This window comes from Meles meles, chromosome 3 (assembly GCF_922984935.1).
Source record: "Meles meles chromosome 3, mMelMel3.1 paternal haplotype, whole genome shotgun sequence".
NCBI classification, from domain to species: Eukaryota; Metazoa; Chordata; class Mammalia; order Carnivora; family Mustelidae; genus Meles; species Meles meles.
The window spans coordinates 32494866-32566954 of NC_060068.1; the positions used below are offsets into that span (position 1 = coordinate 32494866).

General features: G+C 39.6%; 1 protein-coding gene and 2 pseudogenes across 1 annotated transcript; 2 read left to right on the forward strand and 1 right to left on the reverse strand.

The window, feature by feature from the left end:
• Positions 1–23746: 23746 nt before the first annotated feature.
• Positions 23747–34071, reverse strand: LOC123939206 (anillin-like). Its single transcript, XM_046001136.1, is given in 4 exon segments — positions 23747–26193; positions 26195–26491; positions 26493–27416; positions 33895–34071. Coding segments are annotated over 4 exon segments (3585 nt in total). The 3' UTR covers positions 23747–24006.
• Positions 34072–37871: 3800 nt separating this feature from the next.
• On the forward strand, positions 37872–61403 carry LOC123939207 (annotated as a pseudogene).
• Positions 61404–65496: 4093 nt separating this feature from the next.
• On the forward strand, positions 65497–66477 carry LOC123939208 (annotated as a pseudogene).
• Positions 66478–72089: the final 5612 nt, after the last annotated feature.

Here is a 72089-nt window from a genome sequence, read left to right on the forward strand (position 1 = left end):
TATCGAAGAGGTTACTGCCTATGTTCTCCTCTAGGATTCTGGTAGATTCCTGTCTCACGTTGAGGTCTTTTTTTTTTTTTTTAATTTTTATTTGTTTATTTACAGCATAACAGTGTTCATTGTTTTGGCATCACACCCAGTGCTCCATGCAGTACGTGCCCTCCCTATTACCCACCACCTGGTTCCTCAACCTCCCACCCCCCCCCACCCCCCTGCCGCCCCTTCATAACCCTCTGGTTGTTTTTCAGAGTCCATAGTCTCTCATGGTTCATCTCCCCTTCCAGTTTCCCTCAACTCCCTCTCCTCTCCATCTCCCCATGTCCTCCATGTTATTTGTTATGCTCCACAAATAAGTGAGACCATATGATACTTGACTCTCTCTGCTTGACTTATTTCACTCAGCATAATTTCTTCCAGACCCGTCCATGTTGCTACAAAAGTTGGGTATTCATCCTTTCTGATGGAGGCATAATACTCCATTGTGTATATGGACCACATCTTCCTTATCCATTCATCCGTTGAAGGGCATCTTGGTTTTTTCCACAGTTTGGCGACCGTAGCCATTGCTGCAATAAACATTGGGGTACAAATGGCCCTTCTTTTCACTACATCTGTATCTTTGGGGTAAATACCCAGCAGTGCAATTGCAGGGTCATAGGGAAGCTCTATTTTTAATTTCTTCAGGAATCTCCACACTGTTCTAAAAAGTGGCTGCACTAACTTGCATTCCCACCAACCGTGTCAGAGGGTTCCCCTTTCTCCACATCCTCTCCAACACACGTTGTTTCCTGTCTTGCTAATTTTGGCCATTCTAACTGGTGTTAGGTGGTATCTCAATGTTGTTTTAATTTGAATCTCCCTGATGGCTAGTGATGATGAACATTTTTTCATGTGTCTGATAGCCATTTGTATGTCTTCATTGGAGAAGTGTCTGTTCATATCTTCTGCCCATTTTTTGATATGATTATCTGTTTTGTGTGTGTTGAGTTTGAGAAGTTCTTTATAGATCCTGGATATCAACCTTTTGTCTGTACTGTCATTTGCAAATATCTTCTCCCATTCCGTGGGTTGCCTCTTTGTTTTGTTGACTGTTTCCTTTGCTGTGCAGAAGCTTTTGATCTTGATGAAGTCCCAGAAGTTCATTTTTGCTTTTGTTTCCTTGGCCTTTGGAGACATATCTTGAAAGAAGTTGCTGTGGCTGATATCGAAGAGGTTACTGCCTATGTTCTCCTCTAGGATTCTGGTAGATTCCTGTCTCACGTTGAGGTCTTTTTTTTTTTTTTTAATTTTTATTTGTTTATTTACAGCATAACAGTGTTCATTGTTTTGGCATCACACCCAGTGCTCCATGCAGTACGTGCCCTCCCTATTACCCACCACCTGGTTCCTCAACCTCCCACCCCCCCCCCACCCCCCTGCCGCCCCTTCATAACCCTCTGGTTGTTTTTCAGAGTCCATAGTCTCTCATGGTTCATCTCCCCTTCCAGTTTCCCTCAACTCCCTCTCCTCTCCATCTCCCCATGTCCTCCATGTTATTTGTTATGCTCCACAAATAAGTGAGACCATATGATACTTGACTCTCTCTGCTTGACTTATTTCACTCAGCATAATTTCTTCCAGACCCGTCCATGTTGCTACAAAAGTTGGGTATTCATCCTTTCTGATGGAGGCATAATACTCCATTGTGTATATGGACCACATCTTCCTTATCCATTCATCCGTTGAAGGGCATCTTGGTTTTTTCCACAGTTTGGCGACCGTAGCCATTGCTGCAATAAACATTGGGGTACAAATGGCCCTTCTTTTCACTACATCTGTATCTTTGGGGTAAATACCCAGCAGTGCAATTGCAGGGTCATAGGGAAGCTCTATTCTTAATTTCTTCAGGAATCTCCACACTGTTCTAAAAAGTGGCTGCACTAACTTGCATTCCCACCAACCGTGTCAGAGGGTTCCCCTTTCTCCACATCCTCTCCAACACACGTTGTTTCCTGTCTTGCTAATTTTGGCCATTCTAACTGGTGTTAGGTGGTATCTCAATGTTGTTTTAATTTGAATCTCCCTGATGGCTAGTGATGATGAACATTTTTTCATGTGTCTGATAGCCATTTGTATGTCTTCATTGGAGAAGTGTCTGTTCATATCTTCTGCCCATTTTTTGATATGATTATCTGTTTTGTGTGTGTTGAGTTTGAGAAGTTCTTTATAGATCCTGGATATCAACCTTTTGTCTGTACTGTCATTTGCAAATATCTTCTCCCATTCCGTGGGTTGCCTCTTTGTTTTGTTGACTGTTTCCTTTGCTGTGCAGAAGCTTTTGATCTTGATGAAGTCCCAGAAGTTCATTTTTGCTTTTGTTTCCTTGGCCTTTGGAGACATATCTTGAAAGAAGTTGCTGTGGCTGATATCGAAGAGGTTACTGCCTATGTTCTCCTCTAGGATTCTGGTAGATTCCTGTCTCACGTTGAGGTCTTTTTTTTTTTTAATTTTTATTTGTTTATTTACAGCATAACAGTGTTCATTGTTTTGGCATCACACCCAGTGCTCCATGCAGTACGTGCCCTCCCTATTACCCACCACCTGGTTCCTCAACCTCCCACCCCCCCCCACCCCCCTGCCGCCCCTTCATAACCCTCTGGTTGTTTTTCAGAGTCCATAGTCTCTCATGGTTCATCTCCCCTTCCAGTTTCCCTCAACTCCCTCTCCTCTCCATCTCCCCATGTCCTCCATGTTATTTGTTATGCTCCACAAATAAGTGAGACCATATGATACTTGACTCTCTCTGCTTGACTTATTTCACTCAGCATAATTTCTTCCAGACCCGTCCATGTTGCTACAAAAGTTGGGTATTCATCCTTTCTGATGGAGGCATAATACTCCATTGTGTATATGGACCACATCTTCCTTATCCATTCATCCGTTGAAGGGCATCTTGGTTTTTTCCACAGTTTGGCGACCGTAGCCATTGCTGCAATAAACATTGGGGTACAAATGGCCCTTCTTTTCACTACATCTGTATCTTTGGGGTAAATACCCAGCAGTGCAATTGCAGGGTCATAGGGAAGCTCTATTCTTAATTTCTTCAGGAATCTCCACACTGTTCTAAAAAGTGGCTGCACTAACTTGCATTCCCACCAACCGTGTCAGAGGGTTCCCCTTTCTCCACATCCTCTCCAACACACGTTGTTTCCTGTCTTGCTAATTTTGGCCATTCTAACTGGTGTTAGGTGGTATCTCAATGTTGTTTTAATTTGAATCTCCCTGATGGCTAGTGATGATGAACATTTTTTCATGTGTCTGATAGCCATTTGTATGTCTTCATTGGAGAAGTGTCTGTTCATATCTTCTGCCCATTTTTTGATATGATTATCTGTTTTGTGTGTGTTGAGTTTGAGAAGTTCTTTATAGATCCTGGATATCAACCTTTTGTCTGTACTGTCATTTGCAAATATCTTCTCCCATTCCGTGGGTTGCCTCTTTGTTTTGTTGACTGTTTCCTTTGCTGTGCAGAAGCTTTTGATCTTGATGAAGTCCCAGAAGTTCATTTTTGCTTTTGTTTCCTTGGCCTTTGGAGACATATCTTGAAAGAAGTTGCTGTGGCTGATATCGAAGAGGTTACTGCCTATGTTCTCCTCTAGGATTCTGGTAGATTCCTGTCTCACGTTGAGGTCTTTTTTTTTTTTTAATTTTTATTTGTTTATTTACAGCATAACAGTGTTCATTGTTTTGGCATCACACCCAGTGCTCCATGCAGTACGTGCCCTCCCTATTACCCACCACCTGGTTCCTCAACCTCCCACCCCCCCCCCACCCCCCTGCCGCCCCTTCATAACCCTCTGGTTGTTTTTCAGAGTCCATAGTCTCTCATGGTTCATCTCCCCTTCCAGTTTCCCTCAACTCCCTCTCCTCTCCATCTCCCCATGTCCTCCATGTTATTTGTTATGCTCCACAAATAAGTGAGACCATATGATACTTGACTCTCTCTGCTTGACTTATTTCACTCAGCATAATTTCTTCCAGACCCGTCCATGTTGCTACAAAAGTTGGGTATTCATCCTTTCTGATGGAGGCATAATACTCCATTGTGTATATGGACCACATCTTCCTTATCCATTCATCCGTTGAAGGGCATCTTGGTTTTTTCCACAGTTTGGCGACCGTAGCCATTGCTGCAATAAACATTGGGGTACAAATGGCCCTTCTTTTCACTACATCTGTATCTTTGGGGTAAATACCCAGCAGTGCAATTGCAGGGTCATAGGGAAGCTCTATTCTTAATTTCTTCAGGAATCTCCACACTGTTCTAAAAAGTGGCTGCACTAACTTGCATTCCCACCAACCGTGTCAGAGGGTTCCCCTTTCTCCACATCCTCTCCAACACACGTTGTTTCCTGTCTTGCTAATTTTGGCCATTCTAACTGGTGTTAGGTGGTATCTCAATGTTGTTTTAATTTGAATCTCCCTGATGGCTAGTGATGATGAACATTTTTTCATGTGTCTGATAGCCATTTGTATGTCTTCATTGGAGAAGTGTCTGTTCATATCTTCTGCCCATTTTTTGATATGATTATCTGTTTTGTGTGTGTTGAGTTTGAGAAGTTCTTTATAGATCCTGGATATCAACCTTTTGTCTGTACTGTCATTTGCAAATATCTTCTCCCATTCCGTGGGTTGCCTCTTTGTTTTGTTGACTGTTTCCTTTGCTGTGCAGAAGCTTTTGATCTTGATGAAGTCCCAGAAGTTCATTTTTGCTTTTGTTTCCTTGGCCTTTGGAGACATATCTTGAAAGAAGTTGCTGTGGCTGATATCGAAGAGGTTACTGCCTATGTTCTCCTCTAGGATTCTGATAGATTCCTGTCTCACGTTGAGGTCTTTTATCCATTTCGAGTTTATCTTTGTGTACGGTGTAAGAGAATGGTCAAGTTTCATTCTTCTACATATCGCTGTCCAGTTTTCCCAGCACCATTTATTGAAGAGACTGTCTTTTTTCCATTGTATATTTTCTCCTGCTTGGTCGAAGATTATTTGACCATAGAGTTGAGGGTCCATATCTGGGCTCTCCACTCTGTTCCACTGGTCTATGTGTCTGTTTTTATGCCAGTACCACGCTGTCTTGGTGATCACAGCTTTGTAGTAAAGCTTGAAATCGGGTAACATGATGCCGCCAGTTTTGTTTTTGTTTTTCAACATTTCCTTAGCAATTCAGGGTCTCTTCTGATTCTATACAAATTTTAGGATTATTTGCTCCAGCTCTTTGAAAAATATCGGTGGAATTTTGATCGGAATGGCATTAAAAGTATAGATTGCTCTAGGCAGTATAGACATTTTAACAATGTTTATTGTTCCAATCCAAGAGCATGGAACAGTCTTCCATCTTTTTGTGTCTTCTTCAATTTCTTTCATGAGTGTTCTGTAGTTCCTCGAGTACAGGTCCTTTACTTCTTTGGTTAGGTTTATGCCCAGGTATCTTATGGTTCTTGGTGCTATAGTAAATGGAATCGATTCTCTAATTTCCCTTTCTGTATTTTCATTGTTGGTGTATAAGAAAGCCACTGATTTCTGTACATTGACTTTGTATCCTGCCACGTTACTGAATTGCTGTATGAGTTCTAGTAGTTTGGGGGTGGAGTCTTTGGTGTTTTCCATATAAAGAATCATGTCATCTGCGAAGAGAGAGAGTTTGACTTCTTCCTTGACAATTTGGATACCTTTTATTTCTCTTTGTTGTCTGATTGCCGTTGCTAGAACTTCTAATACTGTGTTGAACAAGAGTGGTGAGAGTGGGCATCCTTGTCGTGTTCCTGATCTCAACGGGAAGGCTGCAAGCTTTTTCCCATTGAAGATGATATTTGCTGTGGGTCTTTCATAGATCGATTTTATGAAGTTCAGGAATGTTCCCTCTATCCCTATACTTTGAAGCGTTTTCATCAGGAACGGATGCTGGATTTTGTCAAATGCTTTTTCTGCATCAATTGAGAGGACCATGTGGTTCTTCTCTCTTCTCTTATTGATGTGTTCTATCACACTGATTGATTTGCGAATGTTGAACCAACCTTGCAACCCAGGGATGAATCCCACCTGGTCATGGTGGATAATCTTTTGAATATGCTGCTGGATCCTGTTTGCTAGGATCTTGTTGAGAATCTTTGCATCCATATTCATCTGTGATATTGGTCTGAAATTCTCCTTTTTGGTAGGGTCTTTGCCTGGTTTGGGGATCAGGGTAATGCTGGCTTCATAAAAAGAGTCTGGAAGTTTTCCTTCTGCTTCAATTTTTTGGAACAGCTTCAGGAGAATTGGTGTTATTTCTTCTTTGAAAGTTTGGTAGAATTCCCCAGGGAATCCGTCAGGTCCTGGGCTCTTGTTTTTTGGGAGGTTTTTGATCACTGCTTCAATCTCATTACTGGATATCGGTCTATTCAGGTTGTCAATTTCTTCCTGGTTCAATTTTGGGAGTTTGTAGCTTTCCAGGAATGCATCCATTTCATCTAGGTTGCTTAGCTTATTGGCATATAACTGTTGGTAATAATTTCTGATGATTGTTTCTATTTCCTTGGTGTTAGTTGTGATCTCTCCCTTTTCATTCATCATTTTATTAATTTGGGCTTTCTCTCTTTTCTTTTGGATTAGTGTGGCCAATGGTTTATCGATCTTATTGATTCTTTCAAAAAACCAGCTTCTAGTTTCATTGATACGTTCTACTGTATCTCTCATTTCTACCTCATTGATCTCTGCTCTAATCTTGATTATTTCCCTTCTTGCGTGTGGAGTTGGTTTGATGTGTTGTTGATTCTCCAGTTCTTTAAGGTGTAGAGACAGCTGGTGTATTCTGGATTTTTCAATGTTTTTGAGGGAGGCTTGGATGGCTATGTATTTCCCCCTTAGAACCGCCTTTGCTGTATCCCATAGGTTTTGGACCGAGGTGTCTTCATTCTCATTGGTTTCCATGAATTGTTTAAGTTCATCTTTGATCTCCTGGTTGATCCAAGCATTCTTAAGCAAGGTGGTCTTTAGCTTCCAGGTGTTTGAGTTCCTTCTGAACTTTTCCTTGTGATGGAGCTCCAGTTTCAAAGCATTGTGATCAGAGAATATGCAGGGAATAATGTGAGTCTTTTGGTATCGGTTGAGTCCTGCTTTGTGACCCAGTATGTGGTCTATTCTGGAGAAGGTTCCATGTGCACTTGAGAAGAATGAGTATTCTGTTGTTTTAGGGTGGAATGTTCTGTATATGTCGATGAGGCCCATCTGGTCCAATGTTTCATTCAATGCTCTTATTTCTTTATTAATTTTCTGCTTCGATGATCTGTCTATTTCTGAGAGAGGCGTATTAAGATCTCCTACTATTATTGTATTCATATCAATATGACTCTTTATCTTGATTAATAGCTTTCTTATGTAATTGGGTGCCATATTGGGGGCATAGATATTCACAATTGTTAGATCATCTTGGCAGATAGTCCCTTTAAGAATTATGTAGTGCCCTTCTGTATCTCTGACTACAGTCTTTAGTTTAAAATCTAATTTATCTGATATGAGAATCGCTACCCCCGGCCTTCTTTTGAGGCCCATTGGCATGAAAGATGCTTCTCCATCCCTTCACTTTCAGTCTGGGTGTATCCTTAGGTTCAAAATGGGTCTCTTGTAGACAACATATGGATGGGTCCTGTCGTTTTATCCAATCTGCAACCCTGTGTCGTTTTATGGGTGCATTTAGGCCATTCACATTGAGAGTGATTATTGAGAGATAGGTTTTTATTTGTCATCGTGTTGCCTTTGAAGTCTTTCTGTCTATAAATTGTTTCTGTATTTCTGTTCAATGATATTCTTAGGATTTTTCCTCTCTTATAGGACCCCCCTTAATATTTCCTGCAGTGTCGGCTTGGTGGTTGCATAGTCTTTTAAGCCTTGCTGGTCTTGGAAACTCTTTCTCTCCATCCATTTTAAATGTCAGTCTTGCTGGATAGAGTATTCTTGGCTGCATGTTCTTCTCATTTAGTACTCTGAATATGTTTTGCCAGCCCTTCCTGGCTTTCCAGGTCTCTGTGGAAAGGTCTGACGTTATTCTAATGGGCTTTCCTCTGTATGTAAGAAGCTTCTTTGTCCTAGCTGCTTTTAAGAGGGTCTCTCTTGAAACAAAATTCCCCATTCTAACAATAAGGTGCCGTGAGGACTTTCGAGAATCTAAAATCTTGGGAGGAAATCTTTCTGCCTCTAGTACATGAACGTTGTTTCCATTCGTGAGATTGGGAAAATTTTCATAGACAACTTCTTCCACTATATCTTCTAGACTTCTTTCTTTTTCTTCCCCTTCAGGGATTCCAATAATTCTGACGTTGGAACGTTTCATGGCATCTTTTATTTCCCTGATTCTGTTTTCGTGGCTTCTGAGCTGTTTGTTCCAGGCTTCCTCCTGATCCTTTCTCTATCTCTTTGTCCTCCAGATCACTAATTCTATCTTCTGTCTCAGTTACCCTAGCTTTTAGAGAAATTAGATTGGATTGGAACTCATTGAGAGTATTTTGAACATCATCCCTGGTGGCTTTCAGTTCTGCCTTAACATTGTGAACATCATCCCTGGTGGCTTTCAGTTCTGCCCTAATCAATTCTGTTTGGTCATCCATGGCTTTCTCCAACCTAGCTATTGCCTGGATAATTGTTGGTCTGAATTCCTTTTCTGACATATTGTCTATGTCGATAGCCATTAGCTCTGTTGCAGAAGGCCCATCCTCTGTATTTTTCTTCTGTTGGGTATTCCTCCTCCTAGTCATTTTGGTAAGAGATGACTAAACAGATGCAGCTGGACTTATAGATTGTGGTGCAGTCAATGTGCACCCTGGAACGCTTCTGTGCAATCAGGATTCCCCACCCAAATGAGAGAAAAACGAGAAGAAAAAGAAATAGAGAAGAAGAAAGAAAAAAAAAATGGGGAAAGAAAAAAGGAAAAAAAAAAAGAGAGAGAGAGATAGGAAAAAAAGGGAAGGTAAAAGAGAAGGCTCAGCCCAAATGGGCCACAAGGTAAGATTTGTGGAGTATATAAACAAAAACAGACAGACAAAAAGAGTGATAAAAGTATATAACAAGAGAAAAAAATATGTATATATAAGCAAAAAAAAAAAAAAAAAAAAGGGAAGAACCTCATCAGAAAGAACCCCAAGTATAAGGTTTATATATTATCAGGAGAAACACAAATTCACAGAAACACTGACAGAAGGAAAAATTGGGAGAATGGTTATAGATTTTCAGTGTGGGTGAGGAAGGTTATTTTGATTCTTCCTGAAGGTATCTTGATGTTTTTGTTAAGGGACTCAACTTTCCTAAGTTACAGGGGGATTAGAAACTGGTTTGCCTATAGCGGTAGCATTGATTGGGGAAAGGGGATTACCTTGGAGTTTAACTCTATATGTATAGTAGAAAATAAAAATTAAAAAAGAATAATCTAGACTAAACTAAGTTAAAATTAAAAAAGAATTAAAAAAAATAGAAAAACAAAAGAAAAACACGGGTGTATGTATCAAAAAGTTCAGGTTAGAAGGTTATTAAAGAATTTGATGTACTGGACATCTCGGTGTGATGGTAAATAGGTTAAAAAATTATCTGTATGTATAAAAAAAAAAGAACCAGAATATTGGTAAAGAGTTAAAAATAAAAGTTGTATTTATGAAGTAGTAGTGATTGTTCTCTTGTAGTCTTTTTTTTTTTTTTTTCTTCCTTCCTGGTTGGTTTTCTGGGGGAGGGGCCTGCCACGTGGGTTTTCAGACAATGATGTTCCCTGAGTTAGGTCCTCCTGCTCCCCTCAAGGGGGTGAGCTCTTTTTTTTTTTTTCAGGAAACTGTTTTTTTCAGCCTTTTGTTCTCTGGGGGTTTTTATGTTCTTTCATCTGCTTTCTCTTGCCTTGACAGCTTTTGATGGTTTTTGGAAGTTTAGAGGAGAGCAAACAGCACCCCGACCTCCCTCTCAGAGAGAAGCCTCAGACTGTTTTGCAAAAGCTGCTGGCAGAGTCGGTTCTGAGTCACTGTCCCTGGGGATGCAGGAGCTCCTCGTTGTACCCAAAACCAGGGCAGCGGAGGCTGTCTAGGGAGCTCCAGACCGCCAGAGAGGTTCGGAGCAGAGATCACACACTGAGATTTTCCTGCTGTCCCGGGTTGGGAATGTCTGGTTTTTCCCTCTGCCAGAGCTCCAGGCTAGCGCCTATGAGCACCTTTCCCAAGGGAGGGTGTGGGACGCGCGCGTTTCAGGATTGCCGTCTGGCCAGGCTCCCAGCCCCTCACGGGAGCCAGACCCCACTCGTTCTCGGGCGCGCTGGCGTTCAGGTGCACTGGCCGCTCAGGGACAGAGACCTGATTTCTCCGCCGCACTCTCTCTGGCTCTGCGCCAGGGGAGGCTGTCCTGGGTCCGGGGACTTAGGTCCCTGACCCTAACTGCCCAGGTTCCCACTATTACCCCCCGCGATCCTTTGCTGTTTGTTTTTTGAGTGCTTTCAACCAGACTCGAAGTTAATGCTGGTCCCCAGACGCAGAGCACTCTAGTGTTGGGGTGTTACTTTCCGATCGGTCACCTCTGGTGGCTCCCGCCCCCTTTTGTTTATCTGCCTGTATCAGTTGGACATTCCCAGTCTGCTTTACCTGCCACTGGCGTCTTCTGCTCCTGTAGAGATCCAGACGTGTATAATTCTGATCTCAGGCTGATTTCATGGGTGGTCAGAGTTCTTTGGTAGGTAATCAGCTCACTTTAGGGTACAGGTTGAAATGATGCCTCCTCCTACTTCCCCGCCATCTTGACTCCCCCCCACGTTGAGGTCTTTTATCCATTTCGAGTTTATCTTTGTGTACGGTGTAAGAGAATGGTCGAGTTTCATTCTTCTACATATCGCTGTCCAGTTTTCCCAGCACCATTTATTGAAGAGACTGTCTTTTTTCCATTGAATATTTTTTCCTGTTCTGTTGAAGATTATTTCACCATAGAGTTGAGGGTCCATATCTGGGCTCTCCACTCTGTTCCACTGGTCTATGTGTCTGTTTTTATGCCAGTACCACGCTGTCTTGGTGATCACAGCTTTGTAGTAAAGCTTGAAATCGGGTAACGTGATGCTGCCAGTTTTGTTTTTGTTTTTCAACATTTCCTTAGCAATTCGGGGTCTCTTCTGGCTCCATACAAATTTTAGGATTATTTGCTCCAGCTCTTTGAAAAATATCGGTGGAATTTTGATCGGAATGGCATTGAAAGTATAGATTGCTCTAGGCAGTATAGACATTTTAACAATGTTTATTCTTCCAATCCAAGAGCATGGACCAGTCTTCCATCTTTTTGTGTCTTCTTCAATTTCTTTCATGAGTGTTCTGTAGTTCCTCGAGTACAGGTCCTTTACTTCTTTGGTTAGGTTTATGCCCAGGTATCTTATGTTTCTTGGTGCTATAGTAAATGGAATCGATTCTCTAATTTCCCTTTCTGTATTTTCATTGTTAGTGTATAAGAAAGCCACTGATTTCTGTACATTGACTTTGTATCCTGCCACGTTACTGAATTGCTGTATGAGTTCTAGTAGTTTGGGAGTGGAGTCTTTGGTGTTTTCCATATAAAGAATCATGTCATCTGCGAAGAGAGAGAGTTTGACTTCTTCCTTGACAATTTGGATACCTTTTATTTCTCTTTGTTGTCTGATTGCCGTTGCTAGAACTTCTAATACTATGTTGAACAAGAGTGGTGAGAGTGGGCATCCTTGTCGTGTTCCTAATCTCAACGGGAAGGCTGCAAGCTTTTTCCCATTGAAGATGATATTTGCTGTGGGTCTTTCATAGATAGATTTTATGAAGTTCAGGAATGTTCCCTCTATCCCTATACTTTGAAGCGTTTTCATCAGGAACGGATGCTGGATTTTGTCAAATGCTTTTTCTGCATCAATTGAGAGGACCATGTGGTTCTTCTCTCTTCTCTTATTGATGTGTTCTATCACACTGATTGATTTGCGAATGTTGAACCAACCTTGCAACCCAGGGATGAATCCCACCTGGTCATGGTGGATAATCTTTTTAATGTGCTGCTGGATCCTGTTTGCTAGGATCTTGTTGAGAATCTTTGCATCCATATTCATCAGTGATATTGGTCTGAAATTCTCCTTTTTGGTAGGGTCTTTGCCTGGTTTGGGGATCAGGGTAATGCTGGCTTCATAAAAAGAGTCTGGAAGTTTTCCTTCTGCTTCAATTTTTTGGAACAGCTTCAGGAGAATTGGTGTTATTTCTTCTTTGAAAGTTTGGTAGAATTCCCCAGGGAATCCGTCAGGTCCTGGGCTCTTGTTTTTTGGGAGGTTTTTGATCACTGCCTCAATCTCATTACTAGATATTGGTCTATTCAGGTTGTCAGTTTCTTCCTGGTTTAATTTTGGGAGTTTGTAGCTTTCCAGGAATGCATCCATTTCATCTAGGTTGCTTAGCTTATTGGCATATAACTGTTGGTAATAATTTCTGATGATTGTTTCTGTTTCCTTGGTGTTAGTTGTGATCTCTCCCTTTTCATTCATCATTTTATTAATTTGGGCTTTCTCTCTTTTCTTTTGGATTAGTGTGGCCAATGGTTTATCGATCTTATTGATTCTTTCAAAAAACCAGCTTCTAGTTTCATTGATACATTCTACTGTATCTCTCGTTTCTACCTCATTGATCTCTGCTCTAATCTTGATTATTTCCCTTCTTGCGTGTGGAGTTGGTTTGATGTGTTGTTGATTCTCCAGTTCTTTAAGGTGTAGAGACAGCTGGTGTATTCTGGATTTTTCAATGTTTTTGAGGGAGGCTTGGATGGCTATGTATTTCCCCCTTAGAACCGCCTTTGCTGTATCCCATCGGTTTTGGACCGAGGTGTCTTCATTCTCATTGGTTTCCATGAATTGTTTAAGTTCGTCTTTGATCTCCTGGTTGATCCAAGCATTCTTAAGCAAGGTGGTCTTTAGCTTCCAGGTGTTTGAGTTCCTTCTGAACTTTTCCTTGTGATGGAGCTCCAGTTTCAAAGCATTGTGATCAGAGAATATGCAGGGAATAATGTGAGTCTTTTGGTATCAGTTGAGTCCTGCTTTGTGACCCAGTATGTGGTCTATTCTGGAGAAGGTTCCATGTGCACTTGAGAAGAATGAATATTCTGTTGTTTTAGGGTGGAATGTTCTGTATATGTCTATGAGGTCCATCTGGTCCAATGTTTCATTCAATGCTCTTATTTCTTTATTAATTTTCTGCTTCGATGATCTGTCTATTTCTGAGAGAGGCGTATTAAGATCTCCTACTATTATTGTATTCCTATCAATATGACTCTATCTTGATTAATAGTTTTCTTATGTAATTGGGTGCTCCCATATTGGGGGCATAGATATTCACAATTGTTAGATCGTCTTGGCGGATAGTCCCTTTAAGAATTATGTAGTGTCCTTCTGTATCTCTGACTACAGTCTTTAGTTTAAAATCTAATTTATCTGATAGGAGAATCGCTACTCCGGCCTTCTTTTGAAGCCCATTGGCATGAAAGATGCTTCTCCATCCCTTCACTTTCAGTCTGGGTGTATCCTTAGGTTCAAAATGGGTCTCTTGTAGACAACATATGGATGGGTCCTGTCGTTTTATCCAATCTGCAACCCTGTGTCATTTTATGGGCGCATTTAGGCCATTCACGTTGAGAGTGATTATTGAGAGATAGGTTTTTATTGACATCGTGTTGCCTTTGAAGTCTTTCTGTCTATAGATTGTTTCTGTATTTCTGTTCAATGATATTCTTAGGATTTTTCCTCTCTTATAGGACCCCCCTTAATATTTCCTGCAGTGTCGGCTTTGTGGTTGCATAGTCTTTTAAGCCTTGCCGGTCTTGGAAACTCTTTATCTCTCCATCCATTTTAAATGTCAGTCTTGCTGGATAGAGTATTCTTTGTTGCATGTTCTTCTCATTTAGTACTCTGAATATATTTTGCCAGCCCTTCCTGGCTTTCCAGGCCTCTGTGGAAAGGTCTGACGTTATTCTAATGGGCTTTCCTCTGTATGTAAGGAGCTTCTTTGTCCTAGCTGCTTTTAAGAGGGTCTCTCTTGAAACAAAATTCCCCATTCTAACGATAAGGTGCCGTGAGGACTTTCGAGAATCTAAAATCTTGGGAGGAAATCTTTCTGCCTCTAGTACATGAACGTTGTTTCCATTCGTGAGATTGGGAAAATTTTCATAGACAACTTCTTCCACTATATCTTCTAGACTTCTTTCTTTTTCTTCCCCTTCAGGGATTCCAATAATTCTGACGTTGGAACGTTTCATGGCATCTTTTATTTCCCTGATTCTGTTTTCGTGGCTTCTGAGCTGTTTGTTCCAGGCTTCCTCCTGATCCTTTCTCTATCTCTTTGTCCTCCAGATCACTAATTCTATCTTCTGTCTCAGTTACCCTAGCTTTTAGAGAAATTAGATTGGATTGGAACTCATTGAGAGTATTTTGAACATCATCCCTGGTGGCTTTCAGTTCTGCCTTAACATTGTGAACATCATCCCTGGTGGCTTTCAGTTCTGCCCTAATCAATTCTGTTTGGTCATCCATGGCTTTCTCCAACCTAGCTATTGCCTGGATAATTGTTAGTCTGAATTCCTTTTCTGACATATTGTCTATGTCGATAGCCATTAGCTCTGTTGCAGAAGGCCCATCCTCTGTATTTTTCTTCTGTTGGGTATTCCTCCTCCTAGTCAATTTGGAAAGAGATTACTAAACAGATGCAGCTGGAACGCTTCTGTGCAATCAGGATTCCCCACCCAAATGAGAGAAAAAAGAAAAGAAAAAGAAATAGAGAAGAAGAAAGAAAGAAAAGAGAAAAGAAAAAAGAAAGAGAGAGAGAGAGAGAGAGAGAGAGAGAAAAAGGGAAGATAAAAGAGAAGGCTCAGCCCAAATGGGCCACAAGGTAAGATTTGTGAAGTATACGAACAAAAACAGACAAACAAAAAGACTGATAAAAGTAAGTGAGAAGAGAAAATATATATATATATATATAAGCAAAAAAAAGTGGGAAGAACCTCATCAGAAAGAACCCAAGTATAAGATTTATATATTATCAGGACAAACAGAAATTCACAGAAACAGTGACAGAAGGAAAAATTGGGAGAGTGGTTATAAATTCTCAGTGTGGGTGAGGAAGTTTATTTTGATTCTTCCTGAAGGTATCTTGATGTTTTTGTTAAGGGACTCAACTTTCTTAAGTTACAGGGGGATTAGAAACTGGTTTGCCTATAGGGGTAGCATTGATTGGGGAAAGGGGATTACCTTGAAGTTTAACTCTATATGTATAGTACAAGATAAAAATTAAAAAAGAATAAACTACACTAAACTAAGTTAAAATTAAAAAAGAATTAAAAAAATAGAAAAGCAAAAGAAAAACACGGGCGTATGTATCAAAAAGTTCAGGTTAGAAGGTTATTAAAGAATTTGATGTACTGGACATCTCAGTGTGGTGGTAAATAGGTTAAAAAATTATCTGTATGTATAAAAAAAAAAGAACCAGAATATTGGTAAAGAGTTAAAAATAAAAGTTGTATTTATGAAGTAGTGGTGGTTGTTCTCTTGTAGTCTTTTTTTTTTTTTCTTCCTTCCTGGTTGGTTTTCTGGGGGAGGGGCCTGCCACGTGGGTTTTCAGACAATGATGTTCCCTGAGTTAGGTCCTCCTGCTCCCCTCAAGGGGGTGAGCTCTGAGGAAACTGTTTTTTTCAGCCTTTTGTTCTCTGGGGGTTTTTATGTTCTTTCATCTGCTTTCTCTCGCCTTGACAGCTTTTGATGGTTTTTGGAGGTTTAGAGGAGAGCAAACTGCACCCCGACCTCCCTCTCAGAGAGAAGCCTCAGAATGTTTTGCAAAAGCTGCTGGCAGAGTCGGTTCTGAGTCATTGTCCCTGGGGATGCAGGAGCTCCTCGTTGTACCCAAAACCAGGGCAGCGGTGGCTGTCTAGGCCGCTCCAGACTGCCAGAGAGGTTCTGAGCAGAGATCGCACACTGAGATTTTCCCACTGTCCCGGGCTGGGAATGTCTGTTTTTTTCCGGATGCCAGAGCTCCAGGCTAGCGCCTATGAGCACCTATCTCAAGGGAGGGTGTGGGATGCGCGCGTTTTAGGATTGCCATCTGGCCAGGCTCCCAGCCCCTCACGGGAGTCAGACCCCACTCGTTCTCGGGTGCGCTGGCATTCAGGCGCACTGGCGGCTCAGGGACGGAGACCTGAATTCTCCGCCGCACTCTCTCTGGCTCAGCGCTAGGGGAGGCTGTCCTGGGTCCGGGGACTTAGGTTCCTGACCCTAACCGCCCAGGTTCCCACTATTTCCCCCCGCGATCCTTTGCTCTTTGTTTTTTGAGTGTTTTCAACCAGACTCCAAGTTAATGCTGGTCCCCAGACGCAGGGCACTCTTGTATTGGGGTATTACTTTCCAATTGGTCACCTCTGGTGGCTCCCTCCCTCTTTTGTTTATCTTCCGATATCAGTCCGACGCTCCCAGTCTGCTTTACCTGCCACTGGCGTCTTCTTCTCCTGTAGAGATTCAGGATCTCTACAGAGATCTGATCTCAGGCTGATTTCATGGGTGATCGGAGTTCTTTGGTAGGTAATCAGCTCAATTTAGGGTACAGGTTGAAACGTTGCCTCCTCCTGCTTCCCCGCCATCTTGACTCGCCCCCTATTTCTTCTTTCTGAGGAACCTCCATACTATTTTCCAGAATAAGTGTACTAGTTTGCATTCCCACCAGTAGTGTAAGTGGGTTCTCCTTTCTCTGCATCCAATGTTTCCTGTGTTGTTAATTTTAGTCATTCTGTCAGGTTTGAGGTTGTTTCTCATCATGGTTTGGATTTGTATTTCCCTGCTGATGAGTGATGTTGAGCATATTTTCATGTATCTATTAGTCATCTGATGTCTCCTTTAGAAAACTGTCTATTCTTGTCTTCTGCTCATTTGTGGATTATTTGTTTTGGGGGTGTTGATTTTAATAAATTCTTTCTAGATTTTGCTATTAACCCTTTATCAGATATGTCATTTGCAAATATCTTCTCTCATCCTGTAGGCTGACTCAGTTTTGTTGGCTTTTTCATTGGCTATGCAGAAGCTTTCTATTTTGATGAAGTCCCAATAATGCATTTTTTGCTTTTGTTTCCCTTGCCTCCAGAAAAGAATCTGGTAAGAAGCTGCTATGGCTGAGGTAAGAGGTCACTCTCTGTGGGCTCCTTTAGGATTTTGATGGTTTCGTATTTCATGTTTAGGCCTCTCATCCATTTTGAATTTATTTTTGTGTATGGTGTAAGAAAGTAGTCCAGTTTCATTCTTTTGCTTGTAGCTGTCCAGTTTTCCTAACACCATTTGTTGAAGAGATTATCTTTTTTCATTAGATATTCTTCCCTGCTTCATTGAAGATTAGTTGGCCATATAGCTGTGGGTCCATTGCTGGTTTTCCTATTTTGTTCCATTGATCTATGTGTATGTTATTCTGTCAGTACCATACTCTCTTGATGACTACAGCTTTGTAATATAGCTTGAAGTCCAGGATTGTGATGCCTCCTACATTGCTTTTCTTTTTCAGCATCACTTTGGCTATTCTGGGTCTTTTGTGGTTCCATACAAATTTTAGGTTTATTTTTTCTAACTTTGTGAAAAATGCTAGTGGTATTTTGATAGGGATTGTATTAAATGAGTAGGTTGCCTTGGGGAGAATAGATATTTTAACAATGTTTGTTCTTTTAATTCAAGAGCATGGAATTTTTCACCATTTCTTTGTGTCCTCTTAAATTTCTTTCTTAAGTGTTTTGTAGTTTTTAGAGTACCAATTTTTACCTCTTTGTTTAAGTTTATTTCTAGGTATCACAGTTTTTGGTGCAATTGTAAATGGGATAAATTCATTCATTTCTTTTCCTGCTGCTTCATTATTGGTGTATAGAAAAGCAATAGGTTTCTATACGTTGTTTTTGTATCCTGTGACTTTGCTGAATACATATATTAGTTCTAGAAATTTTTTGGTATAGTCTTTTGGATTTTCTACATCAAGTATCATGTCCTCTGCAAAGAGTGAAAGTTTGACTTCTTCCTTCCTGATTTGGTTGCTTTTTATTTCTTTTTGTTATTCTGATTGCTGAGGCCGAGAGTTCCAGTACTGTTAAATACTAATGGTGACCAGGGACATCCCTTTCGTGCATCTCTCAGTTTTTCCCCATTGAGGATGACATTAGCTGTGGGTCTTCTGTATTTGATGTTTATGATGTTGAGGTATGTTCCCTCTATGCCTACTTTGTTGAGGGTTTTGTTTTTTTAAGATTTTTATTTGAACTAATGATGTACTATATGTTGCCTAATTGAATTTAAATATAAAAAAAGAAAAAACATTTATTTATTTGAGAGAGAGAGAGTAAGAGAGAACATGAGCAGGGGGAAGAATAGAGGGAGAATCAGACTCTTCTGAGGAGGGAGTCAGATGTAGGGCTTGATCTCAGGGCCCCAGGATCATGACCTGATCTGAAGGCAGATGCTTAACTGACTGAGCCATGCAGGCACCCCTGTTGAGGGTTTTATCAGGAATGGATGCTGTATTTTGTCAAGTGGGTTTTCTGCATTTACTGAGATGATCATATGTTCTTATCCTCTCTTTTATAAATGTGGTGTACCACACTGATTAATTTGAGTATTAAATCACACCTGTGGCCCAGGAATAAATCCCACTTGGTTGTGGTGAATAAGTCTTTTAATGTACTGTTGGATTTGATTTGCTAGAACTTGAGAATTTTTGCATCCATGTACATCAGTGATACTGGTCTGTAATTCTTTTTAATGTGGTCTTTGGTTTTGGAATCAAGGTAATGCTGGCCTTGTAGACGAGTTTGGAAGTTTTCCTTCCATTTCTGTTTTTTGGAAGTTTGGAATAACAGTTGGAATATAGGTGTTAATTCTTATTCTTTTTTAAAGATGTTATTTATTTATTTGACAGATAGAGATCACAAGTAGGGAGAGAGGCAGGCAGAGAGAGAGAGAGGAGGAAGCAGGCTCCCTGTGGAGCAGAGAGCCTGATGCAGGGCTCGATCCCAGGACCCTGGGATCATGACCTGAGTGAAAGGCAGAGGCTTTAACCCACTGAGCCACCCAGGCACCCCTATAGGTGTTAATTCTTAAATGTCTGACAGAATTCCCCTGGGAAGCCATCTGACCCTGGACTTTTGTTTGTTGGGAGATTTTATGATCACTGATTCAGTTTCTTTGCTGGTTATGGGCCTGTTTAGATCTACCAGTTCTTCTTGTTTCAGTTTTTGTACTTTGTGTGTTCCAGGAGTTTGTCTCTTTCTTCCAGATTACCCAGATTGTGGGTGTATAATTTTTCATACTATTCTCATAATTGCTTGTATTTCTGTGGTATTGGCTCTGATCTCTCCATTATCATTTGTTATTTTATTCATTTGGGAATAGTCTCTTTTCTTTTTGATAAGTCTAGCTATGGGTTTGTCAATCTTATTAATTCTTTCAAAGAACCAGCTCTTAGTTCATCGATCTGTTCCACTTTTTTGTGTTTCTTTTTTTTTTAAAGATTTTATTCATTTATTTGACAGAGAGAGAGAGATCACAAGTAGGCAGAGAGGCAGGCAGAGAGAGAGGAGGAAGCAGGCTCCCTGCAGAGCAGAGAGCCTGATGCGGGGCTTGATCCCAGGACCCTGAGATCTTGACCTGAGCCGAAGGCAGTGGCTTAATCTACTGAGCCACCCAGGTGCCCCAACTTTTTTGTGTTTCTATATCACTTATTTCTACTTTAATCTTTATTATTTCCCTTCCTCTGCTGGCTTTAGGCATTATGTGCTGTTCCTTTTCTAACTCCTTTAGGTGTAAGATTAGCTTGTGTATTTGAGACTTTCCTTGCTTCTTGAAGTAGGCCTGTACTGCAATATACTTCCTTCTTAGGACTGTCTTTGCTGCATCCCAAAGATTTTGGATTGTCGTGTTTTCATTTTCATTTGCTTCCATGTACCTTTAAAATTTTCTTTTTAATTTCATGATTAACTTATTCATTCTTTAGTAGGATGTTCTTTAACCTCCATCTATTTGTGTTTTTTTTCAATTTTTTCTTCTTGTTGAACTGAAGATTCATAGTGTTGTGGTCTGAAAATGTGCATGGTATGATCTTGATCCTTTTGTACTTCTTGAGGGCTGATATGTGACCCAGTATGAAATCTATTCTGGAGAATGTTCCATGTGCAATAGAAAACAATGTATATTATTTATGCTTTATCATGAAATGTTCTGAATAGATAAGTTAAATTCATCTGTGTTATTCAAAGTAATTGTTTCCTTATTGATTTTGTGCTTAGATGGTCTGTCCATTGATGTAAGTAGGTGATAAAGTCCCTACTATTATTGTAAATAGTAGGGACTTTAATAATTTATTTATATTAATTATTAATTATAATAAATAATAATTTATTATTATAAATTATTTTATTTATGTTTGTTATTAAATGACATATATTTGGGTGTTCTCAAGTTGAGGGCACAAATATTTCAAATTGTTACATCTTTTTGATTGATAGAATCCTTAATTATGTTATTGTGTCCTTTATCTCTTGTTTTATGTTTTGTTTTAAAATCGTTTGTTTTTTAAATTCCACATGTGAGTGAAATTATATGACAACTGTCTTTCTCTGATTGACTTATGTTGATTAGCATTATACCCTATGCTTCACCCATGTCATTGCAAATGGCAAGATTTCATTTTTTTATGGCTAATATCCTATTATGTATATGTACACATACATGTATATAAATATACCACATCTCCTTTACCCATTCACCTCTTGATGGACATCTGAGCTCTCTTCACAGTGTGGCTACTGTGGACATAGTTGCTATAAACATACAGATGCAGCTGCCCCTTTGGATCACTACATTTGTATCTTTGGGGTAAGTACTGAGTAGTGCAATTGCTGGGTCATAGGGTAGCTCTATTTTTAACTTCTTGAGGAAACCCCATAGTGTTTCCCACAGTGGCTCTACCAGCTTGCGTCCCATCTACAGTGTAAGAGGGTTCATTCCCCTTTCTCCTGACCCTTGCCAACACTTGTTGCTTCCTGTCCTGTTAATTTTAACCATTCTGATTGGTGTGAGGTGGTATCTTATTATGGTATTGATTTGTCTTTCCCTGATGACAAGTGATATAGAGCCCTTTTTTTTTTAATTTGTCTGTTGGCCATGTGTATGTATTCTTTGGAGAAATGGCTGTTCACGTCTTCTGACCATTTATTTTATTTTATTTTATTTTATTTTTATTAATTATTTTTATTAAAATATAATGTATTATTTACCCCAGGGTTAGAGGTCTGTGAATGTCAGGCTTACACATTTCACAGCACTCACCATAGCACTTTCCCTCCCCAATGTCCATAATCCAGCTACCCTCTCCATACCCCCCTCCCCCAGCAACCCTCAGTTTGTGAGATTGTCTTTTATAATTTGTCTCCTTCCAGATCCCATCTTGTTTCATTTTTTCCTACCCTACCCCCTAAGTCCCCCACCCTGCCTCTAAAATTCCCCATATCAAGGAGACCATATGATAATTGTTCTTCTCTGGTTGACTTATTTTGCTCAGCATAATACCCTCTAGTTCCATCCACATTGCTGCAAATGGCAAGATATCATTTCTTTTGATGGCTGCATAGTATTCCATTTTATATATACCACATCCTCTTTATCCATTCATCTATTGATGGACATCTAGGTTCTTGCCATAGCTTGGCTATTGTGGACATTGCTGCTATAAACATTGAGGTGCACACAACCCTTTGGATCACTACATTTGTATCTTCAGCGTAAATACCCAGCAGTGTAGTGTCTTCTTTGCAGAAAGGTCTGTTCATGTCCTCTGTCCCTTTCTTGAATGGATTATTTGTTCTGTGGGTGTTGAGTTTGATAAGCTCTTTATAGATTTTGGATACTAGTCCTTTATCTGATATGTCATTTGCTAATGTCTTCTCCCATTCTGTCAGGTGTCTTTTGGTTTTGCTGACTGTTTCCTTTGCTGTGCAAAAGCTTTTGATCTTGATGAAGTCCCAATAGTTCATTTTTGCCCTTGCTTCCCTTGCCTCTGGTGATGTTTCTAGGAAGAAGTTGCTGCGGTTGAGGTCAAAGAGGTTGCTGCCTCTGTTCTCCTCCCTTGAGGAGAAATGAAAGGATTCTGATGGATTCCTATCTCATATTGAGGTCTTTCATCCATTGTGAGTCTATTTTTCTGTGTGGTATAAGGAAATGGTCCAGTTTCATTCATCTGCTTGTGGCTGTCCAATTTTCCCAACTCCATTTGTTGAAGAGACTGTCTTTTTTCCATTGGACATTCTTTTCTGCTTTGTTGAAGATTAGTTGGCCATAGAGTTGAGGATATATTTCTGGGCTCTCTATTCTCTTCTGGCCATTTCTTGACTGGACTATGTTTTTTGGGTGTTGGGTTAGTAAGTTTTTTATAGATCTTGGATACTAACCCATTATCTAATATGTCATTTGCAAATTTTTTTCCCATTCCATAGGTTCCTTTTAGTTTTGTTGACTGTTTACTTTGCTGTGCAGAAGTTTGTATCTTTATGAAGTCCTAATAGTTCATTTTTGGTTTTGTTTCCCTTGCCTTTGGAGACGTGTATAAAAAAGGGTTGCCATGGCCAAGGCCAAAGAGGTTTCTTTCTTTTTTTTTTTCTTTTGCAAGCATTTATTTGGGTAAGAGATCATAAAATATATTTTTAAAATAACATAACAAAAAACACATTTGAATGAATACAAAATTAAATAACAGGAAGTGACAGAATTTAGTGTTTATAAATGAGATCGTCAATAACTTTAACAATTCAGAAAAGAAACTCAAAGTGTTTTTAAAAGTTGTGACCATGCTTTATAATACTTTGCAATAAAAAAGTGTTAGGCTTTCAATGGTAATGCATGACTTAAATTTTTCAAAAGATTTCATAATGTACTCCTAGACACTGTCATACATGGGCAGGAAAAAAAAAAAAAGACAAGAACTTTGGCAAGCAAAGTATTAGTCCATAGCAGCTTGGTAGAGTTTACTTTTATACAAAGACTCCTCAATTTACATTTGTTCTTGTTACAGGAGCAGAAAGTACTGATATGCCAAGCGGAGTCTCAGCTAGATAGCAAAAATATTTTTAAAAGCCTGTACTCTATGAAAATGTGCACCACACAGCATCTGTAGAAATGGGGTAAATATAAACCATGTGATTATTAACTCTTCTAAAGAAAATTAACCCCCAAATCTCACATAATATCCCATACCCACATCTCTTGTCTGTGCACCGGTTATTAAACTTTACACTAATGCGCACTGGTTATTAAAAATTCTTACCTCCATTACTAAAAATGTTTCCGTGAAGTCCCTTGGAAGTTTTTTCAGTATTCCACTAACAAGGCATATCATGATCAATAAACGATCACAAACTTTAGAAAGACGTACCGAGGATACGGAAAGGATGACCAAGTCAGAGGTTTCTGTCTCCAACCCCTGGAAGAGCTTTTTACTTCAAGACCCATAGCTCCAAGGGGCACCTGGGTGGCTCAGTGGGTTAAAGCCTCTGCCTTCAGCTCAGGTCATGATTTCAGTGTTCTTGGATCTAGCCCCGCATAGGGCTCTCTGCTCAGCAGGGAGCCTGCTTCCTCCTCTCTCTCTCTGCCTGCCTCTCTTGCCTACTTGTGATCTCTGTCAAATAAATAAATTAAAAAAAAAGAGTCTCTTTCTTAAAAAAAATTAGATTTCTAGGAAAATGAGGCCTTTAAATTAAGATTTAGCAAAACTGACTATAATGAATTTTCCTCCAATCATTTATGAATGGCAGAAACCAGTTGAAATCTTACATACAAAAGATACAAATACTGCATTATATATAGTGAATATTGGCACATACCCTTTTGTATTTAAAGCATAAAATGCAATCAGCAAATCTGATGCTCTTAAGATACATTTATGACACAGCTCAAAAAAACCTCAGCATGGCCTGGAAACTGCCCACAGTCTAAGGCTTCCCAATGGGTTTGTAGCAAGCATCAGGTTGCCAGAGGTGAATATCAACAAGAATTTGATTGAGTTTTTGCATCCAGAGATCCCGCTCTTCCTTGGTATCTGCAGACAGCCAGTTCTTGGTGACACAGAGTGTGTCCCTGCATTGACTGACAAGAGTCTCTCGGTCATCTTCTCTCTGTGGTCGGACAGTAATTAATTCAAATGTATTGTGTCTTGCACAAAATTCTCTGTTGGCTGGTTCTATTTGATGGCTTGTGCAATTGGCCAGATTTATCCTTCCTGTGGGATTCTTTTGTTTCTCATCATCTGGGTAAGTCCAATAAGAGATACAATTTCCAGAAAGAACACACCATCTTCGATGCCAGGCACCAAAACCATTAACATCTTCAAATATGGTCAGGAAACCTCTTTCTTCAACACTTGAATTCACTTGACATTTTATTTTTAAATAAATATGACCTTCCAAAGGAGATAAAAAGGGCACCTTGTCCAGAGCAAATTTAGTGTTTCCTACTGAAGACAATGACAGCATATAAGATCCAACCGGGGCAAAGTTGCTAGTGCGCACAGCATTGAGACCTCCTGGACTGGCCATGACTGAAGAATGAGGGCTGCTTTTTGTGGTTATAGATGTGAGAAGACGCTTTGGAGTAATTGCCTTGGAATTATATGCCTTTTTCTTCTTATCAGGGCCTGAGAGATCTTTCTTTTGTACCAAGCTGTAAACTTCAATATTTATTTCAAAGTCATTGGGCGCATCTTGCAGAGTAAATGTAGTAGTGAATGTCAGAGCATCACCATTAAGAGAATTTGAAGTACATGCTAATGGTGTGGTTACCATATTTTCAGGTCCTGCTTTTAGTATAATTAAGAAATAGTAATTTACTGCATCTGGTTTCTGAACCCTACCACAGATGAAATCTGCTTTTAGAGGCAAGCGGATTTCTGACAAAGTAACTGATCCTTTGGATGGGACAAATTCACTTGGGGCAATGGGACCAGCTTTATTCTTCTTCTGAGGCCCTTCATTCTTCAATTTATTCAACTCATCAATCAAAAGTGCTCTCTTCTCAGTTGCAAGGAGGAGAAGTCTTTCTGCTTCAGCTTCTTCTAGTGACCCTTTTCCATGATCTTTGTCAACACAACAGTTGAGAGCCTGGCTAGCTTGATAGATGACTGTCTGCTGCAAATTTATTTCATTATTGAGTTTCTGCATTTTCTGTTTGATTTTAACTTGACCAGGAAAGCCATTCTTTTTCTCATCTAACTTGGAAGTAACATCTTCCTTCCGAACAATCACCTGCTTTATTGAAGGATGTTCTGTTTCTTTGAATCTTTGAGATCTGTATGCATCAATGCTGTAAAGAAGATCATGATCTTCAGAACCAATGCTATCACCTGACTCAGCTCGAGGGACACTGGTTCTCTGGAATTTTCCTGGATTTGGACTTTCATCGCTTACGCTGCTGTCTTTCAATTCCAATCTCGGTGAGGAAACCAAACTCTCTGGACTTACCACACCAACTGTCTGTGCTAATGGAGCGAGTAAAGACGTCAAGGAGATATTCAGTGCATCTTCCTGTTCTTCATGGTCCATCTCCTCTTTGCTCTTTTCCATATCTAGCTCACCTTCCACCAGGACATCACTGAAGATGTCATTAATTACTTTTGAACTATTGATATCATCATCATCATCCACACTCATCTCAGTTTCACGTACCACTTCAGTCTGCTGCTCGACCTTTGGCTCTGATGTTACTTTTAAAGACTTATCCTCTTCTAAAAACAATGTGATTTTCAAAGGGCTAGACTTCGTCATTTCACATTCAGTGAAACCTGTAGGTTCCGTGTCAGAAGGTTTTCCTGGTGTCTGATTTTCTGTCACCTTTTCTGTTACTGGAAGCGATGGGGTGTTTGAAACAGCTGGATGTTTTTTGAGGGGGGTGTTCTGACAGTGAATTTCCTGTTTTATTTCTAGTTGTTTGCTTCTTGAAGTTTCGCCTTTTTCTGCACTCCATAAATTGTCCTTGTCAAATCGCCCACGAAGACATGCTAGTTCTTTCTCACGTTCCTGCTTGAGCTGTTGTGCTAAATGAGTAATAGATGAAGATGTATTTTGCTGGAATAATCTTTCTTGGATGGCCCTTGTATTTGGAGTGATAACAGGGGTTCTGTGGGGGTGTACTCCGAGTGGGACTTTGTTTGCTGTGTTCTTGACAACTCTCTCCAAAGTGTTCCAGGAAAGTCTTAATTCCTGCTCCTCCTGATGTTGCTGCTTTGTCTTTAGATTGAGACTGCCGACAAGTTTCTCTATTTAATTCTTCTTTGGGCCGAACTGTCTGGGACACAGTTGACTTTTCAATTGGTTTCAATATCTCTGTTTCCAGGGGACTTACAGGAGTTTTCTGAAGTAGCTCAGGATTTTGTCCCTTACAATTTTTAGCATCAGTAATGGCTGTAGTAGAAGATTTCACAGGGGGAAGAAGCAGCTTTCACCGAGCTGGAAATTGCAGCATTATTCAGAGATACACACCCAGCACTCGAGGATGGAGCTTGATTCAAAGAGGCCTCGCCATCCCTTTGGGAACAGCATGTAGCTTCCTGCTTAACACTGCTGCTATTGATCCTAGCAGATGTTCCACTTGCAGAGGAAAATTTGGATACACAAGTGGTACCAGGCTGTTCTTGTGCACTGTGTTGCTTTGCAGATGAGTAATTTACATCATCTTCCCACGAGGAAATAGTTGCTGCAAGGTTGGCCAGACGGCCCCTTCTTCCAACTGGAGTTGCCAAGGCATCGGAGAGGGCTGGTTTGGGAGGGGAGGCAGCCCTTTCCTCTGATGGCATTGGGGAGACGACTGAGCACTCAGGGATATCATCTGTCAGATCATTATTATCCCAATGACGCCGCTGCTCTGCCAGCTTTTGCATTCGTGTTTTCACTGAGGACCCTGCAGTTGCTTCCAATCTCGAGTTGAGCCCCCTCCTCACGCTGGGCACCGGGGCCGGGGCCGCTTCCACAGCGCTGACAGGAGCAGGTGCTTGCGGCTGTGCCTGGGGAGCCTGAGGACTTGGAGGACAGGGTTTTGCAGAAGCGGACTCAGCTAGTTTTTCATTTTCCAAGTTAGAAACTTCTACTTCGGTGGTGTCAGAACAGCGTTTTTTTGATGGTGATGGTTTTGTACAAGATTTCTCTTCACTACCAGGTAGGGGTTGTTGGTTACTTGCTTCCAAAAGTGGCTCTCTGGCTCTCTTAGCGTGAGTCACAGACCTTGCGGCTGCCATGGGCCTCTCGACCATCTTTCTCTGGAGGTTCTCTCGCCTGGCACGGGTTCGTTCCAGCAGTTTCTTGGTAAACGGGTCCGGAAACGGTGGTTCAAATTCAGAAAAAGAAAAGTGAGTCTCCGTTCAGTGTGTCACTTGGAGAAAACCAGAAGGCGGGGGTGGAGAGGACTCTCCCAAACTCCTCTCCTCTACCCCCTCAGCCTCCAGTGTCCCCAAAGAGGTTTCTGCCTGTATTCTTCTCCCAGATTTTGATGGATTCTTGTTTTCCATTTTGGTCTTTCATCCATTGTGAGTTTATCACTGAGTATGGTGTAAGAAAATGGTCCAGTTTCTTGTTATTAATTAATTAATTAATTAATTAATTAATTAATTTTTTTGTGTTATGTTAGTCATCATACACTACATCATTAGTTTTTTTTTTACATCATTAGTTTTTGATGTAGTGTTCCAAGATTTATTGTTTATATATAACACCCAGTTCTCCATGCAATACATGCCCCCCTTAATACCCACCACCAGGCTCACCCATCCTCCCACCCCTCTTCCCTCTAAAACCTTCAGTTTGTTTCTCCGAGTCTATAGTCTCTCATGGTTCATCTCCCCCTTCAATTTTCCCCACTTCACTTTTCTCTTCCTTCTCCTAATGTCCTCCATATTATTATGTTCCACAAGTCAGTGAAACCATATGATAATTGACTTTCTCTGCTTGACTTATTTCACTCAGCATAATCTCCTCCAGTCCCGTCCATGTTGATGCAAAAGTTGGGTATTCATCGTTTCTGATGGCTGAGTAATATTCCATTGTCTATACAGACCACTACTTCTTTATCTGTTCATCTGTTGAAGGGCATCTTTCCTTAGTTTGGCTATTGTGAACCTTACTGCTATGAATGTTGGGGTCCATATGGCCCTTCTTTTCACTACATCTGTATCTTTGGGGTAAATACTCAGTAGTGCAATTGCTGGGCCATAGAGTAGCTCTATTTTTAATTTTTTGAAGAATATCCACACTGTTTTCCAAAGTGGCTGCACCAGTATATATTCCCACCAATAGTGTAAGAGGGTTCCCCTTTCTCCACATCCTCTCCAACACAAGTTGTTTCCTGTCTTGTTAATTTTGGCCATTCTAACTGGTGTAAGGTGGTATCTCAAAGTGGTTTTGATTTGAATTTCCATGATGGCTTAATGATGTTGAACATTTTTTTCATGTGTCTGCTACCATTTGTATGTCTTCATTGGAGAAGTATCTGTTCATGCCTTTTGCTCATTTTTTTACTTGATTATCTGTTTCTTGAGTGTTGAGTTGGGAAGTTCTTTATAGATCTTGAATACCAGCCATTTGTAGTGTCATTTGTGAATATCTTGCCCCATTCCTGGGTAGCCTTTTTGTTTTGTTGAATGTTTCTTTTGTTGTGCAGAAGCTTTTTATCTTGATGAAGTCTGAAAAGTTTGTTTTTGCTTTTATTTCCCTTGCCTTTGTAGATATGTCTTGAAAGAAGTTGCTGTGGCCAATGGCAAAGAGGTTACTGCCTATGTTCTCCTCTAGGATTTTGATGGATTCCTGTCTCACTTTGAGGTTTTTCATTCATTTTGAGTTTATGTGTATGGTGTAAGAGAATGGTCAAGTTTCCTTCTTCTATATATAGCTGTCCAATTTTCCCAGCACCATTTATTAGAGATTGTCTTTTATCCACTGGATATTTTTCCCTGCTTTGTCAAAGATTATTTGACCATAGAGTTGGGAGTCCTTATCTGGGCTCTCTACTCTGTTCCATTGGTCTATGTGTCTGCTTTTGTGCCAGTACCATGCTGTTTTGGTGATCACAGTTTTGTAGTTTTGTTTTTCTTTTTCAACATTCCTTGGCAAATCAGGGTCTTTTATGGTCCCATACAAATTTTACGATTGTTTATTCCAGCACTTTGAATAATGCCAGTGGAATTTTAATCGGAATGGCATTGAAAGTATAGATTGCTCTGGACAGTATAGACATTTTAACAATGTTTATTCTTTTGATCCATGAGCATGGAGTGCTTTTCCATCTTTTTGTGTCTTCTTCAATTTCTTTCATGAGTGCTCTATAGTACCTCAACACAGATCCTTTATCTCTTTGGTTAGGTTTATTCCCAGGTATCTTATCATTTTTGGTGCTGTAGCAAATGGAATCAATTCTCTAATTTCCCTTTCTATATATTCATTGTTAGTATAAGAAAGCAACTGATTTCTGTGCATTGATTTTGAATCCTGCCACATTACTGAATTACTGTATGAGTTCTAGTAGTTTGAATGTGGAGTCTTTTGGGTTTTCCATATAAAATAACATGTCATCTGCAAAGAGAGAGAGTTTGACTTCTTTTTTGTCAGTTCGAATACCTATTATTTCTTTTTGTTGTTTGATTGGTGTTGCTAGGACTTCTAATACTATTTTGAACAACAGCAGCAAGAGTGGGCATCCTTGTCATGTTCCTGATCTCAATGAGAAGGCTGTCAGCTTTTCCCCATTGAGAATTATATTTGCTGTGGGGTTTTCATAGATAGATTTTATGAAGTTGAGGAATGTTCCCTCTATCCATATACTTTGAAGAGTTTTATTCAGGAACGGATGCTGTCTTTTTTCAAATTCTTTTTCTGCATCAATTGAGAGGACCATGTGGTTCTTCTCTCTTCTCTTATTGACTTGTTCTACCACATTGATTGACTTGCGAATGCTGAACCACCCTTGTATTCCAGGAATAAATCCCACCTGGTCGTGGTGGATAACCTTTTTAATGCACTGTTGGATCCTATTAGCTAGGATCTTGTTGAGAATCTTAGCATCCTTATTAATCATGGATATTGGTCTGAAATTATCCTTTTTGATGGGGTCTTTGCCTGGTTTGGGGATCAAGGTAATGTTGGCTTCATAGAAATAGTCTGGAAGTTTTCCCTCTGTTTCTATTTTTTTGAAACAACTTCAGGAGAATAGGTATTATTTTTTCTCTGAATATTTTGTAGAATTCCCCAGGGAATCCATCAGGTCTGGGGCTCTTGTTTTTTGGGAGGCTTTTGATCACTGCTTCAATCTCATTCGTAGATATTGGTCTATTCAGGTTGTCAATTTCTTCTTGTTTCAGTCTTGGAAGTTTATAGGTTTCCAGGAATATATCATTTCTTCTAGGTTGCTTAACTTATTGGCATATAACTGTTGATAATAATTTCTGATGATTGTTTCTATTTCCTTGGTGTTAGATGTGATCTTTCCCCTTTCATTCATTATTTTATTAATTTGGATCCTCTTTCTTTTCTTTTGGATTAGTTTGGCCAGTGGTTTATCGATCTTATTAACTCTTTCAAAGAACCACCTTCTAGTTTCATTGATGTGTTCTACTATATCTCTAGTTTCTAACTCATTGTTGATTTTTTCTCTAATCTTAATTATTCCCCTTATTGTGCATGGGGTTGGCTTAATTTGTTGTTGATTTTCCAGTTTTTTCAGTTTTTTTGAGTGATGGTTGGATGGCTATGAATTTTCCCCTTAGGACCACCTTTGCTGGATTCCATAGGTTTTGGACCAATCCCATTGGTTTCCATGAATTGTTTAAGTTCTTCTTTGATTTCCTGGCTGATTGAAACATTCTTGAGCAGGATAGTCTTTAGCTTCCTAGTGTTTGAATTCCTTCCAAACTTTTTCTTGTGGTTGAGTTCCAGTTTCAAAGCATTGTGGTCTGAGAATATGCAGGGAATAATCTCAATCTTTTGGTAAGTTGAGACCTGATTTGTGACCCAGTATGTGATCTATTCAGGAGAAAGTTCCATGTGCACTCAAGAAGAATGATTGTTCTGTTGTTTAAGGGTGGAATGTTCTATATATATCTATGAAGTCCATCTGGTCCAATGTGTCATTCAAAGCTCTTGTTTCTTTGTTGATTTTCTGCTTACATGATCTGTCTATTGTTGAGAGTGGTGTGTTAGGATACCAGAATTGATGTATTCATTTCAATTTGACAGTTTATTGAAACAGTTGGCTTATGTAGTTGCCTGCTCCCATGTTGGGGGCATAAATATTTACAATTGTTAGATCTTCTTGGTGGATAGACCCTTTAAGAATGATGTAGTGTCCTTCTGTATCTCTGACTACAGTCTTTAGCTTAAAATCTAATTTATCTGATATGAAAATCACTACCCCAGCTTTCTCCTGAAGCCTGTTGGCATGAAAGATGGTTCTCCATCCCTTCACTTTCAGTCTGGATGTATCTTTAGTTTCAAAATGTGTACCTTGTAGACAGCATATGGACAGGTTCTGTCATTTTATCCAGTCTGGTACCCTTGCCTTTTTATGGGAGCACATAAACCTTTCACACTGAGTATGATTATTGAAGGGTAAGTTTTTATTGACATCATGTTGTCTATGAAGTCCTTGTTTCTATACATTGTCTCTGTAACTTTCTGTTCTATATCACTTTTGGGTTCTTTCTTCTTTTATAGACCCCCTTAATATTTCTTGTAGTGCTGGCTTGGTGGTTGCATAATCTTTTAGACCTTGCTGGTCTTGGAAGTCTTTTATCTCTCCATCCATTCTGAATGTCAACCTTGTTGGATAAAGCATTCTTGGCTGCATATTCTTCTCATTTAGTGCCCTGCATATGTCTTCCCAGCACTTTCTGGCTTGCCAGATTTCTGTGGACAGGCCTGACATTATTCTTATGGTCCTTCCTCTGTATGTAAGGAATTTCTTCCCCCTAGCTGTCCTTAAGACCTCCTGTTTGAATTTATGATTCATGAATTTTACAATTAAGTGTCTGGAGATCTTTCTAGACTTGTTGATCTTGGGAGTGTCCTCTCTGCCTCTAGGACATGAACACTTGTTCCATTCCCCAGATGAGGGAAATTTTCATTCAGTATTTGTTCAACTATATCTTCTAGTCTTCTTTCTTTGACCCCCTCAGGGATCCCAATAATTCTGACACTGGAATGTTTCATGGCATCATTTATTTCCCTAATTCTGTTTTCATGGTTTCCAAGTTGTTTTTTCCAGGCCTCCTCCTGATCCTGTTTTTCTATCAACTTGTCTTCTAGATCCATAATTCAATCTTCCTCGGTTACCCTAGCTGTTAGAGTATTTAGATTAGATTGGATTTCATTGATAATATTTTTAACTTCTGCCTGAACAGCTCTCACTTCTGCCCTTAGAGATTCTATGTTGCCGCTAATGGTCTTCTCCAACTTAGCCATTGCCTGGACAATTTTTACCCTGAATTCTATTTCTGACATAATGTTTATGTCCATATCCAGTATTTCAGTGGCAGAGGTCACAGTCTCTAAATTTTTCCTCTATTGGGTGTTCCTCCTCTTAGTCATTTTGGTGAGAGGTAGTTGAGAGGATGTTTAGCTGAATATAACAACCACGATCCAGTCAAGGTGCCCCTTGGAGAGTTTCAGGACAATCAGAAGTCACCACCAAAAAGAAAGAAAAAAGAAAGAGAAAAAGAGATGGGGGGAAAAATAGAAAAAAACCCAGCCAAAATAAGTCCCCAAAGTAAGATTTATAAGGCACATAAACCAAAAACAAAGAGACTGACAAAAGTAAAAGACAAGAAAGAAGAAGAAAAGAAAAGAAAAACCCAGCCAAAATGAACCCCAAGAATAAGATTTATATAGTACAAAAACAAAAACAAATACACAGAAACACTGACAGAGGGATAAGACAGGAAGGTGGTTATACACTCCTGATGTGGACGAGGAAGGTTATTTCAGTACTTCCTGGGTGTATCTTGTTATCTTTGTTAAAGGACTCAACTTTCCAGAGATACAGGGAAATTAAAACTGGCTTATATATAATAGTAGTATCGATTAGGGAAAAAGAATTACCTTGAAGCTTATATTATATATATTTAAAAAAAAAAGAAAAAGAAACCCAGGTATACATATGAAAAAAATTCAAGTTAAAAAAAGTTATTATGTAATATATTGTATTAAGTATCAGTTGTAATGTTGAGTAGGGTGAAAAAATAAAAGAAGAAGAATCATGAGAACTAATTAAGGAAAAATTTGTATCTATGAAATATACAGGTTTTGGGTAATACAGGGGCTTAATATACTGTTTTTCCCTGATGTTGGGGTTTTACAGTTTTGTGGGGACAATGTGATGGTTGTCCTCTTGTTCTTTTGGCTTGTCTTCTGGGGATGAGGGGCTGCCATATTGTTTTTCAGTCTGTCTTGCTTGGGCTGAGTTGCCCTGCCCCCTATCAAGGGGCTTGACTCTGTGGAAACGGGTTTTTCCAGTTTTTGTTCTCTGGAGGTTTTTTTGTTCTTGGGCGGCTTTTTGTGGCTTTTCAGAGAGTTAGTGCAAATAGTAAACTGTCTGTCCCCAGTCCTGGCCTCAGAGAGAAGCTTCAGTCTGCTCCCCTCTGGGTGGTCCAGAGCACACAGATGCCCCCCTACAATCTCCACTGAACAGTGTAACCTCCCACAGGTGGTGTGCACTCCCAGCCACTGTCTCGGTGGTCACCTGAGGACCTTGCTTCTCTCTGCACCCCCGTGCCACTAAAACCACAGCCCATATTGGTCCAGTGGAGCTCAATCCTAGTGGCTGTCAGGACTGCTGACTGGGGTCCTCACCCACGACCCAGTAGTGCTGCAGATCTTGGAAGGCTGTGGGTTCAGAGACTGCTGACTGGTGCCTACACCAGGCTTTCTTGGGGTGGGCAAGGGTGCACCCAACCCAAGTGGTGGTGCAAGCAGTAGAAAGCTGTGGGCCCAGGGGGATTGCAGCCCCTGCCGAATTCTTTCAGGCATGGGTGGTCACTGGCTGTGACTGTCCTGGGACTGTGGGCTTAAGATTGTGCCTGTGGCCACCCTATTCCACCAGTTGCCCCTTTTGCTCTTTTTAAGTGCTTTTAATCAGACTCCCAAGTTAATGCTTGTCCCCAAGCATTAAAAGTACCCCAAGGGTACTTTAGTATTGGGGTATTATTTTCCAGTGAGTCTCTTCTGATGGCTAGCTCCTCCTTCTATTTATTCTCTGATATCAGTCAGAGCATTCCTACTCTGCTTTACCTCTCTGCTGATGATCTCCTGCATTGATAGAGACCAGAAGTATATACTCTTACATCTCAGGCTGATTTCATGGGTGTTCAGAGTGTTGAGAGATATTTAGCTCAATTCAGGGGACCGGTTGAAACATGGTCTCCTACTTCTCTGCCATCTTTCCCCTCTGCCAACCAATACCCATTTTTTAAATTAATTAATTTATTTTTATTTGCTTATTTACAGCATAACAGTGTTCCCAATACCCATTTTTATCCAAATTTTTAATTTCCCACCTGAAGGTCATTTCTTAGTGCACCAATGTACATTTGTTTCATTCATAGTTAATCTGTGGCACTTTATTTTATTTTATTTTTTGCCCCAAACACATTCATTTTTCTGAGAATGTTCTTTTCATGTCTTTTGCCCACTTCCATGCTGGATTGTTTCAGCTTTTGTTAGTGATTTCTGGAATTTTAAAAATACCTGCATATTTGATCTTAGCTAACTATATTTGTGCATATATCTTCTCTGTGGAGATTTTTAGATATTCTTTCTGTATTTGCTTTTATGAAGGGAAGTTTTCACTTTTGTTGTTGTTGTTGTTTTATTAAGAGTTTATTTATGGGGGCACCTGGGTGGCTCAGTGGGTTAAAGCCTCTGCCTTTGGCTTAGGTCATGGTCCCAGGGTCCTGGGATCTAGCCCCGCATCAGGCTTTCTGCTCAGCAGGGAGCCTGCTTCCTCCTCTCTCTCTGCCTGCCTCTCTGCCTACTTGTGATCTCTGTGTGTCAAATAAATAAATAAAATCTTTAAAAAAAGAATTTATTTATGGAGGATACAATGCCAAGATATCAGATTTTAGTTGCAGCCCCAGTGAGTCTTCAGTTATTTGCTCAGTGTCTAAGGTAATATCATGGGCAAGTGGCAAAATGGTAACCTAAAAATACTTTTCCCTAAATGATTATCTTGGAAATAAAAAATTTACTAGTGGTATATATAACATAGTAAAAAATTTGAATATGAAGATTTTCACTTTAATATAGTCAAAGGTATCTCATGGATCAGTCTGCTTTATACAGCTATCATCTTGGTATCTTGTTAAGAAATTTTTCCCTAAGAACAGCTGTATTTTCTTCTTGAATATCCATTTAAATTTTTGTTCTTATATCCATCTAGAGTTGATTATCATAGGTAATGTAAGTAGAGATTCAGTAACCTCTGTCCATATGGAGAACCAGTTTGTCAGGTCTATTTACTAGATGGTGCCTTCCTATACCCACTGACATCCCGTACTTCTCCCATGCCTGATTCCTACATGGGGCTCTGTGTCCCTTTTTGTGAATCAGATGGTCTATCCCTGTGCCAGCATCCAACTGTCTTAAATCCTACACATTGAAATAAATATTATTTGATACAGAAAATCCTCCTATGTTTTCCTTCTAAAGAATCTTCGTTATTAAAAAAAAAAAGAATCTTTGGTATTTTCTCTCGACCTTCCATAAAAATCTTAGAATACCGGCTCTTCCTCCCCCTCTGTGTCTCCCTACCCTACTGTCTTGCCAAATGTCCCAGAGCCCCTCCTAATAGTTTATGTTGTTTATTGAAATGTGACCCCATGACCTGCCAGTGTTGTCCATGCCCAAGGGTAACAATGTGGCAGTCAGCAGCTGGAATGAAACAGAAAGACAAAAAATATTACCGTTCCTCTCCTTTCTGATAGAAATGGTTCTCTCATTCACTGGAAGCATTGGAAACTTGCCCATAGCTTTCCTCACTGTCCCCAGTGCTCCCATGGGTTTCTTGGCTAGATGACCACACAGGGGTTATCAGACCCTACCTCTTATGACCCCTATTTTTGCCATCCCCTCACTCCCTGAGCCCCCCGAAATCCAAACACTTTTATATCTCTTTCCTTAAAACTGTTTGTTCTGTGGAAAAATGATGGTTTCACAAAAAAAAAAAAAAAATGATGGTTTCACTTTCATGTTCTATAAATGTGGGCCTATAACTATTAGCCAAGTCTTCCTGAGGGAGGGGCTCAGGTCAGAGGCTGTCACCCTTCCTGTTGTTTTCACACTTTAACCAGAAAGGACAGAGGCAAGGCCTCTTGCTCTGTGCAATAGTCTCAAGAGCACCCAGTGCCTGCATTTCCTAGGAAGGTTGGGTCTGCAGTGTGTTCCTCTGCAGGAACTCCTGTTAGGAGTTCCAGGGATACTACTTGACTCAGAATTTTCTGTTGTGTTAGAGAAAACATTAATGATCTCTAACATCAGAAACCCTTTAATCCCCAGAGCTGATGAGTGAGGAAACTGTGCACCTGAAATGATGGGATAGCTTTGTATTTAGAGGGTTGAGGCATAGTTCTGGCTGGTAGAGAACTAAGATCTCATCCAGCTTCTCATGCCATCCTCTTTGGAGAAGAGAACACCATAGTCTGAAGATTTTTTTTCTTTCTTTCTTTCTTTTTATGAGAAAGTTGTAAGAAAATTTGGAATAAACAGAATGTTTACTGGGTGTCTGCAGTGGGAAACTATGCTTCCCCCCCTTTTCTTGTTTATTGAAATTTTTATTTAAATTTTAGTTACTTAACACATAGTGTGATATTGGTTTCAGAAGTGGAATTTAGTGATTCCTCAGTTACATATAACACCGATGGCTCATCCTAACAAGTGTCCACCCATCACTAACACAGACCATCCCCCCACCAAGCTCCCTCCACCAACCTTGTTTGTTCTCTGTTGCTGAGAGTCTCATGGGTTACTTCCCTCTTTTTTTAGTTTCCACATGTTCACTTGTTTTGTTTCTTAAATTTCACATCTGAGTGAAATTGTATGGTCTTTCTCTGACTTAGGTCTTTCTCTGACTGACTTATTTCATTAACACAACTATGCTTTGTTTTTAATGTTATCCATCCTTTAATACCTTAGAATCATTTCAAAATTCTGTGAGTTTTGATCACTGGTAGCAAGGCAAAAGAAATCTTTTGTTGGGCATATTTTTCACCTATTCAGGCTATAACAAAATATGACAGATGGCTGGCTTAAGAACACAAATTCTGGATGATAGAAAGACCCAGATGAAACACCTAATTGGTGTTTGGTGAGAACTCACATATGACGTGGACATTTCTTTCTGTCACATCACCTGGCAGAAGGCACCTCTAGGTTCTGTTAAAGGGAATTAATCCCTTCATGACGGCTCTGCTCTCCCAGCTAAGGCACTGTCCAAATGACCACCTACTAATATCGTAATTTTGAGCTTGCACTTCATCCATGAATTTTGTGGAGGAATCAAGCATTCAGTCTATAGCAGTCATATAGACAAAGTCTATCTATGGAGGTTCAATTGGCTTATCACCTTTGTCTTAGAAAACAGCACTCTCACTCCATTTTAATATTTATTTCATTTCATTATTCTTAAGGTGCTTCATTCAACTCGTAATATCATCTGCTTAGTTCTTTTGTTAGCAATTAAATAAAATTCTTAACACATATTCGTTTTATATTTGTTTGAAAGTCATGATTTTCCCTTTTTTGAAAATTGTCTTTGTAGGACATGTTGGATAGGGATGAACTTTGAGTACCCTCTTACAGGTAAGATCACTGGTACTCTCTGAGACAACCTTAAGTGTATAAATATTTTTAAAATCAGTTTCCTCACTCATAGCTGATGATAAGAGGTCCTATCAGTAACATATTAATGACAGCCTTGAATTGTCATGATATAATCAGTTACCTATGTTTCAAAAGTGCAGAGTTGAATAGGGAAAATTAGAGCTCTTATTTACTTCCTCTGCCATTTTTTGTCATATGTTCTAAATCCCACCCCAATTTTTCCATTAGGTCAGGCAAATGGACATTAAGCTGAGATAGGGCAATTTTCACCACATGCTCAGCCATTCCCTTATGGAACACGCATCCTGCATAGTCATCCTACCTCTCCCAGAAGACAAGTCCTGCCCCTATTTGCTGCAGGGGATAGGAAGTGAGTTATGTCTGCAGTTCTTCTGTGCTCCCCAATGTGCTAGTCTGACTCATTTTTCCTACACAATGGAAAGGTTTTAGGCTCCTTTATTGATGTTTCAAGAAAATGAAGACTGTCTGCATCAGTTTCTTAATTTTGTGCAACAAATTTACACACACTTATTGGCTTAAGACAACAACACAGGTTTATTCACTTACAGTTCCAGAAGACTGTTGTCTAAAATGAATCTTACAGGTGCAAAAATCCAGGTGTCAGTGTGGCTCATTCCTTCAGGGAAGCTCCAGGGGACAATCCATTTTTTTGTCTTCTCTTCATTTTAGAGGTTGGCTGAATTTCCTAGTTTGTGGCCCTTCGTACATCTTTCTGGATTTTTCACTCCAGACTCTGCTTCCAACATCTCATCTCCTTTTCAGCATCCAGTCTTCCTCCTTCATTTAAGTTCTCCTGTGCCTATCAGGGCACAGTAATCAGTAAGGCAGGGGGACCCTCTCTTTAGAAAACCTTGCTAGAATTCAAGCAGCCTGTCAAGAGGTCAGTCTAAAAGTTGTGGCTGATAACACTCAGGAATCACTTGTGGAAGCAGATAACACACCTCTGGATATGGCTGTGTTTGAGGAATCTGGAACTGGGAAGTCTAGTTTCATCAATGCCTTATGAGGTCATAGTCACTTAGAGGAGGGTTCTGCTAGTGTTGGAGTTGTAGAGACCACCATGAAGAAAACACCCTATCAACATCCAAAATTTGCAAATGTGGCCTTTGGGACCTGCCTGGAATGCCAACCCCTATTTCCTTCCATATACATATCTTGAAATGGGTGGGATTTGCTAGCTATGATTTCTTCATCATTGTTGCTTCCTCATAGTGTAACTTTAATAATATTTTGTTGGACCAAAGTATCTGGGAGCTAGGCAAGAAATCTGACTTTGTTGGAACCAAGGTGGACAATGATTCATATAATAAAGTGAAAAAACAAGGCCAGGTCCTTGAAAAGGGAGAGAGGGTTCTTCAGCAGATACAAGACAACTGCCTGGCAAGTCTCAGCAACATCAGAGTGCATGAGCCAGACAACTTCTTGGCAATTTTGACTTAGCTGACTTTGATTACCCAAGACTGGAGGAGATCCTACTGAAGGAGCCCCCTATTCATAAGCACTACACCTTTGTGCTCCTGTTGCCCAATTTTTCTCATGCTTCCATTGAAATGGAGATAGCTTTTTTTTTTCAGGAAAAGATCTGGCTGGCTGCCCTAAAATCACTGGCTTTCACTTTCATCTCCTTCCATGCCTGCTTCAGTGACTTTGATTTGTCTCATCAGGAGAAGTGCTTGAATCTTTATGAAAGCTATTTTGGTTTGGATGTGAAGTCAATCAAAGGGACTGCCATTCTCTTACACCATACACAAGGATAAACTCGAAATGGATAGAGACCTCAACATGAGACAGGAATCCATCAGAATCATAGAGGAGAACATAGGCAGTAACTTCTTCAACATCAGCCACAGTAACTTCTTTCAAGACCTGTCTCCAAAGGCAAAGGAACAAAAGCAAAAATGAACTTTTGGGACTTCATCAAGATTAAAAGCTTCTGCACAGCAAAGGAAACAGTCAACAAAACAAAGAGGCAACCCATGGAATGGGAGAAGATATTTGCAAATGACAGTACAGACAAAAGATTGATATCCCGGATCTATAAAGAACTTCTCAAACTCAACACACATAAAACAGATAATCATGTCAAAAAATGGGCAGAAGACATGAACAGACACTTCTCCAATGAAAACATATAAATGGCTATCAGACACATGAAAAACTATTCATCATCACTAGCCATCAGGGAGATTCAAATAAAAAACACATTGAAATACCACCTTACACCAGTTAGAATGACCAAAATTAGCAAGACAAAAACAATATGTGTTGGAGAGGATGTGGAGAAAGGGAACCCTCTTCCACTGTTGGTGGGAATGCAAGTTGGTGCAGCCACTTTGGAGAACAGTGTGGAGATTCCTCAAGAAATTAAAAATAGAGCTTCCATATGACCCTGCAATTTCACTCCTGGGTATTTACCCCAAAGATACAGATGTAGTGAAAAGAAGGGCCATCTTTACCCCAATGTTTATAGCAGCAAAGGCCACGGTCACCAAACTGTGGAAAGAACCAAGATGTCCTTCAATGGATGAATGGATAAGGAAGATGTGGTACATATACACAATGGAGTATTATGCTTCCATCAGAAAGGATGAATACCCAACTTTTGTAGCAACATGGACGGGACTGGAAGAGATTATGCTGAGTGAAATAAGTCAAGCAGAGAGAGTCAAGTATCATATGGTCTCACTTATTTGTGGAGCATAACAAAGAATATGGTGGACATGGGGAGATGGAGAGGAGAGGGAGTTGAGGGAAACTGGAAAGGGAGATGAACCATGAGAGACTATGGACTCTGAAAAACAACCAGAGGGTTTTGAAGGGGCGGGGGGGGTGGGAGGTTGAGGAACCAGGTGGTGGGTAATAGGGAGGGCATGTATTGCATGGAGCACTGGGTGTGGTGCAAAAACAATGAACACTGTTACACTGAAAATAAAAAAAATAAAAAAAGAAATTAAAAATAGAGCTTACCTATGACCCTGCAATTTCACTACTGGGTATTTACCCCAAAGATACAGATGTAGTGAAAAGAAGGGCCATTTTTACCCCGATGTTTATAGCAGCAATGGTCACAGTCACCAAACTGTGGAAAAAAACCAAGATGCCCTTCAAGGGATGAATGGATAAGGAAGATGTGGTCCATATACACTATGGAGTATTATGCCTCCATCAGAAAGGATGAATACCCAACTTTTGTAGCAACATGGACGGGACTGGAAGAGATTATGCTGAGTGAAATAAGTCAAGCAGAGAGAGTCAATTATCATATGGTTTCACTTATTTGTGGAGCATAACAAAGAGATGGAGAGGAGAAGGGAGTTGAGGGAAATTGGAGGGGGAGATGAACCATGAGAGACTATGGACCCTGAAAAACAATCTGAGGATTTTGAAGGGGCGGGGGGTAGGGCGTTGGGGAAGCCTGGTGGTGGGTATTATGGCGGACACATATTGCATGGAGCACTGGGTGCGGTGCATAAAAAATGAGTTCTGTTACACTGAAAAGAAGTTAAATAAAAAAATGAGAAAAAGTAAATATTAGAATCACTAAATCGTACATCTAAAACTAATATTACCTGTATGTTAAGTAACTGGAATTTAAATAAAAGCTTTTCTAAAAAGAAAAAAAAGGGGACTGCCAGGAAGCTGGTCATGTCTGTGGAAGAGATTAAGAGGTTTACAAAGTCCTTGAATTTCTGGTTACTTCTGCATAGCTGCATAGCTGCATAGCTGCCAAGGCCATGAATTGTGGTGAAGGCCAGTGCTTCGTGAAGGGAGTTCTCTCATCCACTCTCTTCCAGCTTTTGAAAATCTACTTTCTACATTTGAAAATCATGAATAAGTGGCTGATGATACTAAAATTATCTTGCGTAAATAGATGTCAGAGAGATGCCTAACCGAATAACAAATGTGTCTCAGATCTTGTGTTCTGTGAGTAGGGTTGTGGTCATCTTCTATCCACCACCAGTGTGGTATCTTCCGTAAAGTGGTGAGAATACCTACATTGGAGAAAAACCATTGCTCCATGTGGATAATCCATTGCTATGCAGAGGGATTTGACAATGGGCTCTTTGTGCATTCTGTGGGCTATTTTGCTTAAATCATGACAAGTACACCCATAATTTTCATTAACCTCTATTGGTTATGAGGTAGTTTTTATTTGATTGATTTAGTCAGATAATATGCATTTGGTAGAATCAAGGAAACTGTTTTCCTTTGTTTCTTTATGAATGTTTTTCCCCAGGCATCATAACAATACCCTCTTCATCAGTCTAAGGGAAATGCACAAGTCAGGGAAATGTCTACGTTAATACTATTGTGTTTTGTAGGGCACTGCAGAAGGAAAGAGGACGCTGAAAGAGGGTTAGGAAAAGTTCCAGGAAGTCATATTTTCAGATACTACTAAGGAACAGAGGGAAGGGAACAAAATCAGGGTTTATATTTATTTTTTTAATTTTTTAAATTTAATTTCAATTAGCCAGCATCCCTGAGGGTACACTGAGGAGTCTGAAGGGAACAAGCTTTTGGCTCTGGGAATAAAATGGGAGGCCTCCATTTTCTTTTCTTTCTTTCTTTCTCTCTTTATTTCTTCTTTCTTTTTTGTGGTATAATAGATTTTTTTCTTTTGGTTTTTTAAATTTTTTTTTGTTTTGTTCAGTTAGCCACTCTATAGTACATCAATAGTTTTTGATGTAGTGTTCATTGATTAACTAATTGCATATAACACCCAGTGCTCATCACATCACATGCCCTCCTTAAGGCCCATCACCCTATTACCCCATTCCTTCTGCAACCCTCAGTTTGTTTCCCAGAGTCAAGAGTCTCTCATGGTTTTGTCCCCCTTCTCTGATTTCTTCCCATTCAATTTTTCCCCCCTTCCCCTATGATTGAGACTTTTCCTACTTCTTTGCCCAATTCTGGTGTAAGGTGGATGTTTCATGGCTTAAGAGGTGTACATGGGGATGCTGTCTCTCAGACCTCTCATTACTGTGAAGACTCTCCCCAGAGATTGGAGGGAACAGAGATTTAGAGGAGGGCAATAGTATTTCACAATTCCCTGACCATTCCATGTTGTCCCACTGCTCAGGATAGGTCTGCAGAAGGAAAGAAGGGAGTCAGTAAGGCAGAAAGTGAATGTTTGTGCTGCATCTTGCATAGCAGATGTGTGAAATAGTCAAAGGGAAGGAGCTCTTTACCCTCTTGTGGCCACATTGCATTCAAATATGTTCATGCCTTAGATTTTGCATGCATTCCCAATGCAGAATTTATACTCTGAGAATCCAGGCTGCTTGTCATCTTGCCATGAGATACCATCGATCCTTAGAAAGAGCAAGGACACTGGGGAAATCCTCCTTTTCCACCTCATCAACCAAATATGGCAGCACTGGGACTAATAAAACCTTCCCCTCCTCGAGAAGTCATGACCTTTTCAAGAGTCCTAGGCCTCTTCCTCCCAATTCACTGGCTTTTCATTAAAACAGCAAAAGGCAAAACCAGTGGGTCTCTTATGGATCCCTTTGGAAAGACACTTGTGACAAGACCAAAGTTATCAAATAGGTATAACTGTAGAGTTTGCTTTAAAGTTCTCTCATTTCCAGAGGAGACAGGCAAATGAATTTTCCATTTGAGAAGGAAGAACTCAGAAAAAGGTTAAAGTAGTAGAATCAGTTTTAATGGATTTGTTTTATCATTCTTGTCCAAGAGTGAACAAGAGCTTTCATGTGCCTGGCTGGCATTTATGCAAAACCTTAAAGATACTTCTGGCCATGCCAAGTGTGAAAGAAGGAGTTGTTAAAAGGGTGGAGAAAGTGTGTAAACCTGGTGATTCACAGACCTGTACCCCTGGGGCTAATAATAGATTATACGTTTATAAAAATTTTCTAAAAAAGGGTGGAGAAATGTTAGGGTCCCAGGGGAGGAAACAGAGCTGTGAGGTGTTTGCACACCAAGACATCTGAGTCCAGCTGATCAAAGGTTGTGAGCGATTTGGGGTTGTTACCAGGTTAGCATCCAAAACTCAGCCAGTTTATATCAGAGGTGGCTATGAGACCTCATCTTGAAGACAAAACTCCTTTTCATGACCTGAATTTGGGAATCATGACTTGCACCACCCGAGAGTTGCTATAGGTGGAAAAGGAAACTCCATACCCCGATCCTTGGTGCTCCTGTCTGAAGGCATCTTGTAGTCTTTTTACAAGCTGGGTCAGTGGAAAAACAACCACTGTCCTAACTTCTCTCTTGTTTAGGAACTGTGAGATGACATACTGTTTTGTAGAAGTAGGACATCATTAGAACAGGTGATGTGAAAACTCCAGCTATCAAGCTACCTGGGCCTCTCTCTCCTAATGCATCAGCCCTAAATTGAGGGCAAGGGACAATGAAATCACTTCCTGGAGTCCTCATTAAGAAAGGAGGAGGTAAACTTTAGTGATCTTTATTGGGGTGCCTTTTCTCCTGCATATTTGCATGACAGAGAATTTTTATTGAAAGCTAATTTTGGGCCAGGTAACTACTAACATGTTTCACGCTCCAAACAAACCAAGACACCCAGACACAGGGGTCCTGCACTGGAAGGTAGAGTCCCCATAACATTTGGCTTTGAAACCAGTGAGGCTTAACTTCAGGAGTTTTTGTTGTTGTTGTTTGTTTTATTTTGCTTTACTGTTTTGTTTTCCACAATCAGTGGTATTTAACACCAGGTATTTTAGAAATCAACTGGATCAGCTCTGGAAAAGCCAGTGACAGTACAAAACTGACCCCAAACCTTAAACAGCATAAACAAACAGCTCTTTGGAGATACAGCATAGAAGAAGCAGTTCAAAAGCCCCTGGGGTATACAGAAAGGAGATCTGTCACTAATATCAGAATGTGCACTGGAGGGACAGGCATCTTTAGGAGACTTCTCCAAGAATAAACAAGCTGATGAGTGCCACTTCTCTACTCACCTCAACCTAGTTACCAGAACACTTGAGGGAACCAGCATGAACACTTGCCACAGAGCTTGCTAACACTATGTGACCCATCCCCACATTCTCCAGTGTACCCGCCCTATCCAACATGTTCCATTTATGTAGGAGTCCTCCAAAGTGTCTCCAGACAGGTCTCATCCTTCATGTAGCCCTGGTAGGAACAAAGGAACAATACCTACTGTAACACCATGCATCCCACCTCCATGTATTCCAGTGGACTTGTTTTACTCAATCTACCCCATCCAGCAGGAGTCCCTCCAAAGCAGTTCCTGATGAATCTCATTCTGCAAACAGTCCCAACAGTGCACCACTCCACTCCAGAGTGACTTTTCTCCACAAATAAGGGAAGATAACCACATATACAGGTTCAAATACAGCCATAGCAGTGGGCTGGGGACAGACATCTCATCTGCCTTCCAGTCCAGCCCACTAAGAAAAACCTCACTGGGGGTTTCACAAGAGGAAAGCCTTATATTGGGGGGTTGCCTCAATCCTAAGACAGATTGGGGGCAGACATCTGGTCTGACTGCAGGCCAGGCACAATAACTAAAGCCTTAGGGGACAATGTAAGAAAAAGTACCCTGCTGTTTGGTGTGACAATAGTTCTGGCAAGTGGATTGTGAGCAGTCATCTACTCTGACTCAAGTACAAACCCAAGGCAGCCCCAGAAGGGCCCCTTAACAGCACAGGGACCACACAAAAAGTATAAGGGGCACTGCAGCCAACTGGAATGAAGGCAAATGCATTTTGATCATGCATAGGACACACAACACACATAAGAGACGCCATAGATGCACTTGGTTTTGGTGAGCAGGGGATATTGCACTATAGGTTACTACAGGACCTCTTCTTCATAAGGACACTGCCTTCAACGTCAGGAGACCTAGCTGACTTTCCCACTACATAGAATCATGGAGAGTTTGATGAAATAAGGAAGGAGAAATATGTACCAAATAAAAGACAGGGCATGAGACACGTGGGTGGCTCAGTCGGTTAAGCCCATGCCTTGGCTCAGGTCATGATCTCAGGGTCCTGGAATCAAGTCCCCCATTGGGCTCCTTGCTTGGCAGGGAGACTGATTCTGTCTCTGCCTCCTCTGCCTGCCACTCCCCCTGCTTGTGGGCACTCTCTCTCTCTCTCTTTCTCTGACAAAAAAATAAATAAAATCTTAAAAAAACAAAAGGCAAGACACAATCACACCAAAAGAGCTAACTGAAACAAAGTTAAACAATATACCTGATAAATAAGTCAAAGTAATGATCATAAATATACGTGCTGAAGTTGAGAAAAGAGTAGAGGATCTCCCTCAGTGACAAGATAGAAAGAAAGAGTAGAGGATCTCACTCAGTGAAAAGATAAAAAGATAGAAAATATAAAAAAGAACCAATTGGGCATGAAGAGCTCAATATCTTAAATTAAAAGTTCACTAGAGTGAAGAAACAGAGTAAAAGAAATAGAGGAACAGATCAGTGACTCAGAAGACAGAGTAATGAAAAGGAACCAAATGAACAGAGAGTAGAAGGAGAAAGAAGAAGGAGGAGGAGGAGAAGGGGGAGGAGGAGAAGGAGAAGGGGAAGAGGAAGGGGAAGAGGAAGAAGGGAGAGGAGGAGGAGGGAGAAAGAAAGAGAGAGAGAGAAGAAAGAAAAAGAAGAGAAAAAGGATAATAAGAAATGAGAATAGGTTAAGGAAACTTGGTGATGTCACCAAATGTAATAACATTCACATTTAGGGATCCTAGAGGGAGAGTAGAGAAGAGAGGGCACAAAAATTATTTTAAGAAATAATAGCTGAAAACTTTCTACATCTGGGGAAGGAAATAGATATCCGGATCCAGGAGGTACAGCAAGTTGTCAACAAAATCAATAAAAGGTGGTCCACACCAAAACACCTAGTAATTAAAATGGCAAAACGTAATGATTAAAAAGTGAATTTTAAAACAACAGGAGAAAACAGTTGCATACAAGGGAATCCCCATAGAACATCAGTTGATTTTTAAACAGAAACTTTGCAGACCAGAAGAGTGTCATGAGATATTCAAAATACTGAAGGGAAAATACCTGCAGCTAAGAATATTCTATTGAGGAAGGCTGTCATTCAGAATAGGAGAGATAACGATCTTCCCAGACAAAATAAACTTAGAGGAATTCATCACCACTAAATCAGCATTATAAGAAACACTAGAGGGAAATCTTTGAGTAAAAGGAAAGTCATAATCAAGGTTAAGAAAATTAAGAATGGCAGAAATTTCACAGGTAAATACCAACATAATAAATAAGTAGACAAATTGCTTACAAAATCAATCTTGAGGTTAAAGCAGAAAAGCAGTAAAATCAATTAAATCTATAAAAATCAGTCAAGGAATTCACAGCTGAACAGGTATAAAGTATGACTCCATATAAAGTATGGTGACATAAGGCTTAAAGAATGGGTTCAAACTTAAGTGACCATCCACTTAATAAACATTGCTATGTGCAGAACATTTACATGCAAACCTAATGGTAACCACAAATACAAAACCTGTAATAGATATGCAAAAATAAAGAGAAAAGAATTCAAGTATATCACGAAAAAAGCCATAAAACTATAAGGGAAGAGAGCAAAAAAAGAAAGTGATAGAGAACAACTATAAAAATAAGCATAAAACTCAGTCAAGAAAATGGCAGTAAGGATATACTTATCAATAATGACTTCGTAAAACAACCAAATGTGCCAAACAAAAGACACAGGTGAATGAAAGGATAGAAAACAAGACCTGTGTTTAAGCTGCCTACAAGAAACTCAGTTCAGACCTAAACACTTACGCAAATTAAAAGCAAAGGAAGTGCAAATGTAAGTGAGAAGAATGCCACTGTGGCAATACTTACATCAGACAAAATGACTGTAAAACTAAGACTGTAGAAAAAGACAAAGAAAGACACACATAATCACAGAGAAAACAATCCAGTAAGAAGATATAACTATCACAATTTGTATGAACCCAACATTGGAGCACCCAGGTATGTAAACCAGCTATTAATAGAAATGGAGGAAATAATCAAAAGGAATACAATAATAGTAGGGGACTTGAACACCTCACTGAAATCAATGGGTATATTATCCAAACAATCAACAAGGAAACCCTAGCATAAAATGACACATTGGACCAGATGGTTGTAATGGATATATTCAGAAGATTGCTTCCTAAAAGAGCAGAATACACATTCTTTTTAAGTTTACATGGAACATTCTGCATAGATCACATGTTAGGCCACAAACAAATCTCAACATAGTCAAAAAGATTGAAGTCATAACATGCATCTCTTCTGACAACAACATTATGAAAGCAGAAATCAAGTATGAGAGAACAATCTAGAAAGAACATAAATACATGGAGGTTAAATAAAAGCTAACAAACAATGGATGGGTCAACCAAGAAATCAAAGAGGAGAAAAAAAACCACATGGGGAGAAATGAAAAGGAGCACACAATTGTCAAAAATATTTGGGATGAAACAAAAACTGTTCTAAGAGGGAAGATACAGCAATACAGACCTAGGTCAAGAACGAATAAAACCCCTCAAATAAACAACTTAAACTTACACCTAAAGGAGCTGTAAAAAGAACAATAAACAAAACCCAATAACAGTACAAGGAAGAAAATAGTAAAGGTTAGAGTGGAAATAAACAAAACAGAAATTAAGGTGCCTGGATGGCTCAGTTGGTTAAACATCTGCCTTCAGCTCAGGTCATGACCCCAGGGTTCTGGGATCCAGCCCCACATCAGGCTCCATGCTCAGCAGGGAGTCTGATTCTCCCTCTCCCTTTTCCACCACCCCTCACCCCTTGCTCATGCCCTTTCTCTCTCAAATACAAAAATAAATTAATAAAACCTTTTTTTTAAGACACTAAAAAACCAGATGAATAAATAATAGAAAAGGTCAATGAAACCAGGAGTAAGTTCTTTGAAAAGCTCAACAAAATTGATAAAAATTTAACCAGACTCATCAGAGAGAGACGACTCAACTAATAAAAATCAGAAAGGAAAGAAGAGAAATAACAACTGACATCAGAGAAATTTAAAGGATTGTAAGAGAGTATTATGAATAATTGTTATTGGCCTTAATTGTAATTGGCCTTAATATAGGCCAACAAATTGGACAACCTAAAAGAAATGGATAAACTCCTGGACACCTATAAACTTCTAAGGCCGATTCAAGGAAAAATAGAAAATTTGAACAGACTGATATCTAGCAATGAAATGGAATCTGTAATCAAAACACTCACAACTAAGTCCCAGACCATATGGTTTCACAGGTGAATTCTATTAAACAATTAAAGAAGAGTTAGTAACCTATTCTTCTGAAACAATTTCAAAAAATAGAAGAGGAAGGAAAACTTTCAAATTCATTCTAAGGGCCAGCATTACCCTGAGGTGAAAAGCAGATGAAGACACTATAAAAAAAAGAAAACTACAGACCAAGATCTCTGGTGAATATAGAAGCAAAACTCTCAAAGATATTAGAAAACCCAATCCAAAAACGCACTGAAAAATCATTTACCAAAATAAAGTGGGATTTATTTTGGTGGGGCAAAAGTGGTTCAACATTTGCAAATCAATTGCCACTGATACATCATGTGTACAAGAGAAAGGATAAAAACCATAAGATCATTTTGATAGATGAAGAAAATGCATTTGGGAAAGAACAATGTCCATTCAGGATAAAAACTCTCAGCATAGTTGGCTTAGAGGAACATACCTCAACATAACAAGGTCATCTATGAAAGTTCCACAGCAAACATCATACTCAATTCTGAAAACTGGAGAGGTTTCCCTCTGAGATCAGAAACAAAACAATTTCTTATTACTTTTATGCAACATAGTACTGGAAGTCCTAGCCACAGCAATCAGATAAGAAAAAGAAATAAAAAGCATCCAAATTGATAAGGAATATGTAAAACTTTCACTAAGTGCAGATGACATAATACTATATATAAAAAACCATGGAGAGTCCACCAAAAAACTTCTAAAACAGATCATGAGTTCAGTAAAGTCACAAGATGCAAAATGAATATACAGAAGTCTGTCCCATTTCTATACACTAATAATGAGGTATAATAATAAAGAAGTGAAATCAACAAAATAATCCCCTATACAAGTACACCACACAGAAAAAAAATAACTAGAAATAAACTTAACCAAGGAGGCAAAAGACCTATATTCTGAAAGCTATAACACACTGATGAGGGAAACTGAAGATAACACAAACAAATGGAAAGAAATACCCCACTTATGGACTAGAAAATTTAGTATAATTAAAACACCCATACCACCCAAAGCAATCTACAGATTCAGTGCAAGCCCTATCAAAATACCAAAAATAGACCTCCTGCAAATTCTAAAGTAATCCTAAAATTTGATCCACGAGAAAACCTGATTAGCAAAAGCAAACTTGAAAACAAAGAAAAAAGCTGGAGAAATCACAATTCCAGATTTCAAGGTATCCAAGAAGCATAGTAATCAAAACAATATAGTTCTGGCACAAAAATGGATACAAGATCAATGGATCAGAATGAGAGCCCAGAAACAGACTCACAATTATATGCTCAATTAATCCATGCAAAGGGAAAAGAACAGTATCTTCAACAAATGGCTTTGGGAAAATTGGACAGTTACATGCCAAGAAATGAGACTGGATCACTATCTTACATCATACAAAAAATATACTCAAAATGGCTGAAAGACCTAAATGTCAGACCTGAAACCATAAAAATTCTAGAAGAGAGCGGACGCAATAATATCTCTGACATCGGTCATAGGAACATTTTTCTAGATAGGTCTCCTGCAGCAAGGGAAGCAAAAGCAAAAATAAACAATTGGGACGACATCAAAATGAAAAGCTTTTACACAGCAAAGTAAACTATCATGGAAATCAAAAGACAAACTACTGAATGGGATCAGATACAAATGATATATACAATAAAAAGTTAGTACCCCAAACGTAAAAGTAACTTATACAGCTTAAGACACACACACAAAAAAACAGGGGTGGCTGTGTGACTCAGCCAGTTGAGCATCAAACTCTTGGTTTTGGCTCAGGTCATGATTTCATGGGTTGTGAGAGTAAACCCCATATTGGGCTCTATGGTCAGTGGGAAGTCTGCTTGAAAGATTCTCTCTGTCTGCCCGTCCCTTCCATAATAAATAAATCAATAAAAACCCCACAAATAATCCAATTAAAACATAAGCAGAAGATGTGAACAGCCATGACATCCAGATGGCCAACAGACACATGAAAAGATGTTCATCAGCACTTATCATCAAGAAATGCAGATTAAAACCACAATGAGATATCACCTCATGCATGTCAAAATGGCTAAAATTAAAAACCCAGATGTTGTGCAAAAAGAATGAATACTGTTATGCTGAAAAAAAAATAAATAAATAAAAAGGGAAAAAAAAAAACAAAACCCAGAAACAAAAGTGTTGGGGAAGATGTGTAGGGAAAGGACCACTGATGCACTGTTGGTGAGAAAGCAAACTGGTGTAGCCACTGTGGAAAACAGTATGAAAGAATCTCAAAAATTGAAAATAAAACTACACTACCATCCAATTATTGCACTAGTGGGTATTATTTACCCAACAAACACAAAAATACAAATTCAAAAGGATACATGCACCTCTGTGTTTATTGCAGGATTACTTACAAAAGCCAAATTATGGAAGCTACCCAAGTGTCCATCAGTGGATAAAGAATGTACCTATATCTATATCTGTATTTACCTATGTATCTCCATCTCTATCATCTATCTATACATAATGGAATATTATTAAACCATAAAAATAATGAAATATTGCCTTTTGAAAAGATGTGAATGGGACAAGACAGCATAGTGCTAAGTCATATAAATCAGTCAGAGAAAGACAAATTTAATATGACTTCACTCTTATGTGGACTATAAGAAGCAAAATAAGTTAGCAAAGGGAGAAAAGAAGAAAAAAAAAGGAAAGAGTGACATAAACTAAAAAAACACACTCTTAACTATAGAGAACAAACTGAGGGTTACCAGAGGGGAGTTTGGCAGGGGATGGGTGAAACAAGTGATGGGGATTAAGAATGCACTTATCCTGGGGGGTGGGGTGTCAAGATGGTTGGGAAGTAGGAGGAGGCGCCTTTTCAACCTGTACCCTAAAGTGAGCTGATTACCTACCAAAGAACTCCGATCACCCATGAAATCAGCCTGAGATCAGAATTATACATGTCTGGATCTCTATAGGAGCAGAAGACACCAGTGGCAGATAAAGCAGAGTGGGAACGTCGGACTGATACCAGAAGATAAAAAGGGGGAGGCGACGGATTGGAAAGTAATATCCCAATATGAGAGTGCCCTAGTGCTCCAGCATTAGCTTGGAGTCTGGTTGAAAGCACTCAAAAAAAAAAAAAAAAAAAAAAAAGAACAAAGGATTGTGGGGGGATATGGTGGGAATCGGGGCGGTTAGGAACAGGGGCTTAAGTACCCCAAACCAGGACAACCTCCTCTGGTGCTGAGCCAGAGAGAGTGCGGCAGAGAAAGCAGGTCTTGGTCCCTGAGCCACCAGCGCACCTGAGAACGCGTGGGGTCCAGCTCCGGAGAGGGGCTGGGAGCCTGGCCAGACTGCATTCCCGAAACACACACGTCCCACACCCTCCCCTGGGAGAGGTGCGCACAGGTACTAGCCTAGAGCGCTGGCATCCTGAAAAACCAGGCATTCCCAGCCTGGGCCAGCGGGAAAATCTCAGTGTGTGATCGCTGCTTGGAACCTCTCTGGTGGTCTGGAGCTTCCCAGACAGCCGCTGCTGCCATAGTACTGGGTACAAGGAGGAGATCCTGCATCCCCAGGGACCATGACTCAGAACCTACTCTGCCAGCAGCTCTGCAGAGCATTCTGAGGCTTCTCTCTGAGGGGGAGGTCTGGGTGCAGTTTGCTCTCCTTTAAACCTCCAAAAACCATCAAAAGCTGTCAAGGCAAGAGAAAACAGATGAAAGAACATAAAAACCTCCAGAGAACAAAAGCCTGAAAAAAAAAACAGTTTCCTCAGAGCCCACCCCCATGAGGGGGACGGGAGGACCTAACTCAGGGAACATCATTGTCTGAAAATCCACGTGGCAGGCCATTCCCCCAGAAAACCAACCAGGAAGGAAGAAAAAAAAAAAAAAAAAAAAAAGAAGACAACAAGAGAACAACCACCACTACTTTATAAATACAACTTTTATTTTCAACTCTTTACCACTATTCTGGTTCTTTTTTTTTATATATACATATAGATAATTTTTTTAACCTATTTACCATCACAGTGATATGTCCAGTACATCAAATTCCTTAATAACCTTCTAACCTGAACATTTTGTTACATACACCCATGTTTTTCCTTTGCTTTTCTATTTTTTTAAATTTTTTAAAATTTTAATTTAGTTTAGTCTAGTTTATTCTTTTTAATTTTTATTTTTTAATATACATATAGAGTTAAACTTCAAGGTAATCCCCTTTCCCCAATCAATGCTACCCCTATAGGTAAACTAATTTTTAATCCCCCTTTATCTTAGGAAAGTTGAATCCCTTAACAAAAACATCAAGATACATCCAGGAAGAATCAAAAGGCCCACACTGAGAATTTATAACCACTCTCCCATCTTTTCCTTCCGCCAGTGTTTCTGTGTATTTGTGTTTGTCCTGATAGTATATAAATATTATACTTGGGGTTCTTTTTGATGAGGTTCTTCCTTTTTTTTTTTTTTTTGCATTTATATATATTTTTTTCTCTTATCATATACTTTTATCAGTCTTTTTGTTTGTCCGTTTTTGTTTGTATATTTCATAAATCCTACCTTGGCGCCCATTTGGGCTGAGTCTTCTCTTTTATCTTTCCCTTTTTTCCTGTCTCTCTCTCTTTTTTCTTTTCTTTTCTTTTCTTCTTTTTTTTTGCCTCTTTCTTCTCTATTTCTTTTTCTTTTCTTTTTTCTCTCATTTGGGTGGGGAATACTGATTGCAGAGAAGTGTTCCAGGGTGCACCTTGACTGCACCACAATCGATACAGCTGCATCTGTTCAGTCATCTCTTACCAAAATGACTAGGAGGAGGAATGCCCAACAGAGGAAAAATACAGAGGATGGACCTTCTGCAACAGAGCTATTGGCTATCAACATAGACAATATGTCGGAAAAGGAATTCAGGCTAACAATTATCCAGGCAATAGCTAGGTTGGAGAAAGCCATGGATGACCAAACAGAATTGATTAGGGCAGAACTGAAAGCCACCAGGGATGATGTTCACAATGTTAAGGCAGAACTGAAATCCACCAGGGATGATGTTCAAAATGCTCTCAATGAATTCCAATCTAAGCTAAATTCTCTAAAAGCTAGGGTAACTGAGACAGAAGATAGAATTAGTGATCTGGAGGACAAACAGATAGAGAGAAAGGATCAGGAGGAAGCCTGGAATAAATAGCTCAGAAGCCACAAAAACAGAATCAGGGAAATAAATGATGCCATGAAATGTTCCAATGTCAGAATCATTGGAAACACTGAAGGGGAGGAAAAAAAAAGAAGTCTCAAAGATATAGTGGAACAAGTTGTCTATGAAAATTTCCCCAATCTCACAAATGGAAACAACATTCATGTACTAGAGACAGAGCGGTTTCCCCCCAAGATTTTAGATTCTCAAAAGTCCTCACAGCACCTGATAGTTAGAATGAAGAATTATGCTTCTAGACAGACCATCTTAAAAGCAGCTAGGACAAAGAGGCTCCTTACATACAGAGGAAAGCCCATTAGAATAACGTCAGACCTTTCCACAGAGGCCTGGCAAGCCAGGAAGGGCTGGCAAAATATATTCAGAGTACTAAATGAGAAGGACATGCAGCCAAGAATACTTTATCCAGCAAGACTGACATTCAAAATGGATGGAGAGATAAGGAGTTCCTAAGACTGGCAAGGCTTAAAAGACTATGCAACCACCAAGCCCACACTGCAGAAAATATTAAAGGGGGTCCTATAAATAAGAAAAAATCCTAAGAATATCATTGAACAGAAATATAGAGACAATCTACAGACAGAAAGGCTTCAAAGGTAACATGATGTCAATCACAACCTGTCTATCAATAATCACTCTCAATGTGAAGAGCATAAACATGCCCATAAAATGACACAGGGTTGCAGATTGGATAAAACAACAGGACCCATCCATATGTTGTCTACTAGAGACCCATTTTGAACCTAAGTATACACACAGACTGAAAGTGAAGGGATGAAGAAGCATCTTTCATGCCAATGGGCCTCAGAAGAAGGCCGGGGTAGCAATTCTCATATCAGATAAATTAGATTTTTAAACTAAAGACTGTAGTCAGAGATACAGAAGGACACTACATAATTCTTAAAGGGACTATCAACCAAGATGATCTAACAATTGTAAATATCTATGCCCCCAATATGGGGGCAGCCAATTACATAAGAAAACTATTAATCAAGATAAAGAGTCATATTGATATGAATACATTAATAGTAGGAGATCTTAATACATCTCTCTCAGTAATAGACAGATCATCTAAGCAGAAAATTAATAAAGAAATAAGAGCATTGAATGAAACATTGGACCAGATGGACTTCATAGACATATACAAAACATTCCACCCTAAAACAACAGAATACTCATTCTTCTCAAGTGCACATGGAACCTTCTCCAGAATAGACCACATACTGGGTCACAAAACATGACTCAACTGATACCAAAAGACTGATATTATTCCCTGCACATTCTCACATCACAATGCTTTGAAACTGGAGCTCAATCAAAAGGAAAAGTTCAGAAGGAACTCAAACACCTGGAAGCTAAAGACCACCTTGCTTAAGAATGCTTGGATCAACCAGGAGATCAAAGGAGAACTTAAACAATTCATGGAAACCAATGAGAATGAAGACACCTCAGTCCAAAACCTATGGGATACAGCAAAGGCGGTTCTAAGGGGGAAATACATAGCCATCCAAGCCTCCCTCAAAAACATTGAAAAATCCAGAATACACCAGCTCTCTCTACACCTTAAAGAACTGGAGAATCAACAACAAATCAAACCAACTACAGATGCAAGAAGGGATATAATCAAGATTAGAGCAATGAGGTAGATACCAGAGATACAGTAGAACGTATCAATGAAACTAGAAGCTGGTTTTTTGAAAGAATCCATAAGATCAACAAACCATTGGCCACACTAATCCAAAAGAAAATAGAGAAAGCCCAAATTAATAAAATGATGAATGAAAAAGGAGAGACCACAACTAACACCAAGGAAATAGAAACAATATCAGAAATTATTACCAACAGTTATATGCCAATAAGCTAAGCAACCTAGATGAAATGGATGCATTCCTGGAAAACTATAAACTCCCAAAATTGAACCGGGAAGAAATTGACAACCTGAATAGACCGGTATCTAGTAACGAGGTTGAAGCAGTGATCAAAAACCTCCCAAAAAACAAGAGCCCAGGACCTGACAGATTCCCTGGGGAATTCTACCAAACTTTCAAAGAAGAAATAACACCAATTCTCCTGAAGCTGTTTCAAAAAACTGAAGCAGAAGGAAAACTTCTAGACTCTTTTTATGAAGCCAGCATTACCCTGATCCCCAAACCAGGCAAAGACCCTACCAAAAAGGAGAATTTCAGACCAATATCACTGATGAATATGGATGCTAAGATTCTCAACAAGATCCTAGCAAACAGGATCCAGCAGCACATTAAAAAGATTATCCACCATGACCAGGTGAGATTCGTCCCTGGGTTACAAGGATGGTTCAACACTCGCAAATCAATCAATGTGATAGAACAAATCAATAAGAGAGGAGAGAAGAACCACATGGTCCTCTCAATTGATGCAGAAAAAGCATTTGACAAAATCCAGCATCCGTTCCTGATGAAAACGCTTCAAAGTATAGGGATAGAGGGAACATTCCTGAACTTCATAAAATCTATCTATGAAAGACCCACAGCAAATGTCATCCTCAATGGGAAAAAGCTTGCAGCCTTCCCGTTGAGATCAGGAACACGACAAGGATGCCCACTCTCACCACTCTTGTTCAACATAGTATTAGAAGTCCTAGTAATGGCAATCAGACAACAAAGAGAAATAAAAGGTATCCAAATTGGCAAGGAAGAAGTAAAACTCTCTCTCTTCGCAGAGGACATGATTCTTTATATGGAAAACCCCAAAGACTCCACCCCCAAACTACTAGAACTCATACAGCAATTCAGTAACGTGGCAGGATACAAAGTCAACGTACAGAAATCAGTGGCTTTCTTATACACTAACAATGAAAATAGAGAAAGGCAAATTAGAGAATCGATTCCATTTACTATAGCACCAAGAACCATAAGATACCTGGGCATAAACCTAACCAAAGAGGTAAAGGACCTGTACTTGAGGAACTACAGAACACTCATGAAAGAAATTGAAAAAGACACAAAAAGATGGAAGACCATTCCATGCTCTTGGATCGGAAGAATAAACATTGTTAAAATGTCTATACTGCCTAGAGCTATCTATACTTTTAATGCCATCCTGATCAAAATTCCACCGGTATTTTTCAAAGAGCTGGAGCAAAGAATCCTAAAATTTGTATGGAATCAGAAGAGACCCCGAATTGCTAAAGAAATGTTGAAAAACAAAAACAAAACTGGCAGCATAACGTTACCTGATTTCAAGCTTCACTACAAAGCTGTGATAACCAAGACAGCTTGGTACTGGCATAAAAACAGACACATAGACCAGTGGAACAGAGTGGAGAGCCCAGATATGATCCCTCAACTCTATGGTCAAATAATCTTTGAAAAACAGAAAAAATATACAGTGGAAAAAAGGCAGTCTCTTCAATAAATGGTGCTGGCAGCGATATGTAGAGGAATGAAACTCAACCATTCTCTTACACTGTACACAAAGCTAAACTCGAAATGGGTAAAAGACCTCAATGTGAGACAGGAATCCATCAGAATCCTAGAGGAGAACATAGACAGTAACCTCTTCGATGTCCACCACAGCAACTTTCAAGATATGTCCCCAAAGGCCAAGGAAACAAAAGCAAAAATGAGCTTTTGGGACTTCATCAAGATCAAAAGCTTCTGCACAGCAAAGGAAACAGTCAACAAAACAAAAAGGCAACCCACGGAATGGGAGAAGATATTTGCAAATGACAGTACAGACAAAAGGTTGATATCCAGGATCTATAAAGAACTTCTCAAACTCAACACTCACAAAACAGATAATCATATCAAAAAATGGGAAGGACCCTCAGGTTGTTTTTCAGAGTCCATAGTCTCTTATGGTGGGTAATGGGGAGGGCACGTTTTGCATGGAGCACTGGGTGTTGTGCAAAAAGAATGAATACTGTTACGCTGAAAAAATAAATAAAATGGGAAAAAATGGGAAGAAGATATGAACAGACACTTCTCCAATGAAGACATACAAATGGCTATCAGACACATGAAAAAATGCTCATCATCACTAGCCATCAGGGAGATTCAAATTAAAACCACATTGAGATATCACCTTACACCAGTTAGAATGGCCAAAATTAACATGACAGGAAACAACGTGTGTTGGAAAAGTTGTGGAGAAAGGGGAACCCTCTTACACTATTGGTGGGAATGCAAGTTGGTCCAGCTACTTTGAAGAACAGTGTGGAGATTCCTCAAGAAATTAAAAATAGAGCTTCCCTATGACCCTACAATTGCACTGCTGGGTATTTACCCCAAAGATATAGATGTAGTGAAAAGAAGAGTGATCTGTACCCCAATGTTTATTGCAGCAATGGCCACAGTCGCCAAACTGTGGAAAGAACCAAGATGCCCTTCAACGGATGAATGGATAAGGAATATGTGGTCCATATACATGACGGAGTATTATGCCTCTGTCAGAAAGGATGAATACCCAACTTTTGTAGCAACTTGGACGGGACTGGAAGAGATTATGCTGAATGATATAAGTCAAGCAGAGTGAGTCTAGTATCATATGGTCTCACTTATTTGTGGAGCATAACAAAGAACATGGAGGACATGGGGAGATGGAGAGGAGAAGGGAGTTGTGGGAAATTGGAAGGGGAGATGAACCATGAGAAACTATGGACTCTGAACAACCACCTGAGGGTTTTGAAGGGGCAGGGGGTGGGTGGTTGGGGAACCAGGTGGAGGGTAATAGAGAGGGCACGTATTGCATGGAGCACTGGGTATGGTGCAAAAACAATGAGTACTGTCACACTGAAAATAAATAAATAAATTTAATAAAAAGAAAAAGAATGCACTTATCCTTTTGATCACTGAGTAATGTATAGTATTGTGGAATCACTACATTGTAAACCTGAGATTAATGTAAAACTGTATGTTAACCCTACTGGAATTGAAATAAAACTTAAAAAATAATAAAATAAAATACTTAAATAAAAAAATAAAATAAAATAATAACAAAAATTAAATTTAAAAAAGCTTTGGAGAATAATTGACTTTGATATCTTATGCTGTCTGATTACTCATTTCATGGTTGTTAAGCAAAGTATATTGATCGCTTCATTTCATGTTTGTTAAGAACAAGTATATTGATTGGCTAGTTTCAATAAAATTTTTAAAGATTTCAAGTAAAATGTTAAATAATTTCCAAAATTTTTTTGTTGTTTTTGTAGAACATAAGGAATAGTGCAGAGGACAATGGGGTGGAAGAGAAATGAATGGGAAGAAATCAGAAAGGGAGAAAAACCATATGAGACTCTTGACTTCAGGAAACAAACTGAGAGTTGCAGAAAAGGAGGTGGGTTGGTGGATGGGTTAACTAGGTGATGGGCACTAAGGAGGGCACAGGATGTGATGAGCACGGGTGTTATACTGAACTGATGAATCACTGAACATTGTTTCAAAAACTAACGGTACCATACCTTGGCTATTTAAATTTAAATAAAGAAAAAATAAATTCTAGTTAGTTAACATATAGTGTAATATTGATTTCAGGAGTAGAATTTAGTGATTTATCTCTTACGTATAAAACCTATTACTCATTATAAGAAGTGCCCTCCTTGGGGACCAACAGTGCGTCAGTCCAACAGTGCATCAGTCAGTTAAGCATCTGACTCCTGATATCATCTCAGGTCTTGATCACAGAGTCATGAGTTCAAGCCCCATGTTGAGTTCTCCAGTGGGCATGAAGCCTAATTAAAAAAAAAAAGTTCTTTCCTTAATATCCATCACCCATTTAGCCCACCCCCACCCACTTCCCTCCATCAACCCTCAGTCTGTTCTCTATAGCTAAGAGTCTCTTATGGTTTGCTTTCCTCTCTCCCCCCTCCCTTTTTTTTTTTTTTTGCTCTTCTCCAAATCTTTTTGATTAACAAAACCCTTAAAGTTTCAATGAGCTAGATTAAGTAACAGTTTAAATTCATTAAATATCTAGATCATTTACAGATATGATAAAATTATGAAACATTTATTACTAAACATTGATTTCTCTAATTTTGGGTTCCTTATTACAGGGAAACTAAAGGTAAATATAGGTCTGTTGGTAAACTTTTTTTGGTGTGTTTGTTGAAAGATTATACTATAAAAAAGCTCATGGGGGTGCCTGGGTGGCTCAGTGGATTGAGCCGCTGCCTTCGGCTCGGGTCGTGATCTCGGGGTCCTGGGATTGAGCCCCGCTTCGGGCTCTCTGCTCTGCGGGGAGACTGCTTCCTCCTCTCTCTCTGCCTGCCTCTCTGCCTGCTTGTGATCTCTCTCTCTGTCAAATAAATAAATAAAATCTTTAAAAAAAAAAGCTCATGTTACCAGAAATTATGAAATATATTTATAAATTTGCCATCTAAAGAATACTGGTATAACACACAGTTAGCCAGTGCTTACTACTTACTTGTCCTAGAAATTAAAGTTTCTAAGAGTTAAGAACTCTAATTAATGTGTGTGGTTAAAGCTACTAAAAATAAAAAAAAGGAAACATCTCTGCATGAAAGAAAAATAGGACATGGGCTTTTAACTAGAGAATTTATATGTGGTCTAGAGAAGCATTTTTTTAAAGACAAATGAAAGTTGTAGAAAGATTGTTAAAAATGTTTCTTTGGAAAGGAATTTATTCATCATCAGGACTGACTCACACTGGAAAGAATATGTTCTAATAAAAAAGTAAGCTGGTGCAAAATTAGAATTTGGCTTACTATCTGTTAAAGGGACAAAGTTTTTGTTTATTTGTTTTTAAATTTGATCTAGTTCTGGTAATAGGTTGTGAAAGTTTCCTTACCATTTAGGTTATCCTCTTAGAAAACAAAATACATGTGAAATTACTGAAAATTTGTCAACTCCTAGTATAATGTTTTTGCTTGTAATTACTCTCTTACCTTCTGAAGCTGCTGTCATCAAAACCGAGGCTCACAGTAAAAGAACTACACCAGAGTACCAGGAAAATGCCTTAGCTGACTCTCATGCAAAGGCAGCCGACAAAGGAATCTATAAAGATTATGGCACATGTGGGTAACATCCATTCTGCTGCTGCAAAAATGTCCCCTCATTGTGAGATTTCTGCCATTCTGATGCCAGGGTAACATGGCAACCCTCTGCTTCTGAATCAGAGAAAAGGAGATCGATGAACCATGGCTGTAGGTTGAACAGTCATGGCTTTGGGAAATGTAAGGCAGCCACTTGATTCTTTCTGACTCCCCGGTAAATTCCATTTTTTGGATTTTTAATTCCTTCATCCATCATAGCACATTTAATATGACCCAAACAATGATGAGACATTAGTGGGAAGACTTCTACAAAATTATGGAAACAGTCTACCAGTAATGTCTAACTTGTTCAGTCCATTATCTGGAAAAATTAGTTTTGCCCCAGAGGCCTCATACCTATTTCCTTTGGACTTTGAACACTTGAGGATGGTTTTTATTCATCTAATACCTCAGACAGATTGGCAATATATTCTTGATGTTCTATGTATATTTTTCACATATATTGAAGATTTCTCCTCCGGCAAGGCTGACACCCTCACAGAATCTGTGATAAAATGTGCTTCCCACATGGGATATACCTTCTACAATCTTCAGTGGTCCAGGCATCTATTTCTTTGGACAAACTATACCATCTTAACAAAAACCTTGCAAACTTCTTGGAATCATCATGGGCCCTATCACCCTCAATCATTGAACAAGGTTGAAAAAACTAATGGGATCCTCAAACTTAAAATTTTTAAACTAGCCAAATCTACCAGACTTCCCTGCCCTAAAGTGTTGCCTTTGGACTTGTTGGCTGTTTGCAGTACACTCCTCAGCTATGTAAACTCACCTCACACAACACAGTCCCTGGCAGACCAATGTCTACGGTATACAACTTTCTGCTACTACCTTGTTTTCTCATGCTAGCATGACCAACTATGGCAAAGTCTCTAATGTTTTATCATTAAGCCTATCATCAAAAGGAAAGATGTCTTCCCAGATCCCAACGCAAAGGATCCTATTGATTATAGTCTAGAGCCTAGTGACTAGGTATTGTGAAATTGTCATAGAAGAATATAGTTTTTTGAACTCCATTGAAAGGAATCTTACCAAGTGCTCCCACCACTAACACTGTTACAACACTAGAAGGTGTTGAACCTTCGGTACACATTTCACAGCTAAAGAAGGCTTTACCTGACACCTGGTCCTGTACATATGCTATAAATCTCTAAATCAACTGAATAGGAAGATAAGTAGCTGACATTGAGGTAGAATGCTTTCATCCAAAACAATAGATCAAGTCTTCATACTTTAACTAAAGTGAAACGTTTTCTTCATCTTTTTCTCTCCTTTACTCTCGCATAGTCCTAGAAAAATAATACCCTCAGCTATATGATCCATCCCATTGCTAAGAAGGAGCATAAACTCCAGAATTTAAAACAACCTTTTATTTTAAAAGAAAATCACATTATGTTCATATTCTTTCTGAAGCAAATTAGAACTTCTCATTGGTTGACTCTCCTGGATTCATATCATTGAGTTAAATAAATAAGACCAATCAAGAGTCATTCATGACTCAGGATTTGCTTTCTTTGGTGGGACCAGGTTTCCTTGGTTATGAGTAAATTTACATAATAATTTGATCCTGAAACTTTCCTTAATTCCTAAAGATACTGCAGAATCCAAAAGATATTGCTAAGGAAGGAGCCACCCAATGAAGATTCTTAGACTCTCTGGCCAAAGATTCTTTTGACAATAAGATATCCCCTGATTATATTTTAGGTGAGCAAGAGCTGTCTGTACTGTTACAAACACCATCTGGTGCATCCAGATTAACACTTCTGGGGAAGTTGACACACAAATATGTAAGATCACTGAGCAAGACACTTGGCTTAAAAAGATGACTATTTCAATCGGGTCTTTCTTTGACTTAGTTTAATTTTGAGCATTTGGATCTTGGGACCATGGTTTCAATGTGCACTCCAACCATGGAAAATGATCTGTTTATAAAAACCAGAATCATCTCCCAGGTACACTATATACTCTTAAAAAATTTAAATGTATGCTAAGCAGATAATCTCCCTGAGACTGGAACATCAGAAAAAGAATGTAGAGGGATAGCTGATACCAAAATTGTGCACCTGAAAGCATCACTTCTGAATATCACAGAGATTAAGCAAAAACATTATGACACATGCAAAGGAGCAGCACAAGTTGAGAGAACCACTGAACAGTAGTGAAAGTGGCACCCGTGCCTTACACATTGATCACATAAGCTGAGAGTTGATCAAAAGGGGGGAATTGTGAAAGAGGGAACTGATCAAAACGGGGGAATTGTGAAAAAGGGCCACAGGTCACAGGACCATAGGAGCCACTTAAGTTAAGGCTTTGACTTAGTAAACCAAGACTTAATACCTAAACTAACGACAGCTTCATGCCCTCAGGAAAGTACACTTTTACCAGTCAACATAGGTATTTCTAGATCAGCACCCAGAAATTTGCTGATAGGCCTTTTCCCTTTCCCTTAGGAGAGCAGTCCTGACTAAAACAATGGCTTCTTTGCTAATAATTTCTTTTTTTTTTCTTTCCTTTCTTCCTTTAAAAATGTTTCCTTTCCTACAGCTCAGTGGAGATCCTCTGTATTTGCTAGATAACATGCTGCCTAATTCATGACTCATTTAATAAAGTCAATCATAGTTTAAAATTTATTGATTTGAATTTTGTTTTTTAACAGATATGTATAAATTGTCTCCCCAAGGAAAGTATTTAGGCATGAAAAGAGGGCTGTCTGATCTAGAAGTTCTTGAGGAAAGCCCTAGACACTGACAGTCCTGACATTCACATGATCCTACTGCAGCTCACAGGAATAAAGTCTGTTCTCCAACTGGCCATCTGAAAATGGCCCAAATAGTTAAATTCTCTAACTGGCTTAAGCCATTCATCAGTCATCCTGCCCCTCAGACTTTCAAGTACACAGAACCCAAACTCAACCATGCAGACTCTCCCAACCTCCGGCCTACAGATCTATAATTCTATTTTTAGACCTGCTCTCAATCCAAAGTGATTTCTTGCTTACCAGCACCTGAATGAAAGGATACTTCTGGTGTCAGAGTTGAGCTCTGAATGTGTCTCCAGGCAGCACAGGAAATGCTGAGCCTGGTTGAAGTGCTCCCTGCAGCCCACAGCAGGAGCACTCCTCTGCATGGACTGACCTTGCAATGGAAGAGGTCCCGTGTGCTGGTGGAGTCATTGCAGAGAATAAAGAGCTGACTGTCACCTCAAATGTCTACACCGCCTGTGAGGAGCTGGCTGGAATTAAATCATCTTTGGCCTCTACTCCATCTTCACAGGAATCTGGCCAGTAGTGAAAAAGCAGCCATCACATTGCAGAGCTCTGCATTTCCAAGAACAGAAAGTGAAATCAAAGTTCTGAGGGCTCCTTTTCCTAGAAACACAGCCATTACCAGGAAGGGAAACTGAAAGCCACCATGGCCATTGATATGGTGTGTTTTTGGCATCATGAATGAGAGGAGGGCACAGGACCCCAGACAGGAGGCTTCTCAGTGATATCTGAGAGGCCATCCTAACCAGGCTATAGCCTCCAGGGCAGGCAGAGTATGAATTTAGACCTGAGTATGAACACAGACCTGAGTCCTGGAAATGACACTCATGTTCCCCCTGTTAGCCTTCGACTGTATGGGGAGTGAAGTCTAATCAAGAGCATATTTAGTTTTTCTCCCTGGTTCCTGCCACTGAGCTTCAGAAACCTTGGGAATTTCCTGAGTTGCCTTTTTTATATTTATTTTGAACAAAACTTCACTATTATTATAGAAGCCTAATAGAAATAGAAGAGGAAAGGAATCTACACATAGATGAAGGTAATAGTAGACAATAAATAAGAATGAGGCAAAGTTACATCAAATTGGATACTTACAACATCCAACCTCATCAACTGGGGAAGCCCATGGAAACAGCCAGGCTGGAGTCCCATTTGAGAGGCCTCAGCACAGTTAGCCCCCCTCAGGTGAGATTTCCAATGGACCCTCTCCATAAAAGCCATATTTATAGGTAAATGACAGTGTCTCAACAGCCCATTCCATTTCTCTCACTTATTCATGTTACTCTGATGAATTTTTCCTGATGGCTTATGTCCACTGCTACAGAAGAAACTTCTTGTTTTCTATGCTGATGATTCCTATGACTCAATGGGCAGGAGTTGTGGAATACCATGAAGAAACCCCCTATCAACACCCAAAATATCCCAATGTTACCTTCTGGGACATGCCTGGAACTGGAAAGCCCAATTTCCTTCAACATGCATATCTAGAAATGGTGGAATTTCCTATCTATGATGTCTTCATCATCATTTCTTCTTCACCATTTTACCTCACTGTTGCTTTGCTGCCTGCCTCCCCAAATCAAGAAGATTGGCAATAGGTTCTACTTTGTTAGAACCAATGTGGAGAGTGATTTATATAATGAAGAGAAATGAAAATCCAAGTCCTTCAAAAATGAGAGAGTGCTTCAGCAGATATGAGAAAACTTCCTGGGCAGGAAGTATTAGAGTGCCTGAGCCTTGCAACTTCTTGGTCTCCCAACTTTTATCTGGATGACTTTGATTTCCCAATGCTGGAGGAGACCCTGTTGAAGAAGCCCATTATTCATAAGCACTACACCTTTGTGCTCCTGTTGCCCAATTTGTCTGGTATTTCCATTGAGATGAAGAGAGCTTTCTTTAAGGAAAAGATCATGCTGGATGCCCTGAAATTATCTACTTTGATATTTACTGCCTTCATGGCCTGCTTTAATGGCTTTGATTTTTCCCAGCAGGAAAAGTGCTTGAACCTTTACTAGAGCCATTTTGGTTTCAATTAGAAGTCATCTGAAGTTATTGCCAAGAAGCTTGGCATGTCTGTGGAGGAGATCAAGAGTTTCACCAAGTCCTTGAATTTCTTGTTACTTGTGAAGGATGACAGCATAGCAACCAAGGCTATGAAGTGTGGTGAATGCCATTGCTCCTGGAATGGAGAATTCTCATCTACTCTCTCAAGTTTTTGAAAAATCTACTTTCTACATTTGAAATTCATTAATACAGTGGCCTATGATGATAAATTATCTTGAATAAGCCATTAGAGAGCTTGCTAAGAAGATATCATAGAGATAGGTCAAATTGCCTGACTGAATAACAGATGGCCTCAGGTCTTATATTCTGTAGGTGGGGGTGGGGACTTCTTCTACCCACCAGCCAAGGCCAAATCTTCCCCAAAGTGAAGAGAAGATCTCTCTTTTGGACAGAAATCATTGTTCCATAATGATACTCCATTGTTATGCAGAGGATTTGACCATGGCCTCACTATGTATTCTCTGGGCTATTTTGCTGAGACAACATGAAGGAATGCACCCTATACATTTCATTAATCTCCATGTGTTATGAGGTAGTTCATATCTGTTTTATTTACTCAGATAATAAACTTTTGGTACAACCAAGATAATTATTGTCCATTGGTTCTTAATGAATGGTTTCCCCCAGTCATATCAATACCCTCCTCCTCAAACTAGAGGGAATCTAATGATATGGGAACATGTCTAAATGAATAATTAATGCGTAATGGGACACTATAGCAGGAAGGAAGAAATTGAAAGATGATAAGGAAAATGTTTTAGGATGTCATATTTTCAGACACTATGGGGGAACAGAGGGAAAGGAACAAAATATTTCTAAGATTTTATCAGCATTAGATAGGCCATGAGATCAGTTAACAGGGCACAATGAGGGACAAAACATATGAGAGAAGGGAGGTGAATTAGGAAGGAGACTGGAAAGCAAAGATGACATGAATTAGGCAAGTTGGAAGAATTGAGTTTTTGCTTTCACACAAACTTCTGCATGAAACTTACGAAACGGGACCTGGCAAACATCAACAATATCTGCCTCAGGGTTCAAGAATTGTTATTTCTCTATTACTATAATTGAGACTTTTCCCATTTCTCCTGCCATCACTCCTTGCCATCCCATTTCACCTGCTTTATGGTGTAAAAGGTATACATGGGAGAGGATGTCCCTCAGATCTCTCATTACTCTGAAGGTTATCCCCAGAGGATGGAGAGTACAGAAGTATGGAGGAGAGCCCTAGTGGCCTACCATCCCCTGACTCCTCAGGTTAGGTCCCCTGTAGGACACAAGGGAGTCAGTAAGCAATAAAGTGAAGGATTGTTTGTGCTGCCTCATGCGTAACTGATGCATGAAATATTCAAAAAGAAGGATTTCTTGACCTCTTGTATGGCTACATTGCATTTAAAAATGTTTGTTCCTCAGATTTTGATATACAATCCCAGTGCAGAATTTACACTCTCAGGATACAGGCTTTTTGCAATATTTCCACCAGATCCTATCTATCCTTATATAAAAAGTATGGACACTGAGGAAACCCTCTTTCCTTTTCATCTCATCAGCTAGCACTAGGACTTACACAATCTTCTCATCCCCTACAAGTCATGACCTTCTCAAAATCCCTGAGTCTTTTTCTTCCAGTTCAGTGGTCTTCCATTAAGACAGCAAAGACAGGGTTGCCTGTGTGGCTCAGTTGGTTAAGCATCTGTCTTTGGCTCACGTCATGATCCTGGGGTCCTGGGATAGATCCCCATGTTGGGCTCCCTGCTCAGTGAGTAGTCTGCTTTTCCTTTTCTCTCTGCCCCTTTCCCTGCTCATTCTCTTTCTCTCTGAAACAAATAGATAAAATCTTTTTTTTAACATCTTAATTTTATTTTACTTTACTTTTTAAAAGATTTTATTTACTTGACAGACAGAGATCACAAGTAGGCAGAGAGAGAGAGAGAGAAAGGGAAGCAGGCTCCCTGCTGAGCACAGAGCCCAATACAGGGCTCAATCCCAGGACCCTGAGATCATGACCTGAGCCAAAGGCAGAGGCTTTAACCCCCTGAGCCACCCAGGTGCCCCTATTTTATTTTTTTTAGTGTTCCAAGTTTCACTGTTTATGCACCACACCCAGTGCTCCATGAAATACATGCCCTCCTTAATACTCACCACCAGGCTCAGCCATCCACCACCCCTTCCCCTCTAAAACCCTCAGTTTGTTTCTCAGAGTCCACAGTCTCTCATGGTTTGTATCCACCTCTGATTTCCCCCAATTCACTTTTCCTTTCCTTCTCCTAATGTCCTCCATGTTATTCCTTATGCTCCACAAGTAAGTGAAACCATATGATAATTGACTTTCTCTGCTTGACTGATTTCACTCAGCATAATCTCCTCTAGTTCCATCTACGTTGATACAAATGTTGGGTAGTCATTCTTTCTAATGGCTGCATAATATTCCATTGTATATATGTACCGTATTTTCTTTATCCATTCATCTTTTGAAGGGCATCTTGGCTCTTTCCACAGTTTGGAGATTGTGGCTGTTGCTGCTATGAACATTGGGGTACAATGGCCCTTCTTTTCTCTACATCTGTATCTTTGGGGTATTTAAAAATGTTTGTTCCTCAGATTTTGATATACAATCCCAGTGCAGAATTTACACTCTCAGGATACAGGCTTTTTGCAATATTTCCACCAGATCCTATCTATCTTTATATAAAAAGTATGGACACTGAGGAAACCCTATTTCCTTTTCATCTCATCAGCTAGCACCCAGTAGTGCAATTGCCAGATCATAGGGTAGTTCTGTTTTTAATTTTTTGAGGAATCTCCACACTGTTTTCCAAAGTGGTTGTACCAACTTGCATTCCCGCCAACAGTGTAAGAGCATTCCCCTTTCTCCACATCCTCTCCAACACGTGTTGATTCCTGTCCTGTTAATTTTAGCCATTTTTAAAGGTTTTATTTATTTGACAGAGAACACAAGCAGGCAGAGAGGCGGGCAGAGAGAGAGAATTGGAAGCAGGCTCCCTGCTGAGCAGAGAGCCCGATGCGGGGCTCGATCCCAGAACCCTGGGATCATGACCTGAGCTGAAGGCAGAGGCTTTAACCCACTGAGCCACCCAGGCACCCCTAATTTTAGCCATTCTTACTGGTGTAAGGTGGTATCTCAATGTGGTTTTGATTTGAATTTCCCTGATGGCTAAAGATGATGAACATTTTTTCATGTGTCTGCTAGCCCTATTTGTATGTCTTCTTTGGAGAAGTGTCTGTTCATGTCTTCTGCCCATTTTGTGACATGATTTTCCGTTTTTTGGATGTTGAGTTTGAGGAGTTCTTTATATATCTTGGATATCAGCCCTTTGTCTGTAGTGTCATTTGTGAATATCTTCTCCCTTTCTGTGGATTGCCTCTTTGTCTTATTGACTGTTTCCTTTTCTGTACAGAACATTTTATCTTAATAAAGTCCCAGAAGTTCATTTTCAATGCACATAGAACTTTCTCCAGAATAGACCACATATTGGGTCACAAATCAGGGCTCAACACATACCAAAAGATTGAGATTATTCCCTGAATATTCTCAGACCACAATAAATAAAATCTTAAAAAAGAAGAAGAAGAAGGAGAAGGAGAAGGAGAAAAGAAGAAGAAGAAGAAGAAGAAGAAGAAGAAGAAGAAAGAAGAAGAAGAAGAAGAAGAAGAAGAAGAAGAAGAAGAAGAAGAAGAAGAAGAAGAAGAAGAAGAAGAAGAAGACAAAAAAAGACAAATCCAATGGGTCTTCTATGAGTCTCTTTGGGAGACACATGTGATAAGATAAGAGTTATCACACATAGTGGTGGGTTTCATTTTAAAGTTAAATGAACGGATAAATGAATCTTCCCCTGTAAGAAGGAATGACTCAGAAAGTGGAAGTAGGGGAATAGACTTAGTGCTTTGTTTTTTTTTTTCTTTTGAGATTTTATTGAAATTCAAGTTAGTTAACACTTAATGTAGTATTTATTAGTAGTTTCAGGGCTAGAATTTAGTGATTCATCAGTTGCATGTAACATCCAGTGCTCATAACAAGTAGCCTCCTTCATGCTCATCATCCATTTACTCCATCCCCCCCATCCACCAGCCCTCCAGTAGTCCTCAGTTTGTTTCCTATAGTTAAGAGTCTCTTTTTTTTCCCCATTTTATTTATTTTTATTATAAGCGTAACAGTATTCATTCTTTTTGCACAACACCCAGTGCTCCATGCAAAACGTGCCCTCCCCATTACCCACCACTTGTTCCCCCAACCTCCCACCCCTGACCCTTCAAAACCCTCAGGTTGTTTTTCAGAGTCCATAGTCTAGTTAAGAGTCTCTTATGGTTTACTGCCTTCTGTTTTTATTATTTTTTTCCTTCTCTTCCCCTATGTTCATCTGCTTTGTTTCTTAAATTCCGCATGAGTGAAATCATGTTATTTGTCTTTTTCTGACTGACTTATTTTGCTTGGCATAATACCCTCTAGTTCCACCCACATCATTGCAAATGGTAATATTTCATTCTTTTTGATGGCTGATGATTATATATATATATATATATATATGCCATATCTTCTATTTCCTCAATGATGAGAGAATTTTTCATGCATCTGTTAGCCATTTGTATATCTTCTTCAGAGAAATGTCTGTACATGTCTTCTGCCTCTTTCTTAACTGGATTTTTTTTTTAATTTTTGAGGTATTGAGTCTGATAAGTTCTTTGTAGATTTTCAGGATTAGCCCTTTATCTGATATTATTTGTAAATATCTTCTCCAATTCTGTACATTGTCTTTAGTGATTTAGCTTTATCAGCCTCATCACAGGGTGGAGAAAAATGTTCATGTGCCTGGCTAGACATCCATGAATCCCCTGGCAATGCAAAGTGTGAAAGAGGGGCCTGTTAGAAGGAAGAGAGGTGTTAGGGCCTGGGAGGAAGAGATAGAGTTGTGAGGTTTCTGTAAATCAAGACTTGTGAGCCAGCCAGTCAATGACTGTGAGAGATTTGGGATCCTTATCAGGTCAGCATCCAAGATTCAGCCAGTCTGTATGAGGGGGCTTTTGAAGCTCCTCCAGGAGGTGCTATAATGGTTGGCATATAATGTTAAGCTCTTGTCATTCAGCAGTCCTCAATACCATCTCATCAGGCCTTAAATTTTTGTCCCCATGAGAACTCTCCTTGAACACAAAACTCATTTTCATGACCTGAATTTAGAGGTGGTGACTTGGCCCACTAAAGAGTTGGTATTAGTGAGAAAGGTGGTGACTTGGCCCACTAAAGAGTAGGTATCACCCATGATCATCAGCACTTCTGTCTGAAGGCATCCTTCAATCTTTGTACAATCTGGATCCATGATAAAACAACCCCTGTCCTAAATTCTGTCCAGTTCAGGGGCTGTGAGATGATATATTGGTTCTCTGAAGTAGGACATTATAGGAACGGTGATGTGAAAAACACAGCTCCAAAGTCAGCTGGGCCTTTCTCTTATTATAGCAGCCCTAAGTCAACATAGCAAGGGAAAAATTAAATCACTTCCTGGGAGTCATGATCAAGAAAGGAAGAGAGAAACTTTGGTGATCTTTAAGGATGGGTTTTCTCTCATATACTTGTAATGAGACACGCTTTCTTGGAAGCTAATTGTAAGCCAGGCTATACCTATCATATTTGACTCTCATAACATCCTGAGGTGTGGCACTTTTATCACCCACTTTTTTTCAAATTCAACCCAAATTGTTGAGTCATTTGCTCAAAGTCACAGAGCTGGGAAATGGGAAAAGAGGGATTGGACTTGAGACCTTATTTTTATCACTTGCTCTTCCTCATTTTTCCTAAGACTTGAGGTGTCTGTCT